This window comes from Papio anubis, chromosome 14 (genome assembly GCF_008728515.1).
Source record: "Papio anubis isolate 15944 chromosome 14, Panubis1.0, whole genome shotgun sequence".
Classification (NCBI taxonomy): Eukaryota; Metazoa; Chordata; class Mammalia; order Primates; family Cercopithecidae; genus Papio; species Papio anubis.
Window position 1 is genome coordinate 89295434 of NC_044989.1, and position 72089 is coordinate 89367522.

At 41.5% G+C, this 72089-nt stretch overlaps 3 gene segments (V, D, J or C); all 3 read right to left on the minus strand.

Annotated features, from left to right (window-relative positions):
* Positions 1-8330: 8330 nt before the first annotated feature.
* LOC101015303 lies at positions 8331-8919 on the minus strand. The segment is given in 2 exon segments: positions 8331-8668; positions 8793-8919. Coding segments are annotated over 2 exon segments (378 nt in total).
* A 5410-nt stretch (positions 8920-14329) lies between these two features.
* On the minus strand, positions 14330-31810 carry LOC101003678. The segment is given in 6 exon segments: positions 14330-14488; positions 15423-15577; positions 20827-20846; positions 24699-24701; positions 31271-31547; positions 31672-31810. Coding segments are annotated over 6 exon segments (669 nt in total).
* A 32142-nt stretch (positions 31811-63952) lies between these two features.
* LOC101013868 lies at positions 63953-65538 on the minus strand. The segment is given in 2 exon segments: positions 63953-65300; positions 65415-65538. Coding segments are annotated over 2 exon segments (402 nt in total).
* Positions 65539-72089: the final 6551 nt, after the last annotated feature.

Below are 72089 nucleotides of genomic sequence, written 5' to 3' on the forward strand. Positions count from 1 at the left end.
GCACTGGAAGAAACAGGGTTGCTTGTATGTTGCATCTTCAGGCCCTGCTCTAGACCTGTCTAAGCTGAACCTGTTTCCAAATATTTGAATTATTGTTCTTTACTTTTTCTTGGAAAAATGTTTAGAAATCCTATAAACCTATACACACAGCTGTGGGATTAAGTGGTGAGCCTTGCTTCTGTTCTTGTTACTCTTTCTGCAGAGCCCACCTCACCTACCAACAAACTGCACAAAGAGAAGCAGTGATTCTGTTTCCTTCCTGAGCATTCTGTCTCTTAAAAGTTCCCTCTTGATTCTCACTCTTGAATAAAGGGGCTTCTGTCCTCAAAAGTAGGTCTCCATAAAACCATATCTTGCCTAGGAGGTTAGTAATTTTTTTTCGCTCTTTGAATGTGATGTTGACCTTGTTGATCATAAAATACACCCTGGTTTACTTGAAAGGCAGAACGTGGCACATCTAAAATTTCTAGGGACTTAATTGCAGAATTTAGCCTTTTAAACTGTAGTGGAAGCTGCAGTTGATATGACAATTTCTGTGAATATAACAAGATAACAAAGTAAAGTAACTTTATTATTTTAACTTAAATCAGATAATTTACCTGTAGAACAAATGAAACTAGACTTTGAGAGGTCTCACATTCATAGCTTTTTCTTTCATATTAAATAATTCTAAGAATCCATGAAATACTTACATTAATTAAAATTAAATAAATTTTGAGACTGTCAGGTAAAATCAGGAATCCAATTAACTCACCTAAACTGATTCCTAAAATGAACTGAAATTGTCTTTGAGCTTCTTCCTTTTATCTCCCTCCAACAAAAATCAAAAATTGTGAATTGGAAAGAGATAAGAGCTGAATAAATTATTTAGTGATCATTCCATGTCTTATAATAATAATTAATAATATTAATTATTAATAACATTTCTGTTATTATCAATTAATAATTAATAATATTTCTGTTATTATTAATTATATTATTAATATTAATCAATATTAATTAATAGTAATTCTAATAATTAATAATAATATCAATTATTAATTAATAATTAACAAGTCTCTGCCTTGACAGCTGGAAATGGTGACCCTCTGCCCTTCTGGAAGCAGCAGCTTCACATCACAGTAGAGAATTTTATTATTACTTGGTTATTCTGGGGCTGGAGCTAAGGATCACCCAACTGTAAATGCTCTGTGAAGAAACAAATGCACTTATTTTGGAGTATTTCCAGATTTGATATTAACTTTTCTATAATATCTACCAGCAAAAAAATGATCAGTAATAAAATAAATTCTGACCTCCCAGGAGCAGTCAGGAATAAAATTATCATGTTTAACAAGTGAATAAAGGCATAATCTCTCGCTAGACACTGATTTAGCTGCATCTTACTCATACTCAATATTCTTACCCTAGTCAATTAGAAACATCCTCAAACTAGAAAATGGTTTATTTTGTATTCTGGAATCCTAGCAGATTTAGGCGGAAATTAAAACTGAAAATAAGAAGGTAAGCCAATCTATTACTCCAGGAAAATTGTTTATACAAAAATAATTCATGTAAGGAAAGAAAAAAGAGAGAAGCTTATTGATTCTATGGAAAATTAAAGCAAATGTTTACTAATCAGTAATAATTTTAAGTAAATCAAAAAGTAAGAGCAACATCTTTTGTTTCTGGCTTATCATCAAAGTATTACATTTCAATATAACTATTTTGTCTTGGGTTTAAATTAACCTCATAGAATTTCTCATACTAGGTCACTTTACTGAGAGACTGTAGAGGAAAAGGAAAATCATGAGGATCCTATTATGAAATTGCCCCATATTAACATTTGTAGAGTGACTGAGAGAAAGATACAACTTAAATGGCCATATTTATAACATTAAAATATTTAATTTGCTTTAATTTAATTTGATTAAAAATCTAAAATCAACCTTTTGCCTAGAATTAGAAAAAAGATGATCATATCTTTAGAGAATTTGACTTGAGTGCCCTTGTGAGTGACTGACAAAAAGACTAGATGAAAGTTGGTGCAATAGAATCAAGGATAACACAATGTTAAATTTTAGACCTTCCTCATGAGAGAGCAAGTCCAGGTTGCTGAGGATAGCTTGGTCGTGGGGACCATAACCCAGCAGCGCTAGAGGAATTAAAGACACACACAGAGAAATATAGGGTGTGGAGTGGGAAATCAAGGGTCTCACAGCCTTGAGGGCTGAGATCCCTGAACAGAGATTTACCGACATATTTATTGACAGCAAGTCAATAAATTGATAAGCATTGTTTCTATAGATTATAGATTTACTAAAAGTATTATTTACGGGAAACAAAGGGATAGGCTGAAATAGAGAGAAGGGCTCTGGCTAGTTATCTGCAGCTGGAACACGTCCTTAAGGCACAGATCGCTCATGCTATTGTTTGTGACTTAGGAATGCCTTTAAGCAGTTTTCCACCCTGGGTGGGCCAGGTGCTCCTTGCCCTCATTCCGGTACACCCACAACCTTCAGTATGGGCATCATGGCCATCATCAACATGTCACAGTGCTGCAGAGATTTTGTTTATGGCCAGTTTGGGGGGCCTATCCCCAGCATGTCCTCCTTCTTGTTTTGCAAAGCAGTAAAAGCAAAGGCAGCTTTGTCAAGGTGAGCTACTTCTCACAGGAGTTGGGATCCACATCTACAGACTACACAAAGACAAACAACACAAATTAATAATACAATCATCATTGAAATCGCAGAGCCTGCAAGTGTTTTCTATCTATTTTAATTGGTTACTAGCTGCTAATCCATCTGCAGCTCCTTCAAGCACTCCAGTTCCTGGCATTAAGGTCAGGTGTGCTGGGAATGCTTTAAATATGTGTTCTTTTAATTTTGCAATATCCAAAGACAAGTTTGTAGAGTGTCCTTCTAGATACTTTTTTATTCTTTCCCAAATTTTGATCTTATTAAGAGCCATTAGTAGTTTTCACAAATCCTTATGTTTAGTTCCTACAGAGGGCCATATCATTTGACGTTGAGGTGCCACTATACTGCCATGTTTCCAGATAACAGGAACTCTTGCCATATTTCTTACTATTTATACCATCTGACCATTTTGTTTAGAGCAGCTGGACATAGTGCACCTGTGGCAAGTACACTGACAGGTGCAATTCAAGCTAAACATCCCCTTAGAGGATTGATCAATAATGATTCCATAGGAATGGTTGTGCAGCACCTCTGCCTGTTCTGCAGTGCAATTTTCCCAAACAAGTACATTCATTATTTCTGGCCAGGTTCAATTCTGTTTACAACTAGGTTTTTGAGGGTGGTATGCCTCAATTATAGGAGCAGATTTATTATGGTAAATACTGAGATCAGAAGGCGTGTGTAGCTGTGGCACATCCAGGTATTATTGCCAGCCAGGATTGATAAATATGCCCAATAAGTATAATTGTTCTCTGTGTCAGCCCTTGCTGAAGGAATACTCATGGCAAAGGTGATCACTGCTATCATAGCTATCATTAAATTACTCATTGTGACTCTTTATCTCTCTTTCTTCAGGCTTTCTTCTGCCTTCTGTGACAGCTTCTTAATCTGTCCCCAGGTAGGTGGCTGTGTTCAACAGGTGTTGCAGGAGACAGTTGGGGTCCTCCTCAGCGTCAGTCTCGACATGGCTGCAACTGGGAGGCCCTCAGGATCCTCCCGGAATCTCTTCCACAGCACCTGGCTCAAGATAAGTTTTCAGGTGTCTTGATGGTATCCAAATCGACTGTTGATTTTGACCTGGAGAAACACATGCATAACCTCTTCCCGAAGTTATTATTTTAACTATTTCTCAACTTTTTGTTATTGGATCTCTCCACCAAACCAGTTGTTCTGCTTGTCTTTACAGCTGGTTTCTGTAGATGCTGTTCAGCTGCTGATAGCATCTGGCCTTTAGGCAGGCTCAAAACATTTAAAGTCAATAGTGCTAGATCCAATTGTATATGGGGTGTCCCATAATCTCTGTTTCCCACTTTTTGCTTTTGCAACTGCTGTTTCAGGGAGAGATTCATTCTTTCTACAATGGCTTGTCCTTGAGAATTATATGGGATGCCAGTAATGTGTTTAATATTCCATATAGAGAAAAATGTAGCTAGAGCTTGGCTAGTATAGCCTGGGGCGTTATCTGTTTTAATAGAAGCTGGAATGCTTCTTCAAAACACTGCAAAAGGTGACCTTTAACACAGGCAGAAGACTCTCCTGATTGGCATGTAGCCCAAAGTGAGAAAAGGTGTCCACACATACATGTACATAAGCTAGTCTCCCAAAAGAGGGAACGTGTGTGACATCCATTTGCCAAAGAGAATTAGGTTCCAATCCTCGAGGATTAACTCCTCCTGTAAAAGATGAGGAATGCACCATTTGGCAAGTTGGGCATCGCTGGATAATAGCTTTAGCTTCTTTCCAGGTAATGCTGTATTTGTGTTTGAGACCAGAGGCATTAACCTGGGTTAAATTGTGAAAGTGTCTAGCATTAGATATTGCAGTAGCAACTAGGCGATCAGCCATTTGATACCCTGCAGTCAAGGGTCCTGGAAGAGGTGTATAAGCCCTAATGTGAGTGATGTAAAAAGGGTACATTCTACTCCTAACTGCTGTTTGCATTTGGGTAAATAAAGTCATCAGTTGTTCATCTGTATGAAATCATAACTGAGCATTTTCAATTAACTGTGTGGAATGAATCACGTGTGAAGAATGAGAAATCACATTAATAGGCATATCAAAAGCAGTCAAAACCTCAATTACAGCTACAAGCTCCACTTTTTGAGCTGAAGTGTAGCACATCTAGAAAACTTTACCTTTCAATCTGGAATAAGAAGAATTACCATAACTAGACCCATCTGTGAAGACATTTTCAGCACCTTCAATTGGTTGAAATTTAGTTATTTTAGGGAGAATCCAATTAGTTAATTTCAAAAATTGAAATAATTTTGTTTTAGGGAAATGATTATTGAGAAAACTCACAAAGTCAGCTAAATTGGTTTGTCAAGTAAGACTATTTATACAAGTTTGCTGTATTTGTGTCTTCATGAGAGGGACAATAATTTTTCCAGGATCATATCCAGGTAATTTAACAATCTGAGTTCTCCCATTTCCGATCACAGGAGTGATTCGATCCAAATAAGGAGTTAGAGTCCGTGAATTAGTATGTGGAAGAAAAAGCCATTCTACCAAGTCTTGCTCTTGGACAATAATACTAGTGTTATTGTAATACTCGCTGATTTTTTCTACATTCTTTTTTAGTATGACCACGCTTCCCACAGTTAAAACAAGCTCCAGGAAATGGAGTATTTCCTTTACCCACTCTCAGCCCTGCCATAGTTTGCGCCAACAAAGTAGCTTTATGCAGATTACCTCTGATACCATCACACGCCTTAATATAATCAACTAGATGTGCTTTCCCTCTAATAGGTCACAGAGCTGCTTGGCACTCAGGATTGGCATTCAAAAGCTAGTAACTGCAACACTATATCCTAAGCAGCAGAATCTGCAATCACCTTTTTAAGAGACGCCTGTAACTGAGCTATAAAAATCTGTATAAGTTTCTTTCAGCCCCTGCATAACAGCACGAAAGGAAGGGTATTCTTCAGCACCTGAAGTGAATTTTTCCCAAGCTCTAATGCATACTCCTCTAAGCTGCTCTATGGCATCATCCTGCATAACCACTTGTGCATCTAAACCAGACCAGAAGCCAACCCCTAAACTTGGTCTGCAGTTACATTAATTTGAGGTTGGGCCTGGGCATTGTGAGCAGCCTGAATGGAAGCTTCATCTGCCCACCAACTTTTAAATTATAAGAAATGAGCAGGAGTTAGACAAGCTCAAGTAAGAGCGTCCCAGTCAGTAAGAATCATCTGACTGGAGACAGCAACATTCTTTAACAGTCTCATTACAAAAGGAGAACCTGGTCCATATTGATTAATAGCTTGTTTAAATTCTTTGAGCAATTTAAAAGTAAAAGGCTCAAATATAGCTATAGTATTTCCCTGTTGATCTGGGGAGTGTATCCTAACAGGGAACTGCCAAGGCTCTATGTCACCCTCTTGTCTAGCTTGCTAGATTCCTGCCTGAGTAGAACTGAGAGTGGTTGCTTGAGGCACTGCTTGAACAGTCACTGGGGCAACTACTTTTCACACAGTGTCCTCTGGAAAAGGAAGTTCTGGAGGGTCAGGCCAGTCTTTTTCTTCAAACTAATGAGGGGTACAGAAGAATAGGGACAAACCTCTCCCTCCTTTGCCACTTTAGCTTTAGCTGGCAAACAACCCTTCTCTGTCACCTCTTCTGTTACTTCGTTATACTCTCCTTCTTCCTTATTATCAGTGTGAAAATGTTCCAAGGTGAAAAGAAGCAGAGCGGACACTTGTTCCATTGTTGCACTGATGCTTCCGAGCTTTCCTTCTTACTCACCATGAGAACTGCTTAAGAGTACTCGGCTGTCCACCAGTGTAGTTCCAAGTTCTCCAACCATCACTCTGGCGACCCTTCAGCCCGGGTTCGAGCCCTACATATGGGCACCACTTGCCGAGACCAACTCGGTGCTGGAGACTGTAATTCAGCCGTGCTAGAGGAATTAAAGACATACACACAGAAATAGAGAGTGCAGAGTGGGAATCAAAGGGCTGGCAGCCTTCACAGCTGAGAGCCATGAACAGGTTTACCCACATATTTGTTGACAGCAAGCCAGCAATAAGCATTGTTTCTTTTTTTTTTTTTTTTTTTTTTTTTTTTTTTTTTTGAGACGGAGTCTCGATCTGTTGCCCAGGCTGGAGTGCAGTGGCCAGATCTCAGCTCACTGCAAGCTCCACCTCCCTGGTTTACGCCATTCTCCCGCCTCAGCCTCCCAAGTAGCTGGGACTACAGGCACCCGCCACGACAGTTGGCTAGTTTTTTGTATTTTTTTAGTAGAGACGGGGTTTCTCCATGTTAGCCAGGATGGTCTCGATCTCTTGACCTCGTGATCCGCCCGTCTCGGCCTCCCAAAGTGCTGGGATTACAGGCTTGAGCCACCATGCCCGGCCAAGCATTGTTTCTATAGACTATAGATTAACTAAAGGCATTCCTTACGGGAAACAAACGGATGGGCTTTTGATAGTTATCTGCAGCAGGAACAGATCTTTAAGGCACAGATGGCTCACGCTATTGTTTAGGAACACCTTAAGTGGTTTTCTTCCCTGGGTGGGCCACGTGTTCCTTGCCCTCATTCCGGTAAACCAAAAACCTTCAGCACGGGCATCAAAGCCATCACGAGCATGTCACAGTGCTGCAGAGATTTTGTTTATGGCCAGTTTTGGGGTTTGTTTATGATCAGATTTGGGGGTCTCTTCCCAACACCAGTCCAATCTCAGACTCCTAGGATGAAGCAATTCTCCTGCCTTAGCCTCTCAAAGTGCTCAATATTACAGGCATGAGCTACCACACACAGCATTATAATATATTTCATACAATTTCCTGATTTTTCTGTTTCATCTACAACTTAATGAAGTTTTCTTGCTATGAACCCAGACTTGCTGGTAAGACTCGAAAGCACATTCAAGTGTATTCTGGGACAATCTGTAACAGGAAAAATATTGAGCGTTGTAGTAAGTGTACCTTACTGGCCAATCAGCTGTCAATTCCCCATCATTACTATCATTTCTGGAATCACATTTTCCAAAGCTCCTTTTCTTTCTATGGTTTCTTTAGAGTTGCTCAACAAGTTGCCCTCCTATGACACTGGGAACTCAGAATGGTGGATTCATGTAAACAGACACCTGAAGTAAAACACGTGGAATTAGGTGTGGACCGGAGAATCACCTGGAGACATGCTGCAGGCAGCTGAGAGCATCAGCACCCCCGCCCTGGGCGTCCCAAACAGGTCTGAGGATCATCACACGGTACTCAGCACATACCACCTGGGGCAGGTGCACTCTGGCTTCTGGAGGAGGACCTGAGAATCCCTTGTCTCTAGTACCTGCTTCATAAATGACATACTGTAGGCTTCAGAAAGACTGTGGTTTAGACTCTAATTTAGTCAATTTGAACAAATTCTCCTTGGAAAACTAAGAGTATCTTCTCTTTTTCTATATGAATTCCAATTATCCCATAACATAGATTTCTCAGGTGGTCTTATCTCTCTTCTTTATTCTGCCAGGTCAGGCGTTGTAACATATTTTCTGCTGTGGATGACGGCGAAAGAGGCTTAGGGTTCAGAGGAGCCTCCCTGGCCCCTCTACAGAAACCTCCCAATGACTTTCAAAACCTGACTGACTTTGAGAAATGCTCTCAGCACATGGAGGCACCAGGAGGAGCATCTGGGGCAGCCCAGGCTCACATATCTGCTTCCCTGGGGGTTTATGTTATGACTTGTAGCACTGTGGGAGGGTAACTGTAATAATGTTGACAATAATAAGTGGCAGAATCATTAAACTGCAGGCTGCTGATGGTGAGAGTGAATTCTGTCCCAGATCCACTGCCGCTGAACCGAGAGGGAATCCCACTTTGCAAACTGGATGCCTCATAGATCAGGAGCTTAGGAGTTTCCCCCGGTTTCTGCTGATACCAGGCTAAATCATCAGTAATGCCCTGACTCGCCCGGCAAGTGATGGTGACTCTGTCTCCTACAGATGCAGACAGGGAGGATGGAGACTGGGTCATGTGGATATCACATCTGGCACCTGAGATTGGAAACATAAAAACAAATCTTCTTAATATTAATCATGTTATCAGAGGACTTCCCTGAAGTTCCAGACAGTACGGAGCACACCAGCTTGGTAAATTCCTGTTGTTTTCCTTCCTTACCTGGGAGCCAGAGCAGCAGAAGCCCCAGGAGCTGAGCGGGGACCCTCATGTCCATGCTGTGTCCTGACTGAGATTGACTCCTGCACAGGGTATGACCAGCCTATAAAAAAGTCTTAAGCACTGGGGGCTGTGCTCTGGGACATGCAAATCAGCAGCAGATGGGGAAGGCTGGGCACAGCTGCAGGGCTGGCTCATCTCAGTAACTCAACACAGGGGCAGTGTCCCCAGGGTCCCAACAGATCAGGCAGTGCAGACTTACCTAGAGAGAATACATTTCTCTCATGGCCATATGCTTACAGAACATATTTTGGAGTGAGTTTTCAAAATTGTAAGTGAACCTAAGACTAGATTAAATAAAGTTTTCATCCTTGTATTAGGAGTGCATAGGAAAGCATCATTTTTGGCAGAAAATTCATAATAAAGTTGTAGAATATGGGGATGTCAGAACTTTCAGTTACTTTCAAAGAAATTTGATGAGTGTAAAAGTATTTAGTGCTGTACTAACAGTGTCTCTGTCAGTGTGAAATTGCTTCTTTTTTGAAGTGAAAATAAAAAAGTCTTTTTCAGAAGTGTGTTTGATAAATTCAATAGAATTTACTAATAAACTTAAGCCATTGTTCTTGCAGTATAAGAAAAAACAATTTGCTGTAGATACACAAAGGTGATACCTGTGCCATGCATAGATCTGCCATTCTCCAGAGCTGTGGGTCTCTTTAATGCCCAGGGGCTAAAGGGCTGCACATTATTCCTGGCATGGAATCCCCATATTCCATCCCCTTTCCTGCCTTTGGTATAATTTCTTATGGTTCTCCAGCATGGAGCCTGACTAGTGATGCCAGGTCTGATTATTTCAATTAAAATCTCTGTTTCACTCGCTGACTATAGGAGCCTGGATTAGGATCAACTTGAAGCCCTCTATCAACCTCTGTCAACCTAGGCTCAAATAATCAATTGTTTCAAAGCAGGATGAGAAAAGCCACAGCTCCTGGGTAATGCTCTGAGCTGTGCTCCCCAACAGCCTGTTCCTGGGGTCTCAGGTGCATCTGTCCTAGAGCTTGGGTTCCTGGAGGGTAGGTGAGGGGGAGGCCTTGGGGAAAGTCCAGGTCAGTGAACCCTCTCTCCTTAGTGAGAGCGGCTGCTGCTCAGTGCAAATGAGGCAGAACTCATGGTCTGGAATTAGCATCCCCTAGGATGGCTGTCAATCAGTGATGACAAAGTAGGTGTACACATACCCCAGCTCCCTCACATCTCAGATGGAATAACAGAGGCATTTTTCCTGTGTTTCTATGTGGGCTTGATCTCTCGTCATCCTCAGAGGTGGCTCCCTCTGAGGCACTTTTAACTTTCCCCGTCCCCTCTCTTGCTGTCTTGCTTGTTTCCTGCACTTTGTAAATATACTGCTTGCATGGGAATCTTTGTCATCCTTCTCACTGGGGGGATCCAACCGAAGGTACTGTAAAAAATCCTCATTCTTGGAGGGTATCCAAGAGTCTCAGGTTTTTTTCTAGGTCTATTACCTCATCAATCTGCCTTGTGATATTTTTATTCTACTTTAGGGCAAGACCATTGTGGGGATAATGAGACGTGTTTGTGAAATGAATAATATACCCCCTAAAGACATCATTGTCCTAATATCTGGAATCTATGATTATTACTTACGAATATGCCAAAAGTAACTTGGCAGACAAGGTTAAGTATTTTGAGGTCAGGAGAGTATCCTGAATTATCTGGGTGAGACCAGCATAATCACAAGTGTCCTTATAATAGGGAGGGAGAAAGGTCACATCTAGAGAGGAGCTGGGACAATAGATAGGGGTGCTGGAGTGATGAAGAAAGGGGCCATGGAGTCACGAATGTGGAAACACTGAAAGATGGAAAGCTGAGTATTGGATTTTCTCTCTTGATGCCTCCAGAGTGAATACAGTCCTACTACTCCTTGATTTTACTTCGTTGAGACTTTTAACCTCCAGAAATGTAAGATAATACACTTGTGTTGTATGGAGCCAGTAAGGTTGTGGTATTTTGTTGCAGCAGCAACAGGAAACCAATGCAAGGGAAGGGGGTGTGTTTTACTTCCCTGAGTGTATTATTGTCCTCTATTCTCCCAAATAGTTCTATGTTGTTGTGTTTTGCTGCCAATTTCGACAAAAGACAGAGAACAATTTTCTATGACTAGAGCTAGCACCAGAATTCTTCTTATGTAGAAAGTCTCTTGAGTAAATCTCTGGGTTAAGTTTTATACAATCTTGATATCTGAGAGCCTGGAGGTCATCTCTCACAGCACATGAGCAGAGGAGGGGGCTATGGGTTTGCTATTTTAAGATTCAGAGGGACATTAGCTGTACAAAACACAATCTGAGAAGCGAGGACTGAGTCAGAGAGATGGGGATGGCAGAGGAGACAAAATGTGGTCAGGGCAATGCAAGCTGTGACCCTGCTGCCATATCTGAAGGAAAGGTTCTTGGTGTCTGTAAAGGCTTTGAGCAAGTTGTGCTTTGTAGACAAAACTGTAGAAGGGTCTGGGTTTAAGCTTAGTGTCAGCGTGATGAGGACTAGAGGCTGCAGTGAGCATGGGTTAAGAAACACACCTTGTACTTCTGGCTTTGTCTCTTCCTGGGATTTCTAGGTTATGGGTTCCTCCATGGAATGAATGTGGCTCTGAGGAAGGAACATAGTTAAGGTCAGACAGACCTAGATTCTAAGTTCAGCTTCAACAACTGCTGACCAAGTGACTTTTAGGCAAATCAGCCATGTGCTGTCATGAACAGTTGCCTCATGTGTGAAATGGGGCATTGAGGATATGAAGGGGTGTCCTGATGGTTCCACCAGCTGACGCACCATGAAGTGAACATACATGTGTAGACACACACACACATATGAGAAGAGTATCTAGTGCCCCTTTTATGCATCCTTGAGTAACTCAGGATGTGATGTGAGATATTACCAGTCATATGTCATTTTCAGCTAAAATTATCAATATTTATCTTATAACTAACAGATGGCTCTCTGTACTCTGTAGTTTCATGTACCTTTCTTTAATCACAAAATTTTCCACCAATGTATTTATGTCTAATATCAGAAAGTTAAGCAAGGAGATTGCAAACCACCACAGCACATTTAGTCTGCATTTTCCCAGAGCACCATTTGTGTTAGTGTTCTCAGGCTACTGTAACAAGTTCTCAAAAATGTGGTAGCTTCAAACAACAGGAATGGAATCACTCATAGTTCTGGAGACCAGAAGTCCAGAATCAGTTTCGCTGGTATAACATCTTGGAGTCGTCAGGTCTAGCTCCTCCAGAAGCTCTAGAGAGGAATGGGGTTTAGCTCTTCCATCTTCTGGTGGCTTCAGCTCTCCTTGGCTGTGGACACATCACTGCAATCTCTGTCTCTGTGTTCACATTGCCTTCTCCTCTTCAGTCTATGGTAAGTGCCTCTCTGCCTCTTTTTTTCTCAGGACACTTGTGATCGCATTTAGGGCCCACTTGATTAACCTAAGATGATCTCTCTGTTTCAAGCTCCCTAATTTACACTTGCAATTGCCCTTTTCCCAAATAAAATGCATGCATAGGCTTCTTGGAATGAAATCTCATTATTTGGGGATGATACTCTTTACTACACCATTACAGAACCAGGTCTCAGTGTTAGTCCTGTACATACATCAATAGTACTCTCTCTCTCTCTCCACACACCCTGCTTTCCTTCTTTTCTCAATATCATAAATCTCTTCACTTCTCTAAGTGTATCCAGTGGCAGCTGTAAACTAGTATGTATCTGAGACAAGTCTCAATCAATTTAGAAATGTATTTGGTCAAAGTTAAAGACATATAAGTGAAACAGCCTCAAGAGGTCTTCAGAACGTGTGCCCAAGGTGGTCGGGCTACAGCTTGGTTTTACACATTTTAGGGAGACATAAGATGTCAATCAATATGTGTAAGCTGTACATTGGTTTGATATGAAAAGGCAGGACAGCCCAAAGGAGGGGGGTTGTTGAGGACTTCCAGGTCATAGGTGGATTCAAAGATTCCATAGGCAGAATCTAGTGACCCGTAATCAACAGAAGGGAGTTTCTGGGTTAAGAAAAAAAGTTGTGGAGCCAAGGTTTATCATGCAGATGAAGCCTTCAGGTAGCAGGCTTTAGAGAGAATAGGCTGTAATTGTTTTTCAGACTTAAAATCAAATGGTAAAACGTGCCAACTCTTAGTTAAATCTCTGTGCATCAGGAAAGGGACTTGAAAAGGGGTTGGATTCTCCATAGAATGTAGGGGTTTTTTTTCCCCCCACAAGAAACAGCTTTGCAGAGACATTTTAAAGTACATTAAATAATAATATCTTGGTTATTTGATTTCTCCTTGGGCCTGGTATCTGTCATGTTGGTATCTTATTGCGACAGACAGTTTGCTTTGTCAGCCTCAAGGTCTCTGTCTTAATATTAAACGCTGGTCAGTTGTGCCTGAATTTTAAAAGAAGAAGGGTAAGTTAAGGCATATCCAATCATCCATTCCCATCATGGCCTGTACTTGTATTTCAGGTTGATTTTGGCGTATTCTTGGCTGAGAGGACAAGTTCATTTATTTGGCCAGGGAGCATATAGTGTCATTTTTGGTTTGCACAAGTATGTCCAGGTAAGAGGCACCCACACAGGAGGGCTTACACAGAACCTGGCTTTCAGGGCTGCTTACAGACCTGCTCTGTGTCCTGTTGTCATGCACAAGGAAGGACACAGCCAATGACAACCTTCAGCCATCTGAGGAGAAGCTGTGTCTGCAGAGGACAGTCATGAGCTGTGAGTCTAGAGACCTGTGATTATCTTCAGGGGCCTGTGGTCCTCAGCTTTCATGGGAGTTGTGTGGGTGCTGGCTCAAAGAGCATCCACCAGGATTCTAATCAGAATATCTCATTCACAGAAGGCAGTGGGTGACATGACAGCACAGAGGGACTCTGTGGGGCCAGCTGCATGGAGCACTGTGAGAGACTCACTGGCACCCGGGCTAGACAGAGCTTCTTGCAACTTCTGAAGCACATGGATTTGGATCTCTTAACATCATTTTGAAAGACCATTTATCATTCTGAAGGCAACCACTGTAATTAACTAAGATAACATGTTTAATAGCTAGGAATAAAATAGTTATTATTTTATTGCTAAGATGATTACAAGAAAACAAACAAACAAAAACAGCGTGAAGGAAAAGAGCAACACTAGACTGAGGGCTTTGGGTAAGAGCTTGAGACTCAGTAGTGAATCCCCTGAGCCATCTTCTGTCAATAGAGAGGGACAATCAGGAAAGGGAAATGTGCAGAAGACGCAACATCTTGTTTTGTTCAAGAATCCTAACAGGAAACAAGAAGTCTCCTTTCTGAGCATCACTGCGGGAAGATGGGTTTAATCTCCACATTCCGTGTCTCACACTTTTCAGCAATTAGGGCTCGGGATGAATTTAAAAGACACCATTCACTTCACAGCAGATGGGGACACAGTCAAGGCAGCAGTGAGAGGCAAGGCTGGGCTTTCAGTCTCAGAGCACAGAGCAGGTTCCCCACTACTCCACAGCCTGATGTCTTCTCCCAGATGTTCCAGATGTTCCAGGCCATTCTTGCCTTAAGGGCTCCAAGTTGTTAATGGGACACTGGCCCTCTTCCTTTCCCAGGGTGTCTAAGAACTTGGCTGTCTTTTGGGAAGTGTGGGCTTTGTTTGCCATCTAGAGGCAGATCTTTGGCATAGCAACTTATAGGAGTTTTCTACTGTGATAGCGAAAATAAATACATCAATAAATTTATCATAAATAAATTGACTTAATGTGTAGAATCTGTAAAAACATAAGATCAGCTTAAGAGCTTAAAAGGAGTCTGATGAGGTTGAAAAGACAACTTACTTTCAGTGAAGGACAGAGCAACAGATGCCTTTTTTTTTTTAATTGATGGCATTTTAGGAGTCATTATCAAAAGGTAAAAATAACAATTTGAAATAAGGTGCTAAAACAAAATTTTATAATCAAAAAATTATTTCCAAGAATCCTATAGATACATTTTCAGATTAAAACAGAAAAAAATGTGAGTTTATCATCAGATCCGCTCAATGGAAGATTTCTCAAATGTGTACTTGGAGCAAAAATAACATTTATTTTTCTATTTGCCAGTTCAAGATTTTTGATCTTTAGAAGAAAACAGCTTTCCTTTCATTTTGTTCCACTCATGCTGCTGAGGATGTGTGTGGGGGCAGCAACTGTGAGGAAGGAGGAAGCTCTGGGCTGAAGGTGGTTTTGCCTCCTGCCCACCTGAGTGACCACATGGAGCAGAGCCACCCACACCACCAAGGCCACCTGCCTGTCTGCACTGACATGTCACAGACAGAGAAACCTTGTCACATTTGGTCAACTTCAACTAGAGGCTTCTTTGTACCAGCCAATTCAAATTTTCTTTGTATCTTCTCTTAGGTTAAGGGGATCTTTTACCTTTCACCATGTTGTTTTTAGAGTATAGCCCTTTGTTACAAATTAGACTTGCAAAACACATTCTGAGAGGCACAGACTAAGCCAGGGAAATTGGAAGAGAAAAAGGAGATGTAGAAGGGGTCAGAGAAAACAAAAATGTGTCCTCGTTCACAAGTCCAAAACAAAGTCATTTACAACTCACAAAGGTGTAGACGCAGTTGGGTTTTGTAGGGAAAACTGCAGATGGGGCTAGTTTATGATTAAGTTCAGCATGGTGTGAGGCAGAGACAACAGGAAGCTGTGGAGTCCACACTGTCCCTACCATGTCTTCTCGCTTATTATAGGCTTTGGGTTTAACTATGGGATAAAAATGGTTTCATGAAAGAAATATAATAAAGCCAGACAGACTTGGCTTCAAATCCCAGTCCCGCCTGGGTTCAAATCCCAGCCCTGCATGTGCTGGTCATGTGACTTTGGGCAAACCATCCATGAGCTCTGATCATTGGTTTCCTCATCTGTGAAATGGAACATTGTGTATATCAGGAAGTCTCCTGAGGACTTAACCAGATGATGGACCTTGAAGTACATATATGTGTGTGTGTGTGCGCACGCATGTTTGTGTGTGTTTTAAAGATATATATGTATATGTGTGATCAATTATCATATGGTTTATCTTTCTAATATATACATATCCAATCCCCTTTTTATGTACCCTTGAAAATGTTAGAATAAAAAGGCTATGTAAGATCTTACTAGCCAGATGTCATTTTCAATTCAAATTCTTCCCTATTTATTCTACAACAAACAAGTGCATCACTAAGGGCAGTGGGGTTTCACGTGCATAGCTTCCACTGTAAACAATTCTGCCTTCTCTTTTATGTGTGGTATTAGAAAGACAAACAAGATGATAACTGACCATAACACTTTTAGTCTGAGTTGTCTCTGAGCTGCGTCTGTGTTAGTGTCTCATTCTTTGGCTCCTAAGGTTGTCACCACAGTTCTGAGTTCTAATTCTTTTCTTCCCACATGCACAGCCCTTCTCGGAATTCACTCTGGCCTCCTCCATGCTGGGAATCCAGACTCACCCTCCTGCTACCCTTCCCAGAATCCAGCACTAACTGCCTGGAAACTTTTCTTTGTAAGCTCTCCAAACGCAACCTCTGATAGAAACCTGGTTAGAAGAGTCAGCATCTTCCCATCAAAACCACTGAGAAGAAGGAGAAAGCTGCTAGCACAATGTTGCTGTTGAGGAGATGCATACAGTTCACAGCTTTTACGTCTTCTTCCAGTGTTCTTGTCTCTTTCTTGACCACTATTCTAATTTCATGATCATAAAGGAGGGAGGAATTAGGGACAACAAAAAGACTTTCATCCCTAAGACATAAAACTTGAAATTGAGACAGGAAGACAGCAGAACTTACGAACTCTTTGCAGTGGTTTGGAATCCCCTAGCTACAAATAGAGCAGATCCAAGATGTCAGGAAAGGACATCACTTATTTTGGTTACCACTTTTATTGCCTTCAACACCCACAAACACACACACACACACACACACATACACCACTCATACTCACCCATGATAATGCATTTCTTCTCCTAAAGGGCAGGTCAATGGCCAACGAGGCTTTCTCTTCAGTATCATTTAAGGTAAGTTACAATAATTTTAGAAACAAGTGAAAGTATAGCAATGGCTTAAGCAATGAGAAGAGATCTGAAGTTTGGCACATTTAGGATTAATATAGCAGCTTGGTGACAGGAGAAAGTCCCCAGATTCTTTCTACATTTCTGCTTGGTAAACTTGGCCACATTGACTTTTCTGTCTTGGGCTCAGTGCCTCATGGTCTCCAGAAGGCTGCAGGGACTTTAAGCTTCACGTCCTCTGGTAACTGCCCAAAGAGGAAATGGAGGGCAAAGCTCTTCATCATCCCTCTTTTTATGAGGGATCACCATTTTCCCCAGAAGTTCTGCCCTTCCTTCACACCCATGACATCTCACTGTGGAGCTGATCACATGTGCACCTAAATCCTGCTCATTTCCCAGGCTGGGAGCGGCTCAGTGTCCTTGTCATGCACAGCAGGACAGAGACAGTGCCCTATACACTAAAAGAGGAGTGGGTGGCTGTTCTGCAGGTGACACAATTTTAAATTCCACTGTGCTTCTAAAGAAAGTTGTATGAGGAAGAGAAAAGCTAGCGGCATCTTCATCTTCCAGCATTTGAAGAAGCTGGGCCCTGAGGATAAAAATGAAGTCAAATTTTACATTTCTCACATGACCTTGTTAGTTTCAGCAATTGTGGAAACGTAGCCTATGCATTTATGTAAGTCAAGGACATACTTTCAGTCACCAGATTACTTGTGGAGAAATTTATAATAAGATCCTTAAATCAGGGCTAAGGTCAGACTTGTACTGTCTGAGGGCTGCTGGCCCTGGGCTGTGGAGGAAGCAGGTGTTCTACAGAAACAAGGGGCTGAGACAAGGAAACCAAAGGCTCTGCCCACAGGGCTGCCTCACAGGGGCTTCAGGGAAGGAAACTGCTCACACACACATAGGCACTGCTCCAAGCCCAGTGTCTGCCACCAGGATGAAGGCTCAGAGACAAGGGTCTGGGAACTGGGCCCAAGCTTCTGGGGTTGGCTGCTCTCAGCTCTGTTCTCACTGGTTCTCAATGTCCAGGACTGTGCTGGAGCCAAAGAGGTCAGTAAATGTCCCCAGAGTCTTGATTGAGCCTGATTCTGTTACAGTTAGAAAGAAAAAGGACCACATGCTAAATAAACATAAAATTGTGCGAGTACATATATATGCATTTGTGACAAACTTTGTATATTAAATATGTATAATATCATAGATGTAAATTGCGGTGATATCTTTGTATCTACTATGCATATATATTATGAATAAATATTGTGAAAGGAAAATATCTTCGGTTCCCCAAATCACTAAGCTAAAGGGAAAATTCTAGCTGGGAAATGAATATGGCAAACCTGCCTCCCATTCTTTTCAAAGTCAGCCCTCTGCTCCCTGAGATAAATGCATATGTAATTACCTTCTCTGGAAAGGCTAATCAGAAACTGAAAAGAATGCAAGTTTTTCTCTCACCTACCTGTGACCTGAAAGTCCTCTCCCTGCTTCCAGTTGCCCTGCTTTTCACTTGGAGTTGTCCTGCCTTTCCAGACCAAACCAATGTTCATTTTACATATGCTGATTGATGTCTCATGTCTCACTGAAATGTATAAAACCAAGCTATGCTCTGACCACTTTGGGCACAGGTCTGCAGGACCACCTGAGGCTGTGTCACAGGCATGTGCCCTAAACTTTGGCAAAATAAACTTGCTAAATTACCCCATACCTGTCTCAACTGTTCTGGGTTCACAACGTAATATGTACATTTATATAAATAGGCATATTTTTAATCGTTGGTATAAAGTATGATGTTAAACTTTAACGCATGAACACTAAAAACCAGCAAGGTTTGCCACACCATGACCCTTTCTCACCACAGAGCCCAAGAGTCAAAAGCTCAAGACCCTCCCTGATGTCCTTGCTGGGTCAAACTGTAACAGTCTAAGGCTGAGAATGCTGAGTGACACAAGGGCTGTCTGGGAGCACAGAGGTGCAAGTGCTGAGGAGAGAGCGGCAGTGGCTCTGGGCACGCAGTAGAGAGACATTTTATGCTAAAGACCAGCATGGGTAGTTCTTCTCCTGGGGACTCCCATCAGACAGAGCAACACACTTGGCTCAGTGGCTGTGTTCACACACACACAAAACACTTGATGGTCCTTTGGCAGCCTCCCCTCTGACTGCAGCGATGTGGGATCTTGCTGACCAGCTTCTGTGGCCCACAGGGCTGCCAGGACTTTGTTCAGAATGAGCCTCCATGAAAGCAGCTCAGTTGCTGACAGCCAGAGTGACATCTGTCCATGTCCAGCACCCTTGACCCAGGCCTTGTGTCTAGGGGGAAATCATGAACTAGGAGGAGCTCAAAAAGGGCCTGGGTTCAGCTGGTGTCAGGATAGGATACTGTTAATACTCTACCTGGCCCTGCAGTTGACAGTGACCTCTCTCGGGACACAGGACAAGAGTCTGGGGACAGGGTGTATACAATGTCCCCTCTGACATCTACGTCAAAAGCAAACATGAGCACTGCAAAATACTAGTTGCAAGCAAGTTGTTCCTGCAGTTTGATGTAATTCTAATCAGAAAGCGAAAAAGCTGGTCACCTGATTGTGAAGGAAACATTTGTATTTAATGCAACCAAACTGAGGATGAAGTCTGAGTCCTCCCTCCTCACCAGAGTCTGACAACAGAAGAGGAGGAAAGCTGAGTATCAATGTCTACGAGGGCCTTCTGAGGCTGATCTTGCTCAGAGAGGGTTGGCACGGTGGGTGAGTCTGCTGGCACTACCACACCAAAGTCCCACAGCCTGGATGGCTTAAACAACAGAAATTTATATTCGCAATGATGTCATTGCTCATCTCCTGCTCGTGCTACTTACACTTAGTTCCTCTGCAATATCATTCTGTAAAAACTTTTACGCTCCACGATGCATTTATTAGGATTTTAAAATAAAATATTAAATGTCTAATGTTTTTTAATTTGAGGGCTCCAGTCTGCATGATTTCTATATAAATTTTGCCATATATCTATTAAACCTAATAGAAACGGCACTTTGGAATTTTAATTGCACTGGCCATTGAATCCATTATCACAGAATAGAAAACCACGTCCAATATACTTTAAACCCTAGGCCTGAAGCAGGAGCTTCTTGTTCTGTTCCTTCAGTCATTCTTTTGACTCTATCACACCATGTTCTGTCATGTAACTGACATTGTTGTGGGGTTGAGGCGGAGGTGGGGAGGGGATCCTTGTTCTTAGAGCTCCCAAGATGGTGGCAAGCCTCTTGTTCTCTGACCTGGGGTTCTTGGCCTCACGGATTAAAAGGAATGGAATCTTGGGCCCCTCAGTGAATGTCATAGCTCTATTCAGCTCCATTAGGATGAACCCCGGGCACTTAGCCTATGCAGGAACAATGGCCAGTCTCTGTCCCCATTGGGAAAGGCAATGGGCGCCGTCTGGCTGGATCAGAAGTGCAGCAGACACCCTGCCAGATGGGGAGGGGTGGAAGTCAATAATGGGTCTGGGATGGCGGCAAACAGCAGCGGTAGACAGCAAAGGAAAGCTCAGCTGGAGCAATAACAAACCAACCAGAGGAGTGTGCAGTTGCAAGATTTAATACAGTGATAACAGAGCTCCCATACAATAGGAGGAGACACAAAGGGGGTTGCCTTTGTGGGTTCGAATGCCTGGGTTTCTGTCCCGATCATTGTCCCTCCCGTGTGCTCTCAGACGAGAGATGATTGGCTATTTCTTTACCTCCCGTTTTTTCCTAAATAGCATTTTAATAAGTTCTCTTTACTACCTGAATGGTGGGGTGTGAGCTAAGTTACAAGCCCCGTGTTTAAAGGTGGATGTGGTCACCTTCCGGGCTAGGCTTAGGGATTCTTAGTCGGCCTAGGAAATCCAGCTAGTCCTGTTTCTCAACATGACTCATCATTAAGTTTGATGAAAATTTAACATACGATTTTAAGTGAAATCAATTGAAACCTACATTTTTTTACACTTTTATACCTAAAATAGAGGATACCGGTATATTTTCTAGTAATGATTACATAATATGTAAAAAAGGCTTTTTGGTATTCTTTGACATACTTTCTCATGGGGACACACCATTAAATTTGTCATCTCTAAAACAATATTTAGATTAATTGCTTTTAAAATTCTTAAAACTGGGGTAAGAAGGAAAAATGTCATGTAATTCTTCATTATTCATGTGACATATTTACTGAGTCTATGTTGTCCGTCTGTGAGTTCATGCTGTTTATTTTCAAAGCTCACTCTTGGAACTGGAAGAACTTTCACTGAGATGAAGGTAATTGAGGAGAATTGAAGTATTTTGGCATTGAGATCTTTTATCTGCCATGTATTTACCAGGTCTATGAATAGTCAAAATGTAAACATTTTTACTAATTATTCTTTGCCACACTCCCCTGAGGACAGCTTGTGTGGAACGCCTTCTCCAGCATGACACTGGAGAGGTAGTTTAGTGCATGAGTGCTAAAAAAGATACAAGGTTGGGAAAGTGAAACAGAAAAACGATTTCTCAGTAGGACCAAGTATCATCCTGTATAAAATAAACCGCAAGCTGGTCATTTCCAACACGTATTCCATTTGTGTTGTCACTAATCTGCATCCATGGTCTGGTTGTTCTGACAACTAAATATACTTGAAAAATGTAGGCAAGATAGGGAGGGATGAATTTCCATTCACTCTCTCTTCATCATAGCTGGTTGCTCCCAGGGCACATGGCCCCCATGAATTCTCCTGCTGGTGCCTTCCCAAGGCCGTGGCAGCAGATGGGACCTTACCGTATGGAACTGAGGCACAGTTGAGGCTCTCATCAGCCAGAGTCCTCAGCAGCAAACCCTACCCTTGAGTGCCCCAAACAGCCTCCTTTTCTGCAGACTCAGAGACCCTGCAGAGCAGCTCCCAGGCAGCAGCTCATGTGGGCAGCTGGGACACCACAGCAGGGAGGTTTGTGTTTAAGACAGTACCACTGTGTAAGGATATTATGTAGCTTACATGTATTAATAACCTCAGCCTCCACGCTGCTGATTTTGAGTTTAAAATATGTGCCTGACCCATCGCCATTGAATCTGTCTGGGACTCCAGAGGCCCACTGGAAACCCCATAGATCAGGAGCTGTGGAGACTGGCATGGCTTCTACAAGTACCAATACAAATAGGTGTTTCCATTACTATGCAGGAGACTGTGACTAAACCTGCAGGACATGGAGGCAGGCTCCCCAGGGATGACGGACAAAGAGAATGGAGTTTGGCTCATCACAATATCCCCACTGGATCTTGAAATAAGAGAAAGAAGTACAAGATTATGTACAAATATTATGAGCAAATTTCATGATTTCCCTAATGACATGGATTTATCATTCATCTTTTAAAAGATGTTTGATTCGCATCATAAAATTTTTTTTTTTTAATGAGCTAAGGGGGAGCGTGGTGGCTCACACCTGTTATCCCAGCACTTTGGGTGCCAAAGCAGGCAGATCACCAGAGGTCGGGAGTTCAATATGAGCCTGACCAACCTGGAGAAACCCTGTCTCTGCTAAATACAAAAAATTAGCCAGACGTGCTGGTGCATGCCTGTAATCCCAGCTACTCGGGAGGCTGAGGCTGGAGAAACGCTTGAACCCTAGAGGCAGAGGTTGGGGTGAGCTAAGATCGCACTATTGCGCTCCAGCCTGGGCAACAAGAGCTAAACTTCGTCTTAAAAAACAAAACAAACAAAAAACAAAACAAAAACAAAAAAAAATGAACTTGGTATTTACTAGGTACAAGAGACCCTTTATTAAAAGATATTATTCAAGGCCCTGGTCATTGTTCTTTCAGGTGGTTTCTAATTATTACCCATAGGCTCAAAGTAAAGGGAGAGAGAAAGATCTGTCACACAAATGGAAAGCAAAAAAGATCAGGGGTTGCTGTGCTTATTTCAGATACAACAGACTTTAAACTAACAATGATCAACAAGGATGAAAGAGCATTACATAATAATAAAGAGTCAAATTTAACAAGAAGACATAACTATCCTAAGTATATTATATAAGCACACACAGTGGAGCACTCAGATTTATAAAACAAGTTCTTAGAGACTTACAAAAACACATACATAACCACACAAACATAGTGTGAGACTTCAGCAACACACTGACAGTATTTGACAGATCACTAAGGCAAATACTAACAAAGATATTCAGAACCTAAACTTGACACTTGTCAAAATGGAACAAACTGACATCTACAGAACAACCACTAAAAATAACAGAATATACATTATTCCCATCTGCACATGGCAAAAACTCTAAAATTGACTATACACTCACCCATAATGCAAGGCTCAACAAATTCAAAAAATAAAAATGATAGAATGAAACGGAATCATACCAACTACACTCTTAGACTGAAGTGCAATAAAAATAAAAATAAATACCAAAAAGATCTTTCAAAACCATAAAATTAAGTAGAAATGTAAAAATGTAACAATCTGCTGCTTACACACTTTCGGGTAAATCATGAAATTTTGCAATGAGTTAAGAAATTCTTTGAAACTGATGTAAACAAAGAGACAATATACCGGAATCTCTGGGACACAGCAAAAGCAGTGTTCTGAGGAGTTTATAGTGCTAAATGTCCACATCAAAAAATTAGAAAAATCCCAAATTAACAGCCTAACATCACACCTAGAGGAAGTTGAGAAACAAATGTGAGCCAACCCCAAAGTTAGAAGAAGAAATAACCCAAATCAAACCTGAACTGAATGAAATAGAGAGGAGAAAAAAAAAAGGTCAATAAAATCAAAAATTGGGATTTTGAAAGAAGAAATAAGATTGATAGACTGCAAGCTAGACTAATAAAGAAAAAAGGAATATCCAAATAAAAACAACTAGATGTGACAAACAGGACATCACCACTAACTCCTCAGCAATAAAACAAACAAACGAAAAACACTTGGACTCTATAATGAAGACCTCTATACACAAAAACTAGAAAACCTAGGAAAAAGTGTGTAAATTCCTGGAAATGTACAATCTCCCGAGAATCTCCCAGGAAGAAGTTGAACGCCTGAACAGACCAATAATGAGTTTTGAAATTGAATCAGTAATAAAAAGTCCACGAATCAGAAAAAGCTCTGGATAAAAAAAAAAATTTTTACAACCAAATACTATCAGACATAGAAAGAGCTAGTACCAATTGTAGTGAAATTATTCCAAAAAACTAAGGTGGAAGATCTCCTTTCTAGCTCATTCTGTGAAGCCAGCATCTGCCTGATAATAAAAACTGACAGAGGCACAACAAATAAAAACTTCAAACCGATATCTCTCATGACATAAATACAAAATTTCTCAACAAAATACTAGCAAACCTAATTGTGTAGCACATCAAAAGCTAATCCACCATAATCAATCAGGTTTTATTCATGGGATGCATAGTTGGTTCCAAATGTAAAAATCAATACATGAGATTCACTTCATGAACAAAACTAAAAACAAAAACTACGTGATATCTCATTAGATGCAGAAAAGCCTTTTGGTACAATTCAATGCCCCTTCATGCTAAAAACCCTCAACAATCCAGGCAACAAAAGTACACAACTTAAAATACTAACAGCCATCTATGACAAACTTACAGCCAACATCACACAGAATGGACAAATGCTAGATGCACTTCCATTGAGACCTGGAATAAGGCAAGGATACGCACTCTCACCACTCCTATTCAACGCAGTACTGGAATTTCTAGCCAGAGCAATCGGGCAAGAGAGAAAAATAAAAGGCATCCAAATAGGAAGAGAATAAGTCAAACTATTTCTCTTTGTAGACAATGCTATATTATACACAGAAAATCCCACTGTCTCTGCCCAAAAGCTTTGAGATCTCATAAATAGCTTCAGCAAAGTTTCAGGAAACAAAATCGGTGTATATAAATCAGTAGCATTTCTATACACCAATAACATTGACACCAAGAACAGGTCCAAGAATCCAATCCCATTCACAATAACCATAAAAAGAATAAAATACCTAGATATACAACTAAGCAAGAAGGTGAAAGATCTCTACAACAACAATGACAAAATACTGTTGAAAGAAATCAGAAATGACACAAACATATAGAAAAACATTCCGCCTTCATGGCTAGAATCCATACTTTTGAACTGGTCATACTGACTAAAGCTGTTTATAGATTCAATGCTATTCCTGTGAAACTAACAATAACATTTTTCACAGAATTAGAAAAAAAAAATTCTAAAATTTACTTGGAACTACATTAGAGCTAAAAAAATAAAAAATAAAAAAATCTTACACAAAAAGAGCAAAGCTGGAGGCATCACATTACCCAACTTCAAGCTAGACTACAAGGCAACAGTAACTAATTCAGCAGAGACAAAAACAGGAACCCTAGACCAGTGGAACAGGTTAGAGGGCTCAGAAGTAAAGCCACACACCTACAACCATCTGATCTTCAGCAAAGTTGACTAAAACAAGCAATGCGGAAAGGACCCCCTTATTGAATAAACGCTGCTGGGATAACTGGCACCTATATGCACTGAAATGGAAACCTTTCACTATATAGAAAGTCAACTCAAGGTGGATTAAAGGCTTAAATATAAAATCTAAACTACAAAAACTCTCATAGAAAATCCGGAAATGCCATTCCTGACATTTACCCACGGAAAGAATTCATGACATAGACTCCAAAAGCAATTGCAATAAAAACGAAAATTGTTAAGTGTTACCTAATTAAACTACACAAGTTCTTTACGGCAAAAGTACTAACAAAACAGTAAACAGACAGCCTACAAAATGGAAGAACATATTCACAAGCTATGTAACTCACAAAGATCTAATATCCAGAATCTATAAAAAAAAAAAATTCAAACAAACCAACAACAAAAAACAACTCCGTTATAAAATGAGCAAAGGACTTAAAAAGAAGTTAATCAAAAGAAGACGTACAAGCAGCCAATAAACATTAAAAAATGCTCATCACCACTAATCATCATAGAAATGCAAATCAAACCACAATGAGGTACAATCTCGTGCCAGTCAGGACGGCTATTACTGAAAAGGCAAAAAATGACAGATGTTGATGAGGTTGCAGAGAAAAAGGAATGCTCATACACTGCTGGTGGGAATGTAAATTAGTTCAGCAATTGTGGAAAGCAGTGTGACGACTTCTCAAAGAACTTAAAACAGAAGTACCATTCGACACAGCAATCACACTATTGCACATATACCCAAAGGAATATAAGCCATTTTACTATACACACATGTACACACATATGTTTGTAGCAGCACTGTTCACAATAGGAAAGATATGAAATCAACCTAAATGACTATTAATGGCAGGCTGGATAAAGAACATGTGGTACATATACACCATGAGATACTACGCAGCAATTACAAATGAAATAATGTCCTTCGTAGCTACATGAATGCAGCTGGAAGTCATTATCCTAAGCAAATTCACACGGAATCACGAAACTTGATCAGACAGCACTGTCCTGTGGTCACAGCCTCCTGCCTCACCATCTTCCTGTCACAATATGAGGACTTTCATTTTTCTCCTTTTTCTCTTTCTTTTTCTTTTTCTTTCTTTCTTTCTTTCTTTCTTTTCTTTCTTTCTTTCTTCTTTTGTTTCTTTGTTTCTTTCTTTCTTTCCTTTTTTCTTTCCCTCCCTTCCTTCCTTCCTTCCTTCCTTCCTTCCTTCCTTCCTTCCTTCCTTCCTTCCTTCCTTCCTTCCTTCCTTCCTTCCTTCCTTCCTCCCTCCCTTCCTTCCTTTCTTCCTTTCTTTCTTTCTTTCTTTCTTTCTGCTTTCTCTCTCTTTCTTTCTTTCTTTTCTTTTTCTTTCTCTCTCTCTCTCTCTCTCTCTCTTTCTTTCTCTTTCTCTCTTTCTTTCTTTTTTTTTTTGAAGGAGTCTTGCTCTGTCACCCAGGCTGGAGTGCAGTGGTGTGATTTTGGCTCACTGCAACCTCTGACTCCCAGGTTCAAGCGATTCTCCTGGCTCAGCCTCCTAAGTAGTTGGGATTACAGGCATGTGCCAGCATGCTTTGCAAATTTTTGTATTTTTACTAGAGATGGGGTTTCACCATAATGACCGGGTTGGTCTCGAACTCCTGAACTCAGGCAATCTGCCTGCCTTGGCCTCCCAACGTGATGGGATTACAGGCGCGAGCCACCGTGCCTGGCCTTGGACTTTTCTTGATCATGGAAACAGACAGATATCAGGGAGGAGTGAAATGAGTGCTGGGAGCTGTCTGAGCTCACTCCTCTGCTTTTTCAATCTGGTTTCAAGTCACCTAATCCATCAAAATAAATGCAATTTTGCCTCACCAGGCACAGTGGCTTCTCTCACGGTCAACTGATTCAATGATAGAACAAGTAAGAAGGAACGAATGGACTGTTATTTGTGCTTCTCAACCCAAGCTGACCAAGAGGTTGCCTTTGGTGTTCACATCTCCTAAGTTCACCGTGCATTTCATCTCCCCTCTGCTGCACTAGCGTCCAAGTGCATGTGATGCTTCTGCCGCATTACTTAAAGCTTCTTTCTGAAGTCTGTTGAAGTTAAGAGAAACTTTTACCAGTGGAAATGTCACTAAATAAAAAGAGGCCTGAAATTTCTCTAGCTTTCACATTTTCTCTACTTCCTCTCTAAAATATGTTGAAGGAAACCTATTTCCCCTTGATTATCAGGTTCTACGACCCCAGTCCACACCACAGGACACTTTGTTCAGAGTTTGTCCTGAACCATAATAAGAAAGAAATGGCCATATGATCATCATTTTTTCAATTTAATGCAACAATTATCATGCCAATTCTTTGAATTAAGAACTATCAACCAGAAAACCCCAGACAAGAGTGAATAGAAGTAACATTTCGATCTTCTCTGTACCCATAATGAATAGTCGTCTCTCAGATTCTCCTGTTCTGTTGATGGGGTAACAACGTCTTACACATCGGTGTTTCAGGGCCTCAGCACATCAGGTAAGACAGTGATTTGACATTACAAGAGTTTGTATTTTGACTTTCCCTGACTAGTAATGAGTTTTCTCCTTTCTGTAAGGACAGCTGCCCCTGGACACATGACAACATCATGAACATACATTGCTTCACTTTTTTTTTTTTTTTGGTGCTATAATTAAGTTGCTTCTTCCAGTGCTAAATCATGGAAGGATTTCTTGACCCTGATAAAAGCACTCAGAAATCTTCCAAGAGATGATTCTGGCAGAAACGTGACTGAAAAGAAAGGCAAACGCATATATAGGGAAACTACCACTGTCCTCTAGATGTTGGGTTAGGTGCACTGTACTCATTTTACATGCATTGTTAATCCGAGCACTCATGTGTGGTACTATGTTAGTGGTTCAGGAGAGGTTATGCTACTTAACAAGTTGAATGCTCAGAAGAGCCACAGGCATGCAAGCCTTATTAACTGAAATTCATATTGTTGAGTTCACGCATGGATTTCTATGGTTCATGTGACTTCCTAAAAATTTTGGGAAAGATGACAGACTGAAGACCAAGCATTTGATCCTCTTAATTACTAAGAGCTGGTCCTCAGTAATGGAATAGAGACAAATATTCACTTGGGAAGCATTTATTTTTGATCTTGACATATTTTCAAAGATCCAGTCATAGCCCTTCCAAACCAACTTTATCTCCAGTCCTTCAGTTTTGTTTCTTCTGAGGCCTGATGATCTCTGCAAACCAATAGCCAATGTCATGGAATTGCTAATCTCTCATTGCAAAGTGTACAGTGACTTCACACTTGGAGTTTACCCACTATTGTAACTTCGAGTCTCCCAGGACATCCTTGACGATGGCAGTGGTGTGACATCACTACAGTACCCAGGTATGAGATCTCCATCCAGCATGGCATCAGTGGGGGCATATGCATGATTGGACTTCCATAGGATGCAATGATTCATTTTTAACATCAGGCAGTTATCCCCGTTCAAACCCTTTACCCCTCCACTAGAGTTAGAAAAATATCTTAAGGTGTAAATGGCCATTAAGTGAGTGTTTTATAAGTAATAGCTATAAAGGAAAATGCTGTAGCCGGAGCAGATACTATACCAGGTCTTGGGCACCAGTGTTTTCATGGAGGGAAACTGAAATAACCTTCACAGATTTAATTTTTGTGTAACTATTTTGTAAATATGGATGTGTTACTTCTATATATGTGTATATATATACACTTACATAGCCTTATTTAGATATAAATATGTGTACATATAAGTATCTGCAGTCAATATTTCAAAAATATAAACGCACCAATATGTATGTTATACACACTCAAATATGTACATTTTCCCCAAATGATATCAATTTCATAGTTTTTATTGGTAGTAAGTTTTAATGTTTTAAATGTTGTCAGTATCTATATATATGGATTAATAAATATTCATATTTATGCCATCAATTTTAATAAAATGCATCTATCTAAATAGGTAGATGTATGAATACCGTATTGGTCAGTTTTTGCACAAGAATTATTGACAATCAAACGCTTAAACTCTTAGTGTTTTATACACTAGGTATTTATTTTCACATTCCTGAATGTTCATTTTAATAATCAATTGGCTGATCAAGGCCAGGATCAGCTGGTTGGTTCGGCTGCAGGGAACTGAGCTTGTCTCCAGCCTATGGATTGCATTTATCTGAGGCCAAGACTGAAGAACACTGACTACTCAGGGCAGAAGGTTCTCGTGGCAGATCTCAGGAGTAGACAACATCCCAAACCAAGCTGACCTGATACAGTTATAATAGTCCAAGAATCTCTAACATAGGTACACACAACTTTAATTGATTCTTTCACTTGGTAATCATTAAAGTTTCTAAAAACTTTTACTCCAGTTAAACATTTTTGTTTATTCCATGGGTATATAACTATGATTTTCAACCTTTGAAATCTTCAAAATGATTTCAAATGCAATGTTGCATCAATTGGAAAGTAAAGCTGGGTGTGCTTTCAACATGTGAGCCTCCATTGAAATTTTCTCAAATGTCCTCATTGAGAAAAAAATACGTCTCTTTAGCGAAAATATCACCTAAAACATACCTTGTTAAGCTTTATATAGATCACCTGTTACCATGTTAAAAGGAAGATTGTCTGTCAGGTAATTTGAGGTGGGCATGCAATGTTTCATACAAAACACCCTCTCAGTATTGCTGAGGTGCTGCTGGGTTCTGGATAATTTTGAGTAGCAAAGGACTTTCATATTAAGGGGAAAAGTGCTATATCCATGTTTAGGATTTCTCTTGTTGTTTTCCTTTTTGTCAAGGAAAAAGGTTGCCAAATGATTGTTATAACTATCTATTTACTTATCTTTTTGTTTCGTTTTGTTTTGTTTTGTAGAGAAAGAGTCTTCCTATGTTACCCAGTCTAATTTCAAACTCCTAGGATGATGCAATTCTCCTGCCTTAGCTTCTCAAAGTGCTGGGGATTACGGGCATGAGCTACCACACAGAGTCTTACACTTTATTTCATACAGTTTCCTGGTTTTTCTGTTTCATCTGTGGCTTAATGAAGTTTTGTTGCTATGAATCCAGACTTGCTGGTAAGACTTGAAAGCACATTCGAGTGTATTCTGGGACAATCTGTAACTGGCAAAGTTTTGAGCCTTGTAGAAAGAGTAACCTTACTGACCTGTCAGCTGTCAATTCCCCATCACTACTATCACTTCTGGAAGCACATTTTCCAAAATGCCTTTTCTCTCTATGGTTTCTTTAGAGGTGCTTAATGAGAGGCTGTCCCATGAGATTGGGAAGTCAGAGTGGTGGATTCATGTACACTGATACCCGAAGTAAAACACGTGGAGTTGTGTGTAGACTGGAGAATCACTTGGAGATGTGTTGCAGGCAGTTGAGAGCATCAACATCCTCAGTCCGGGGCTTACCAGACAGGTCTGAGGATCATCACGCGGGTACTCAGCACATACTACCAGGAGCAGGTGCACTCTGACTTCTGCAGGAGCATTTGAGAATCCCCTGTCTAGTGACTGCTTCATGAATAACATACAATAGGCTTCGAAAAGACTGTGGTTTAGACTAATTTATTCAACTTGAACAATTTCTCCTTGAAATACCAAGAATAGCTTCTCTTTTGCTGTATGAATTCCAATTATCCCATAACATAGACTCCTCAGGTGGACTTATCTCTCTTCCTTATTCAATCAGGACAGGCATTGTCACATCTTTCTGCTGGCGATGAGGGCAAAAGAGGCTTAGAGTTCAGAGGAGCCTCCCTGAACCCCTCTACAAAAGTCTCCCAATGACTTTCAAAACCTGACTGAATTTGTGAAATGCTCTCAGCAGATGGAGGCACCAGGAAGAGCATCTGGGGTGGCTCAGCCTCACACATCTGCTTCCTTGGGGGTTTATGTTATGACTTGTAACACTGTGGGGGATACCATAACCATACTGACAGTAATAAGTTGCAAAATCTTCAGGCTGCAGGCTGCTGATGGTGAGAGTGAAATCTGTCCCAGATCCACTGCCACTGAACCTTGATGGGACCCCACTTTGCAAAGTGGATGCCTTATAGATCAGGAGCTTAGGGACTTTCCCCGGTTTCTGCTGATACCAGGCTAAATTATTGCTAATGCCCTGACTCGCCTGGCAAGTGATGGTGACTCTGTCTCCTACAGATGCAGACAGGGAGGATGGAGACTGGGTCAGCTGGATGTCACATCTGGCACCTGAGGTTGGAAACATAAAAACAAATATTCTTAATATTAATCATGTTATCAGAGGACTTCCCTGAAGTTTCAGCCAGAACTGAGCACATTGACGGAGTAAATTCCTAGTGTTTTCCTTCCTTACCTGGGAGCCAGAGCAGCAGGAGCCCCAGGAGCTGAGTGGGGGCCCTCATGTCCATGCTGTGTCCTGACTGGGACTGACTCCTGCACAGGGTGTGACCAGCCTATTAAAAAGTCTTCAGGGCAGGAGGCTGTGCTCTGGGAACATGCAAATCAGCAGGGGATGGGGCAGGCTGGGCACAGCTGCAAGGCTGGCAGATCTCAGTAATTCAGCACAGGGGCAGTGTCCCCAGGGTCCCAGGTCATACCAGGACAGCATAAATTTGCCTGGATGGAATGTATTTCTCTCTGGGGCCACTGGTGTGACAAGAGATATTCTGGGGGGGAAAAAGTCAAACTTTAATACAAGCCTAAGGACTACATGGAATAATATATTTTATACTTGTATTGGGAGTATACAGGAGAGTATAACCACTTGCAGGGAACATCTAATAAAGTCTTGGAGGGTGCATCTATCAGGTTTTCAAGTTACTTAAATGGATGCAGAGGTTAACAATCCCTTTTGCTATACTAACAACTCCTCTGTGATTGTCACCTGGTTCCCATTGTTTCATGTGAGAAAAACAGTCTTTATCAGAAGCATATTTAATACACTCCAAAATATTTGTAGTGACCTTAAACATTCGTTATTACCAGTATGTTTTCAAGAAAATTCCTGCAGATGCACAATAATAATGCTGTGATTCCTCAGTGTCTGTGCCACTCACGGATCTTCCATGATCTTGAGCTATAGGTCTCTTTAGCACCCAGGGTCTCACTGGGCAGCAGCTTTGTCTTGGTTTGTGGCTCCCTTTATTCTACCCACTTTTCTGCCCTTGGGTATTATTTCCCATAGGTCATCAGTGTGAAGGGTTGTCTAGTAATGCTAGATCTGTTTACTTCAGACAACATCTCTGTTTCTTCCTCCAACTGTTGAAGCCTGAATCAGGACAAACTTGAAACTCTGGGTCAATCTACACCCCAACATCAATTGCCTTCAAAGGAAGAAGACCAAGGTAATGTATCTTGCCTAATGCCCTGAGCTGCCTTTCCCACCAGAATATGCGTGAGTGTTCAGGTACAGCTCTCAAAAAACCTGGCTTTCTGGAAAGCAGGGGAGGGAGAGGCCCTGGGGAAAGGCCAGGTCAATGAACACTTTCTCTTCTGTGAGGGTGGCAACTACTCAGTAGGCTGCCCTGCACCATCAATGCCACTTTTCTCTTTGACTCTTTAGCAGTGAGTGGGGACAGCATCCTGACTCAGATGCCAGCCTCCTTGCCTCACATCCAGGAAAGAGAGTCTCCATCTCCTGCCAAGCCACCGCCCATGTACATGGAGAAATGCTTTGAATCTGGATAAAACTTGGAAACAGATTTGAACTGCTATACCTCACATGTCTGCCCCTGCCCAGGCATCCCAGCCTGGTTGTGCAGCAAGGAAACTGGAATCAACTACATCGACATGAGAATGCTAGAGCCTGGGCACTCCAGGGAGGATTACTCATGCATCACTAAGGGTGGCCAGACCACAGTGTTATAACCTGTACACAGTTCTCCTGCTGCTTTCCGAGACCCGAATTTCAAGGGAAGTTACTGGTAAACTGCTTGCTAAGATTTAGGTTCAGAGAAAAGCAGTTCTGGATTGCAATACACAATTTTGTGAGTGTGTGTATGGAAGGGTGAATATAACTGTCACTCTTACAACCCTTTCCCTTTTCCCTTCACTGTACTTCTGCTGATGCCCCATGGCCATGTCTTTTCCTCACTGCTCTATCTGAAGCTGGAGAAGGCAGCCCTGCCTGCACACATGGCCTATCACAGCACCTGGAATGAGCATCCTCTAGGAAAGCCCTCAATCAGTGAGGACAGGGGAGATCTATACATACCCCAGCTCCCTCCCTTCTCAGGTGGTGTGATACCAAGACATTTTCCCAAGTTTCCACCTGGGCTTTGTCTCTATTCATCCTCAGTGGTAGCTTCTCACTGAGGACTTTTTTGGTATCGCTATTCTCTTTCCTCTGTCACTGCCTTGTTTTCTCCCAGTATTTTCTGTGCATTTTAAATATGCTGCCTGAATGGGCATCATTGTCCCTGAAAGATCCAACCTTAGATAGTGGACAAACCCTCGTTCTTGAACAGTAGAGTCTGAATATTTGCCAATTCTTTTTTCTTTTTTTTCATGCATAGGGATATTCAGAAAATTTAGGAAACACCTGAATTATCTGGGAAAGACAGCATCATCACAAAGGTCTTTATAATAGGGACAAGTGGGGGTAACAGTCAGAGAGGAAAGGAGACAATGGAGAGGGATGCTTCAGTGATGGAGAAAGGGTCCAGGCAGCCCGGAACATGGGGCTATCTTTGAAGATGAAAAGCTGAGAATCAGATTCTCTCCCCTGGAGCTTCCAGAAGGAATATAGCACTACTGATATCTTGATTTTAAATCTGAGACTTCTCACTGCCAGAACTGTATGATAATAAATTTGTGTTGTGTGAAGCCAGTAAGATTCTGGTAACTTGTTACAGCAGGAGTAGGAAACTAACACAAGGAGGGCAGGGGTGTCTTTTACCTCCTTAAGGGCATGGTCGCCCTCTGTTCTTCCAAATATTTTTATCTTGTCATTTTGTAGTGTCAGTTTTAACAAGACACACAGAAAATTTCACTGTGAAGATGGCTAGCAGAATCCTTGTTATGTTTAAATGCTCTTGGATAAATCCTTTGATTAACTCTCATACTCTCTGGGTATGTGATTAACTCTTGTATGCTCTGGATATGAGAAAAGTCAGGGAATATTTATTCATTTGTTTTCACATTAGGAGGAGAAGTCAGATTTACAAGACACAATCTGAGAGGGAAGGACTGGTCAGAGAGATGAGGATGGTAGACAAGATGCAAAGTGTTCAGGGCAATGCAAGATGTGCCCCTGCCCTCAAATCTTAAAGAAAGACATTTAATATTTGTAAAGACTTTGGAAGTTTTGCTTTGTAGACAAAACTGCATTAGGCCCTGAGTTTATAATTGGGGTAATCATGGCAAGGTGCAGAAGTAGCAGGGAGCTTGTGTCGAGAATTTCACACAACCCTTCTGGCTTTGTCTCTTCTCTGAATTTAAAGGCCATTCAATCCTCTGTGAAACAAATGTGGCTGTGTGGAAGCAACATATATAGGGTTATGCAGACCTGGGTTCCAAGCTCAGCCCTGACAATTGCTGACCATATATCTTTGTGCAAACCACCTCTGTTGAACTGTTTCAACTATGGGCTCTGATGGACAGTTTACTCATCTGTGAAACGGATCACCAGGGGTATCAAGGGCTGCCCTGAGGGTTTCTCTAGTTGATACACCAGGAAATGCACCTGTATGTATGTATGTATGAAAAGAATACTTAGGGCCTCTTTTATGCATCTTGAGTATCTTACAATGAAGGTTCTATAGGAGATACTACTAGTCAAATGTCATTTTTTTGTATTATTATACTTTAAGTTCTGGGGTACATGTGCACAACTTGTAAGTTTGTTACATAGGTGTACATGTGCCACGTGGGTTTGCTGTACCCATCAACTCGTCATTTACATAAGGCATCTGTGGTCAATTTTAGAATAAGTGTGACATGCTGCTGAGAAGAATGTATATTTTGTTGATTTGGGGAGGAGAATTCTGTATATGTCTATTAGGTCCACTTGGTCCAGAGCTGAGTTCAAGTCCTGGTTTGGTGTTTTTATGTTGTTGTTGTTTTGTTTTTGTTTTTTGTTTTCTGCTTTTTGCTTTTTTGTTTTAGTTTTTTTTCAGGCAGGTTCTTGCTCTCTTGCCCAGGCATGAGTGCAGTGGTGGGGTCTCGGCTCACTGCAACCTCCACCTCCCAAGTTTAAGGGATTTTCCTGTCTCAACCTCCCAAGTAGCTTGGACTACAGGCACATGCCACCAGGTCCAGCAAATCTTTTGTATCTTTTAGTAGAGACGGGGTTTCATCGTGTTAGGCAAGATGTTCTCAATCTCCCGACCTCATGAACAGCCACCTTGGCCTCCCAAAGTGCTGGGATTACAGGTGTGAGCCACCACACCCAGCCTCAGATGTCATTTTCGACTAAGAATTGTCAATATTTATTCTGTAACTAACAGATGCCCCTGTATACACTGTGGGGTTTCCTGTACAATGTTTCCATCATAAAAATCTTCTTCTAACCAATTATGTGTAATACTGGAGAATTGAAGGTGGAGAGAGCAAATCATCATACTACCTTTAGGCTGGACTTACCCTAAGCTCCATTTTTATTAGAATTATTGGGCTAATAATTACCAAAACTTTGGTGGCTTAAAGCAACAGAAATATATTCTCCTATAGTTCTGGAGGCCACAAGTCCAGCTCTAGTTTCAGGGGTCAAGAGCAGGCTGTCATCAGACCAAGCTTCTACAGGGACTCCAGGGGGAAGTCTACTTTTTGACTTCTAACTTTTGGTAGCTTCAGCTTTCTTTGGCTTGAGTCCACATCACTTCAGTCTCTGCCACTGTCTTCAAATTGTCTTCTCTTCTGCAGGCTTTGTTAAAATGTCTGTCTATGTCCATCTTATAAGGACATTACGATTGTCCTTATAAGATAGACATAGACAGACGTTTAACAAAGACAGGCCCATTTAGGGCCCACCTGGTCAATACAGGATAATCTGCCCATTTCATAACCCTTAATTTATATGTGCAAAGGCCCTTTTCCTATATAAGGTGTATGTATAGGCTCCATGGAATAGGACATGATCATTTGAGCATCATACTCAGCAATAAACCATTAAAGAACATACTGTCAGTGTTGGTACTATACACACATCACACACTCTTCTCCCTCTCTCCTCCTCTTTCTCTTCCTTGTGATTGTAAATCTCCTCACTTCCCTAAGCGTATCCAGTACTACCTATGTCCAGGTTAGAGCGGCACACATAGGAAGGCCTTGCTGTGGTTTCGCTTAGAGACCTGCTCTATCCCTCATTATCATTCAGAAAGAAGACACAGCCAAAGACAGCCCTCAGCCATCTGGGAAGAAGCTGTCTTTACAGAGGGCAATCACGGGCTATCATTCTCTGGACTTCTCCTTGTCTTCAAATACTTGTGGGCCTCAGCCCTCAGTGGGGGTCTGTGTGGCCCCTAACTCGAATAGGATCCAACAGGATCCTTATCAGAATATCTGATTCACAGAAGGCAGCGAGTGTAAGGTAGAGGTCGTCAGGACTTGTATTCTGAGCATGGATCACGGCATTGGTCATGACAATGCTGATCAATACAGGATCTGGACAAAACAGGATGCACTACAGAAACTGGCCCAAACCAGCTAGAACCAAGATGGTGACAAAAACGACCTCTAGTGGTCAGACAGCATGAGTGGGTCTTCCCTCGGGGGCTCCCGTCAGACAGAGTGGCCGCCATGGTGGGTGGTCATAGTATGAAACCCCTCCACGGTCTTTTCACAGCCCCCCTCTGATTGCAGTGATGTGGGATTTCTCTGTCCAACGTTCATGGCTCAAGTAGCTTCTGGGACTCTGTTCACAATGGGAGGTCATGAAGGTAGTTAGGCTGCTGATGGCCAGAGTGACATCTGTCCAGACTCACCCGCTTGACCCAGGCAGGCATCGTGTCCAGGGGGCAGTGGGAGCCAGCAGGAGATCAATGTCAGCCCTTATTTCACACGGAGCTAGGCTAGGACACTGTTATTACCCTGACTGGCCCTGCTGGTGAGAGTGACCCTGTCTCCTGGAACACAGGGAGGGCCTGGAGATGAGCACCACGCAATATCCCAATTGTCATGTAAGTGAGGAATAAATATGAACATCCACAAATATTAATTCTAAGTAAATACTTCATTCAGTATGATTATATTCTGAGAAAGCAAAACGGGCTAAAAACTTCATCTTGAAGGAAACATTCATGTTTAATGCACAGAAACTGAAGATGAAGCGTGAGTTCTCCTTCCTCATGAGAGAGTTGGAAAAGCAGGAGCAAGAGGAGAAAAGCTGGGTCCCCATGTCCACGAGGGCCTCCTGAGGCTGCTCCTGCTCACAGCGAGTGGGGAAGGTGGATGAGTCAGCTTGTGCTGCCTCACGAAAAACACAGGACAGGATGGCGTAAACCACAGAATTTAATGTTCACATTTCTGGTGCCTGAAATATCCCAGATCAATGTTCAGCAGGGTTTGCTTTCTGGTAAAGACCTTCTTCATGGTTTGCAGATACCACCTTCTCACCATGTCTTCACACAGCCTTTCCACAGAGGGGAAGGCAGTTAGAGAGAGAAGGAAAAGGAGAGGTCTCTGGATCTTATAAAATCACGAATCCTACTGGATTAGGGACCCCCACACACACTTATGACCTCAATTACATCTTTAGGGGTTCTGATTTCTACAGTCACATTGAAAAATTAGGATTTCGATATGAATCTGAGGGCACGATTCCGTCCATAGCAGGTGGGACAAGGCCAAGGCTGTGCTTCCAGTATCAGGACACGGGGCAGGTTCCCCATAACTCAGCACATGGGTGGCTCCTGCCAGGTGCCCAGCTCACAAGCAAGATTTGACTCTAACTTTAGGGCTCCCTGTTGATAATGGGATAGCAGCATTTCTACTTTCCCAGTGTTCCCAACACCATGGTGCTCTCTTTTGTTTGTTGTGGAGCGTGTTTGCCATCTTCAGGCAGGTCTCTGACATAGCAACTTATAGGACATATGATTCTATGGTTGTGAAAATTAATTAATAGATTAATTAATCATAAATAACAAATTAAACAATACATTGAATCAGAAAAAAGGAGGGCCAAATGAAGAATTTAAAAGGACTCTGAGTATCTTAAAAAGACATATTCCTTTCAAACAACAGCAGATAAGAGTCACAGTTTTTTTTGACAAATAACTTTTTAGTAGCAATTATGAAATAGTAAATGACAACTTCAAATAGGCTACCACAAATGTAAGTTCATAGTCAAAAAATTTTTCAAGAATCGTGTAAACACATTTTCAGATTAAAACAAACAACGAATGTGGATTTATCAGCAGATCCACTCAATGGAAAATTTCTCAAATGTGTGATTGAGTCAAAAGCACATTTGTCCCTGATGGAAAGCTCCAGGTATTTTTGTTTTTGTTTATGTTTTTAGTCTTTAGAAGAAAACGGCTTTCTCTCCACTCTGTTCCACCTCATGCTGCTGAGGATGGCTGGGCAGGCAGTGATGGTGAGGAAGGAAGAAGGCTGTGTTCTGAGGGTGGTTGTGCCTCCTGCCCACCTGAGTGACCTCATGGAGCAGAGCCACCCACACTGCCAAAGTCACCTGTCTGCCTCTGCACTGCCATGGCAACAGATGCAGAAACCTTGTCCCATTTAGTTCTCCATATTATGAGGTTTCTTTGTAATAAATTTGATTATGCTCTGATTCTCCTTTTATCTCTCCCCTTTCAGTTTTTGGGATCATTTACTTTTCACCATATCGACTTGAGAATACAGACCTTTGGGATATCAGCATCATGTAGGTTGTACATTTGTTTGCTTTCTCTAAAATATAACTAAGCACCTTAAATGGGTTTTGATTTTCTCTCCTGTCTCACAGAAAAGCAGAAACTCAAGGTGACTAGATGCTGTCAATCACAGGGGGGCTAAAGGTGACGAAGACATTCCTTACCTCGTGCTCTCGTTACTTACATTTTATTTTCTTTTACTGCATTCTGTAATAAAATATAGGCTCAATGACGCATTAATTAGTATTTTTCAATAACATATTGAGTGATTTATGTTTTTTAATTTGAGGGCTCCTGTCTAATAAATGTCTATATACATGTTGCCATGCAACTTTTAAACCTAATAAAAATGACACATTGGAATTTTAATTGCACTTCCTATGGAATCTGTTATCTTGAAATAAATCATCTCAAGTATTATTTAAGCCCTTAGCCTGCATCAGGATCTTGTTCTATTGATTTAATCAGTCTTTTGTGTCTCTACACCATGTTACCACATGTGACAGGCATCACTCATTACTTGGGTTCATGTAAATTTATTTGGCAGAACCATCAGATCATGGATACAAATTAGTGGAAACGCAAGTAAAATACATGTCAGAAACATCTGGTTTGGGGATAGTTTTCTACGTGGTAACATTTGGTCATATTACAAAATTGTTATCTTTCCACTTTCCAAACTTTCTCTCTCCTTTGCCAGTCACGTGAAATTGCCGTCTCTAGTATTATGGTGGAGAAAGCACTATTGCTTTTTTAACAGAAAGCATTTCTGTTGGGTTTAAAAGTTGCATGGCAAAATGTATACAGATATTTATCAGACTCTAGCCATCAAATTAAGGAAGCATATAAATTTAGAGCACTATCTTCAATGGAATCTCTTAAGAGCATGATTTTTCTATGTATTTACCACTAAAATAGAGGATTCAGATTTATTTTCAGGAAGAGTGTCATATAAAAATAATGCATTTATTCATTCTTTGAATCATTTCCTTACAACAACATAGCACTAAATATTTTCTCTTTAAAATGCTGTATCAGTAAAATATTTTTAAAATTCTAAGAATTTGAGGAGGAAATAAAAACTCATATAATTCTGCGTTGTTCCTGTGGTACATTATGTAAACTTTATGTTCTCCATCTGAATTATTTTGTCTATGTTCAATGCCCACTTTTGGAATTGCAAGAACTCTATTTTCAGTCAGCAAAAGGTAATTGAGGCAAATCAAACTATTTTGGTATTAGGATTTATATCTGCCCTGGATTTTAAAAATCCATACATAGTAAAAATAAAATCAAACATTTTAACTAATTATTCTTAGCCATACTCCTGTGCAAACAGCAGAATGCTTTCTTCACCATAATACTAGAGAGGGCAGTTTTGTATGAGTGGTAAAGGAGAGAGAAAGTTTGGAAAGTGGGAAGACATGACCAAGTGTTACCATGTGTAAAACTATCCCCGAACCAGATATTTCTAACATGTATTTCACTGTGTTACCACTAAGCTGCTTCCATGATCTGATTGTTCTGCCAAATAAATGGACTTGACAAATGTGGGCCAGACAGGGAGGGTGAGGATGAGCTTTCATTGACTCACCCTTCATCAGAGCTGCTTGCTTGCAGAGCACGTGGCCACCCATGGCAGCTGATGGAGCCTTAACATTTGGAACTTAGGCACAGCTGAGGCTGCCATGGGCCAGAGTCCTCAGCAGCAAACGCTGCCCTGTATTCTCCAGCAGCCTACTGTTCTGCAGACTCAGAGACCCTGCTGAGCTGCTCCCCAGACAAGCAGTGCATGTGAGCAGCTGAGATACCCCAGAAGGAAGGTTTCTGTTCAGGGCTGTACCACTGTGGAAGGAAACTCTAGGGCTTGAATGCAGTAATAAACCCCAACATCCTCAGCCTCCACCCAGCTGATTTCCAGCGTGAAATCAGTGCCGGAATCACTGCCACTGAACCTGTCTGGGACTTCAGAGACCCGGTTTGAAACAAAATAAATCAGGAGCCGTGGAGACTGGCCTGGCTTCTGCAGGAATCAATACAAATAGGCATATCCATCATTGGGCAAGAGGCTCTGACTAGACCTACAGGATATGGGGGTGGCTCTCCAGCAGTGACAGGCTAGGAGAGTGGAGTCTGGGTATCACAATATCCCCACTTGGTCCTGAAATAATAACAGAGAAGTGCAAGGTTATATAGACATATTATGAGCAATTTTCACGATTTCCCTTATGATACTGATTTATAGTTACGTGTATTTTCCAGTTTTAATTTGTATCATAAAAAGTAGCCTTTCTAAAATAAACCCATTATTTACCAGCCAGCAGGGGACTCCCCAGCCAACTGCCTGAGTCTACCTGACTCCACACGCTGTGGACACATTCCCTCTTTATTTTCAAGATCTTAATCACAGCAGTGGTCATTGTTCCTTGGAGGTGAATCCTGTTTATCCGTAAGACCAAAATATGAATTTTCTTTCCTGGATCATAGACTATGTGGCTCTAACACATGGTTGAAATAAATATGGGAAGCTGTGGAGCCCCCAGAACTCACCTTCCAGCCCCATTTTCCCACCTCATTTTACTTCCGTCTTTACCAGAGACCCAGAGCATTAGCCACCCCAGGAGCTGAGCAGGGAGCCTCTTTGTAAGAAGGTGAACTGAGGAGTCATGATCAGTCAAGGCAAGTTTAGAGTTGAGCTTTTATCTGAGATTCACAAGGGAAGGTCCTCCCTAGAGGACAATATGCAAATCACCTGGTGGGGGCAGCAGTGTGGAAAGGGTCTATGGTGTAGGGGGTATATCTCTACTGTGAACGATGTGACATAAAATGTTGAATGGAGCAAAACAAACATAGTTCAAGTCAAGTATGCCTGTAGCAGGTGAGGACAGAACACATGAGGATCTCCTCCCAGTGACATAACTGAGCATCCCTGCAGCCATGAGGACAGCAGGAAACTTTATTGGCTGGTTCGGGGATGATGTAGCAGCCAACCCTGGAGGGTCTGTGGGGCTTGTGTGCCCAAAGGAGTTAGGAAGGAAAAGGCTCTGGACGGTGCCCTGGAGAAATCTGGCCCCTGTTCACATAGAAGAGGAGCATGTACCTGTGACTGAGGCTTCATGTCCTCTTCCCCGAAGACTCTCTAGCCAACTGTCTGAGCCCACTCGACTCTACCTGCTGTGGACACATTCCCTGGCACCGCAACCTCTCCTGCCACACTGAGAGGTTGAGCTTCCTTGGGAGAGTTGTGTTTGGGGATATCTCACTGTGCAGGGTCCCAAAGAGTATCCTGCTCACAGGAGGATGTGCAGCATCTCAGGGCTCCAAAGTATTGCTTGTCATGATGAAATCCCTAGAATTTTGGTTAGATGTGAGTCCCCACTTGTCAATACCTTCTACAGACATGTCATTCTTTATTTTGCAAACTGTTTTCTATGAACCGCCTTTTCTTTGTTTTGGTACTTTTTGGTTAAGAATGTAATTTTCATTGCACTACCTTTAGTCTCCACACTGGTGATTGTGGGAGTGAAATCAATAAATGTTGGGTTGGATGTGTGTTCTCACTCATGAATGGAAAAGTGAAGACTTGTCATTCTTTGTATGTGTGACAAATTCCTTTCTATATTCCATGCTTTCTCTTTCTTTCTTTCCTTCTTTCTTCCTTTCTTCCTTCCTTTCTTTCTTTCTTTCTTTCTTTCTTTCTTTCTTTCTTTCTTTCTTTCTTTCTTTCTTTCTTTCTTTCTTTCCTTTTTTGACATTTCTGCTTAAAAATACAATTTTAGTCTGGGCACGGTGGTTCATGCCTGTAATCCCAGCTCTTCGGGAGGTCGAGGTAGGCGGATCACGAGGTCAGGAGATTGAGACCATCCTGGCTAGCACAGTGAAACCCCGTCTCTACTAAAAATACAAAAAAATTAGCCGGGCGTCATGGCGGGTGCCTGTAGTCCCATCTATTCGGGAGGCTGAGGCAGGAGAAAGGCATGAACCTGGGAGGCAGAGCTTGCAGTGAGCCGAGATCGCACCACTGCACTCCAGCCTGGGTGACAGAGTGAGACTCCCTCTCAAAAAAAAAAAAAATACAATTTTAAATTCACTCACTCACCATGGGATCCATCATCTTAGAATAGACAATCATTTCTGATGTGATTAAATTTTCTAACAAGAAAAAAGGTATTTTGTCCTTTTAATACAAACATTTCTTTAAGCATATCACCTCATGACAGGTAACTGACATGCCCATGAATAATTCATAAATATTTTTGGAGCTTTATTTTAACTGAATATATACAAATCATACATTTTTCTATACCATTACCACTAGAATATACACATCAAATTTATTTTAGGTAATGATCACATTGTGTAAAAATAATATATTTACTTACTTCAAATCCTTTTATTGTTTGTTTATGACCACTTAATATCAAAGTTGTCATTTATCAAAACCTGCTGGATTACATCCTGCTGGGCCTTCTGCTCAGCATGTCAGTGGTCGTGACATCTCCCAGACCCAAACAGTGGTCTCTGCTAGACCTCCTCTAAGGATAGAATAAGTTTCAGAAGCTCTGCCTGGCTGCTGTGATTTGACTAGAACTGAGTGACATGACCTCAGGTCTCTTTGCACAGGGACTTCAGTAAACCTTTGGTGATTACAGAACTAAATGCTTACTCACGACATTACTTTCCTGAGACTGCCAGTGGCACAGGCTCCACCTAGGAAGCCAGGCAGCAGTGCCTTCAACTTTGTGGTTCTTCACAAGAAACATATTTGGCCCTTTTTTGGATCCACATCATCAACTGCCATCACCACTTCCAGACACATCCGCACCCACCATAATCAGGGACAGTTTAATTGAGCAATAGCTGACCTCTCCTGTGTTCTCTTCATGCTCCCATTCTCGAAGTCTGCCAAATCTCAAATTCTGAACTTTGGAAAATAAAACAGTTTACATCACCCTGTATTTCCTCAGTGATCTATGGAAAATACTACATCTTTAGTATACTGCATCTTCCAGCATATGCATTTTATTTTTAAAACCGACTTTCAAAATTTCAGGAGCTCTCTTTTTCTATCGACAAGAGATAATTGTAATCAAAGAGTTTTAGTATTAGGAACTTGCGTCTGCTATGAAATTACAAAATCTATTTGACACTCACAACCAAGATGTTACTGATTGTCCTCAGCCAGCGCTCCCCGAGAACTAGTGGAGAATCCTGTCTCTACTGTCTCACGGAGTGGAGAAGAATGGTAAATAGAAGAAGCAGGAAGAATTTAAAAAGTGGTAAAATCCCAATTTTTACATATAACCAAATATTTTCTTTAAAAGGTACCCAAAACTGTTAAACCCTAAGATGTACTCAACATTTTTTACCAGAAATGATCAATTGTCTGGCTGTTTTGCTCAAGAAATTTAAACAAATACAGGCAAGGAAGGAGGATTCAGATGAGCTTCCATTCTCCTTGCCCTTTCCTCCCAATTTTTTACTCACAGGGCCCTAGAACCTCCTCATTCCACTGTTGCTTAAGAGAGTCAAGGCTGTGGCAGGTGACAGGAACATAAACAGGGTGCTGACCTAGAGCAATAGCTCACATTGGACTCCCAGCCTGTAGGGAGGCCAACTCAGGTGGGTGGCTTGAATCCATGAGTTTGAGAACAGGCTGGGCAACATGGTGAAGCACCTACTCGACAAAAAAAAATAGAAAAATTAGCCCTGCTTAGTGGCATGCACCTGTCGTCCCAGGTGGAGTCCTCAGCAGCAAATTCTGCCCTGTATTCTCCAACAGCCTCTTCTTCTGCAGACTCAGAGACCCTGCTGAGCTGCTCCCCAGACAAAAAGCATATGTGAGCAGCTGGGACACCCCAGCAGGGAGCTTTCTGTTCCAGGATGCACCACTGTTGAAGAAAACTCTGTATGTTGCATGCAGTAATACACCCCAACCTCCTCAGCCACCACCAGGCTGATTTTCAGTGTGAAATCAGTGCCTGACCCACTGCCACTGAACCTGTCTGGGACTCCAGAGGCCCAGCTTGAAACATCATAGATCAGGAGCTGTGGAGACTGGCCTGGCTTCTGCAGGTACCAATCCAAATAGATGTTTTTGTCATCACTACCCAAGAGGCTCTGACTAGATTTGCAGGAGATGGAGGCCAGCTCTCCAGGGGTGACGGGCAGGGAGAGTGGAGTCTAGGTCATCGCAATATCCCCACTGGATCCTGAAATAATAACAGAGATGTGCAAGGTTATATAAACACATTTTGAGCAACTTTCATGATTTCCCTTAAGATATTGATTTACAGTTACACAGTTTTTCAAGTTTTGATTTACATAATGAAAGGTGGAGTTTCTAAAATGAACCTATTATTTACTAGCCAGGAGGGAACTCTTTATTTTCAAGATCTTAATCAGAGCACTGGTCCTCGTTCCTGGGAGGTGATTCCTGATTATTCCTGAGAAAAATAAATGAATTCTGTATAATGGAGCATAGACCATGTGCCTGGCACACACGGTTGAAATAAATATAGGAAGCTGTGCGGTCCCCAGATCTCATCCTTCCACCCTGTTTTCCCACCTTATTTTAATCCTCTCCTTACCAGGGAGCCAGAGCATTAGCAGCCCTAAGAGCTGATCAGGGAGCTTCATTGTGAGAAGGTGACCTGAGGAGTCCTGATCAGTCAAGGCGTGGTTAGAGCTGAGCTTTTATCTCAGACTCACGAGGGAAGGACCTTTCTAGGGGACAATATGCAAATCATCTGGTGGGTCCAGTGGTGTGGAAAAGGTTGATGGGGCAGGGGGAATGTCTCTTCTGTGAACAATGTGACATAAAATGTTCATTGGAGCAAAACAAACGTAGTTCAAGTCAAGTTTGCCTGTGGTCAAGGGAAGAAGGCTCTGACTGTGAAAGTTGAGATCTTGGGCAGGGACACATTGTGCAGTGCATGCCACACTGAGAAAGCACAAGGACTCTGACAATGTGGAAATGTGTTTCTAGGATGCATCTCTGGGAGGTGAATGCCATCCTGCATGGCTCCCTCCAGTCAGTCTAGAGAAGAAAACAGCCCCGTTCCCACAAGCACAGACGGGCAGAGGACCTGCAAATGAAAAGTGCTCCTGAGCGAGTTCAAGTGTTGCCTGGTGTCTGCTGTTTCCAGGATAACTGGTCAACATTGTTCAAAGCAAGTGTTAAGATATACCCTACCCTGGAAACTGGTGAGTGAGCCCCATAAGAGCCCTCTGACCAAACACCTCACAGAGAATGATGTGGGTCTCTACATTTAGAGACAAGAGCTTAGCATAAGTAAGAAGAAAGGGGACAAGAATATTATGCCTCAGGCAGTGAATATAAAATTCCTGGTGACCATCTGTTCAATCTGGGATATATCCCAACAAAATCATCCCACATATACCAGATTAACCAGGAGGATCTCACAGGGAAGAATTTCCTCGATTAATGATACAGACTAATAAGAAATGACATTGCATCATGTTTTTCCTAGTGGTGCTTAGGAAAACTCTTCTCACACAGTCTTCCTGGTCATGCGGGATCAGGTCCTATCAGGGCTTCCAGGTTCTTGCCAACTCTGAGTGAGACCTGAGTCTTGCCCAACCTAGATGTGGTGCAGCCACAGCCATGAATCTGCAGTTGAGAAGGTGATTGTCTATGTGAGAAGAGCAAGGACTGCATCTACAGTTTGATGTCTCAGGGTAACCTGTACCTGAAACTGACATTTTCATGGTTTCCTGAAAAGACACTCACAGCTCAGGGATGTGAGTCTGTCATACAGCTGATCATTAGAAAGAGAAACAATTTCACTTTTTTTCACTTGTTAGTGATGAGCTTAATGTTTAATTGGACAGTTCCTGAATAATGGTGCTGATATCGAATACCATCACAAGGACAGTCACATTTCTGGAAAAAAAAAATACAGGAACAATGGGAAGACTGAATTGTAATTGAAATACTATGTAATCATGGGAAATTTAACAGAAATTTATAATTAATTGCCCAAGAGCACAAACAAATGAAATTCTAGGTAATATTTCAGAGGAAAACTCGGTTTAAATATCTTCTGGGAAATCTAAGAAAATAACATTTTTTACAAGATTGGAAAAGATAATTGAAAAACCAACAATAGTGACCTTTAAATATTGAATTCCATTGCAATAATGTGGGTTAAGGAGATCAAATTGTACTTAAGAGAATGGATTGAAATAAAGGCTCATATTTTATTTACTCTTTTCTCATTAAATTTAGTAACTTTTGTGTATGTGATTTTTCTTTTCTTATGTGATTAACCAATTCTAATCTGCTTCTCAGTCTTCAAAACGTCAGAGCCCTAATTAATCATAATAGTGAAAAAAAGGAACATCAGAGGCTGAAGGAAAAGAAAAAGAAAACACAAACCACAATCAGCCTAACTAAAGTGGAACAAGATGGTCCATCTTATCACAAGTTTTAAATAATTATCCCGAAAGGGTGTTAAATGAAGAATCAGTTGCATCCATTATCCAATCCAGAAATTTGAATTGCAGAAAAGTGAATGACAGTAAAAATGTTGTCATCTTTTCTTTTACTAAAAGTCAATTCTTGAACATATTATTTTTGCAAAGTATTCTTTAAGATGCTTGAATTTAAGACAGGCTTGCTAATTCCTGTGAAACTTCATAATAAATTGTTAAGAAGGCTACCACTGTAATTAAGACGAATCTCATGATCTGTTGCCTTGCATAATCATAAAATGTGAAATCTTGTAAAGATCTTTTTTATTCAGAAGAGGACTTTGAAATTACCGTGTATTACCTATAGACTTAAAGAATAATATTACTGATTCTGATTACAAACCTCCCTCTCTTATGTGTTGACACTTTATGCCAAGGCTTTGACAGCAACACTGTGGTCACTCCACAGTGGACACAAATCAGGTTTCAGAACCATCTCCATTCGGATCTGGGTGTGCAGCAGGCCTCTGCCTCTGAGCGTCTCTAACATGAACCATGGTCACCTGAATGAGGGACGACTTATACAGGTGGGGTTTATTATGGCTGTGTCTCCTTTCCCTGATGCGGTTAGTTTGGGGTCCATAGAATTGGGAGCAAATGCTTTATTCATAAGACTTGGGAAGAGAGTGTTGAAAGTGGAATTGTTTTTGTTCATGGCGTCAGTGTTTGGGGTGGACACTTTGCTCCAATTTGTAGGGAAGGGCTTGCGGGCTGATCAAGGAATAGAGATGGCCACAGGGGGGCAGTCGCACACATGACTTTATTGGATGAGGCTTTGTCAGGTTTGCAGAGAGAAGCCCCTCAGCAGGAAACTGTGCAGAGAATAAGGTCCCAGGATTGCTTCTCAAAACGGAAGGGTCACTGGACAAGGGCCTGTGTGTCTGGGGGATGCCGCACAGCAGCACAGTGGGGAGTTTCTGGTTTAAGGTTTTCATAACTGGGGTTTATCTTATTGCTAGCAGATGTGGTTGAAATTTTCTGGACACGCAAAGTATTTTCTGAAAGGCTGAAATATTCTTCTCTTTTGAAATAAGCAACATAGGGGCCAGGACACACAGGCCATCTTTAGCTCACTTATATGTCACTGTTTCCAATTCTGTAGACATTGTTCTACAGACTGTATTGGCCTATATTGTCCAAACAAACACTACCATGGATGAGGGTGAGAAACACAGAGGCCTGTTCCCCACATGGGGTGCAACGAAGGTTATTTTGAGTAAAGGGAAGAGTTTCTCTTTGGATGAGAATTGAGACCAAGCCACCCACGGAGTGTCCCTTTGTGAAGCTGCAGGTCCTGTGACTGGATTCCTGGCTGCAAGGCACCTGGGGTTGCAGCTGTCTGCATTATCTCACTAACTGTAAATTGTCACTCACTGGACCATAGATTCACAGGTAAATATTCTGAAACCCAAAGAGTTCAGGGAATGAAGCCTCTGCGAATGTGTGTCTTTTGCGTCTGAGAATCCATCTCTCCAGCACTGGAAGAAAGAGGGTTGCTTGTATGTTGCACCTTCATACCCTGTTTTAGACCTGTCTAAGCTGAACCTGTTTCCAAATGTTTGAATTACTGTTCTTTACTTTTTCTTGTAAAAATGTTTAGAAATCCTATAAAACTATACACACAGCTGTGGGATTAAATGCTAAGCTTTCCCTCTGTGCTTGTTAAACATTCTGCAGAGCCCACCTCAGCCACCAGCAAACTGCACAAAGTGAAGTAATGATTCTGTTTCCTTCCTGAGCATTCTATGTCTTGAAAGTTCCCTCTCAATTCAAATCTTGAATCTGGGCATTCGTCTCTACAGCTGCCATCAAATGACACTAAGTGGTGTCCCCATTAACAAGGCCACTGTAATGTGTGCTACATCAACACGGAGAGAATCAGAGTTCGGGATTACAGGAGTATCTATTTTATTCCAGTGTTTTTAATGAATGTCTTCGTCTTTAAAAGAAGGAAGCCCCAAGTAGGACATTTTTAGCTTCTGGAGGCTACATATTCTACCCCTTATGATACAGATTTGGTCCACCAGGTGACATGAAAGTCTGCAGTCGTGAGTGGGACTCAGGATAGAAAAGGGCTCTACAGCAGGTGCGGGTTGCAGTGCAAACAGGCCTGTCCCTTGGGCCACTGCAGATACAGACGACTTGAGCAACACTTCAACCATCTGGACAAGATTGATATCTAGAGAACACTCCACCAAACCACAGCAGATTCCGTGGTCTTTTCAAAATATTAGCTAATGATACATATATTTATGGCCACAAGATATTTCAATAAAATGATGCTGATTAAATCATAAAAACCAAATTATTCATAACTGAGAGAATTGTATTAGAAATTGGAAACAGAAAGTTGTCAGAAGGCAGTTGGTGGAAGAAGGAGGAGGCATGAAAAATTACCTCTTGGGCACAAAGTACACTATGAGGGTGATGGGTAACTAAAGTCCAGAGTTCACTACTACACAATTCATCACTGTCACCAAAAACCACTCGTACCTCTAAAGCCACTGAAATGCTAAAATTAATTTTTAAAAAATTTATTAAAAGGATTCCAAATATTTTGGAACTAAGTAAAGTACTACTAAATATACACTCAAAAGGAGGGACTTTTATTTTTAGAGATGTGAGGATGTGACAAGTACATATCTAGTATTCCACCATTAGAATCACATCCGTCTCCAAATGAAAACACCATTAGCATCTGCACAAGAAGAAAGTCTTAGAGTGGATGGGCAGAGTGAGTAACTGCTCAGAGAGGATGAGGAGTCAGGGAAAGTCAAAATAGGAATTCTTGGTGATATTATGAGCTGCACATACATGAGACTCCTGTGATCTCTGACTTGCTCATAACATCATGCAGTGCAGGCTGCTTTCCATCTTCCTGATGATTGGTGAGAGTGGGGTCACTTGGGAAAGGCATGGAAAAGTGCAATGAAGGTCATCAGTGGCAGCAGCTGATGACAGGACACACTACGTTTCCCTTATAGTGATATGACTGAGCATCCCTACAGCCATGAGGACAGCAGGGAACTTTAGGTGCTGCTCTAGGGAGGATATGGGAGCCAATCCTGGAGGGTCAGTGGGGCTTGAGTGTCCTAAGTGTAGAGGAAAGAGGAGGCTCTGTAAGGCATCCTGGAGGACCCTGGCCGTGTTTACACAGAAGACAAGCCTGTGCCTGTGACTGAGGCCTCACAGCCTCTTCCTTCCTCAAAGGCTTTCCAGTTATCTCCCTGAGCCCACCTGACTCCAACTGCTGGGGACACATTCCCTGGCATGGCAGCTGCTACTGCCACACTGAAAGGCTGAACTTCCTTTGAGGTTTGTGTTTGGGGCCATCACACTGTGCAGGGTCCCGATCCTGCTCACAGGAGGCTGTGCAACATCTCCAGGCTCCAAAGTGGTGTTTGTGATGGTGAAATCCCTAGACTTTTGGCTAGATGAGTTTTCTTACTTGTGAATGCCTTCTATAGATCTGCCATTCTTTGTTTTACAAACTCTTTTCTGTAAACTATCTATTCTTTGTTTTTGGACTTCGGGGTTAAGAATGTAACTTTAATTGGACTATCTTTAGTCTCCACACTGCTGATTGTGGGAATGAAGTCAACAGATTTTTGGTTGGATGTGTGTTCTCACTCAGGAATATGTGAAGAAAAGTACTCAGAAGACTTGTCTTTTTTGTATGTGTGACAAATTCTTTCCTATATACAATGCTTTTAATATATATTATTTTTGATATTTCTACTGGGGAATATAATTTTAACTTTACTTGTTATGGAATCCATCTTCCTAGAACAGACAAGGATTTCTGATGGGGTTCATTATTTTAACCAGAAAAAAAGATATTTTGTCCTTTTGGTATAAACAATTCTTTACATTGATCATATCACCTCATGAAATGGAACTGATGTGCCCATGATTAGTTCACAAATATTTTTGAGAAATTATTTTAAGTGAAGCCATGCAAAGCATACTTTTTCCATCCCATCAGTATTAGAATGTGGGAGTCAGATTTATTTTCAGGTAGTGACCATATAATGTAAAAATTATACATTTACTTATTTCAAAACTTTTTATTTTTTATGACAATTTAGTACCCAAATTGTCATTTAGACATGACTAGTAAGTTTCAAAAGGAATCTTCCTATTCTGGGACAATGATGTAGGGGTTCAAAGGCTAAAAGAATCACTGTAAGAACCCGGAGAGAAAACAATAGAAAATTTTATATTAATAATATCAGAGAACAGTGGAAGAAATGAGAACTTAGTGACGTAAAATTCCAAAGTGAATAGGGCGCTTTCTAGCTGAGCTGATGCTCACCTGACATTTTGCCCTCCTGCCAAATCAGCCAAGTTTACATATGGACACAAGTTCTGTCTTGGCACAGGCAGAGGAGACCTCCTGGGAAAAATGAATCAGGTTGACCCTCAGGGATTGCACAGGGCAGCCTCTATACATGGCCGGTGTCCTCCGTGGGGCTTTTGCTGAGGTCTGAGTCATCAGACATGCTGGAGGAGATGGGCTAGAAGAACATAAAACTCCTACAGACCCAACGTGTTCTTCCAAATCCCCAAAGCTGCACTGAGCATGCTGAATACATGTCTGAATCATGAACATCGACCTCTATCCCCACCACCCTCCTTCTGGTGTAGACCCCGCTTGGCTTTCCACTCAGCATGTCAGTGGTTGTGACATCTCCAGACCCAAACAGTGGTCTCTGCTAGACCTCCTCTATGGGAAGAATGAGTTTCAGAAGCTCTACTTGGCTGTTGTGATTTGACTCGGACTGAGTGATGTGACCTCAGGTCTCCTTGCACAGGGACTTCACTAAACCTTTGGTGATTACAGACCTAAAGCTCTATTCACGGCATTACTTTACTGTGAAACTCTCAGTGGCACAGGCTCCACCCGGGAAGCCATGAAGCGGTGCCTTCAACTCTGTGGCTTTCACAAGTATCATATTTGGCTTCTTTGTGGGTCCACATCAACTGCCAAGCCCACCACCATCCACATCCCCACCCACCATAAGCCAAGACAGTTTAATTGAACAATAGTTGATCTCTCTTGTATCCCATCTTGACCCCATTCCTGCAGTCTGTCCAATCTTGAATTCTGAACCTTGGGAAATAAAAAAGTTTACATGATCCTTTATTATCCCAGTGATTCATGGAAAATACTACATCTTTAGTATACTACATCTTTCAGGATTTGTTTTCCATTTTTAAAACCAACTTTTGGAATTTCGAGAACTACCTTTTTCTATCAATGAGAGGCAATTGCAATTTTAAAAACTCAGTATTAGGATGTTGCGTCTCATATAAAATTACAAAAATCTGTTTGACATTCAAGACCAAGATGTTACTGATTATCTTCAACCAGATCCCCCTGAGGATAACTAGTGGAAAATGCTGTCTCTACTGTCTTATGGAGTGGCCAAAGAGTGTTAAATAGAAGAACAAGGAAGTAGAAAAAGTAGGAAAATGCCAATTTTAAATATAACCAAATATTTTCTTAAAAATATGGTCGGATGCGGTAGCTCACTCCTGGAATCCCAGCACTTTGGGAGACCAAGGTGGGCAGATCACTTGAGGCCTGCAGTTTGAGACCAGCCTGGCCAACATGGTGAAACCCTGTCTCTACTAATAATACAAAAATTTGCTAGGACTCTTGGCAGGCACCTGTAATCCCAGATACGTGGGAGGTGAGGCAGGAGAATTGCTTGAACCCGAGAGGCGGAGGTTGCAGTGAGCCAAAAGCATTGCTCCACTGCACTCTAGCCTGGGCGACAGAGTGACATTCTGTCTCAAAAAAAAAAAAAAAAAAGTAAAATAAATAAAACTATGTCTATATGTATATCTATATCTATACTTATATCTATCTCTCTATCTAGTTATCTATCTACATATCTATCTATCTATCTATCTATCTATCTATCTATCTATCTATCTATCCCAAATTATTAAACCCTAAGATGTATTCAACATGTTTTTGCCAGAAAAGATCAATTGTCTGGCTGTATTGCTGTATTGCTGAGTAAATTTAAGAATTATAATAGGAATAGGAATAAAGTTCATTGAGCTACAGGAGTATGTTGTAACCCAATTCAAGGAAGCTAAGAATAATGAAATAAACAGGGCCCAAAACCTCCTCATTACCCTGTTGCTTATGAGAGTCAAGGCTGTGGCAGTTAATAGGAATGTCAATAGGGGTGCCAATCTGGTGTGATGGCTCTTGCCTGTAATCCCAGCAATTTGAGAGGCTGAGTAAGCTGGAGAATTGAGACCAGGATTTCAAGAGCAGCCTGGGCAACATGGTGAAACCCCATGTCTACCAAAAAAAAAAAAAAAAATTAATCAAGCTTGGCGGCATGCCACTGTAATCCTAGCGACTCCGTAGGCTGAGATGGGAGAATCGCTTGCACTTGAGAATTCTAGGTTGCAATGAGCCACGATCACACCAATGTACTTCATGCTGGGTAACCAAGTGAGACCCTGTCTTGAAAAAATAAAGAAATAAATAAACAGGTGGTGCTAGAGGTGCAGCTGAGGATTCATGGCCCAGAATCCTCAGGAGCAAACACTGCCTGCTGTTCCTGCAGTTTGGGAGGCTGAGGTGGGTAGTTTGAGCTCAGGTGTTTGAGATCAGCCTGGGAAACATGGTGAAACGCCATTGCTACAAAAAGTACCAAAAAATCAGCTGGGCATGGTGGTGCGTGCCTGCGGTCTCAGCTACTCAAGAGAAAAGGGTAAAAGGATCTCTTGAGCTTGGGAGGCAGAGGCTCTAGTGAGCTGAGATCACAGCACTTCACTCCAGCTTGGGCAACAAAGCAAGACCTTGTCTCAAAAAATAATTAATTAAAAAATTTTAAAATGTTTTTAAAAGTATTGTTTTAGTGACGGGTGAGACAGATGACTCAGTACAATGAGTTAGAGAATCTGAAACCAGTTCTGCATATATGTGGTCAATCAATTCACAGTGAAAGTTCTACAGTTGTCTCAAAGCAACTGTACTGAAAAAAAAAATAGCCTTAGACTGGGTAATTAATTAACAACACAAATTTATTTTCACACAGTTATGGACACTGGGAAGTCCAGGGTCAAGGCACTGGCAATCTCGGTGTTTGGCAAGGGCTGCTTCTGCTTCCAAGAAGGCACCTGATGGCTGTATCATCACATGGTGAAGGTGGAAGGGCAAAAGGGGTAACTCTATGTGAAGCTACCTTTATTAGGCATTAATATTATTCATGAATGCAGAGCCCTCATGACCTAATCACCCAAAGGGTTCAACTTCTAATACTGTTACCTTGAAAATTCATTTTCAACAGGAGCTTTGGAGGGGACACAATCAGACCATAGCAGTGATTTAGAAGAAAAATAATTATAATAACTGAATTATATTGGATCAACTGGATATCCATACTACATCAAAATGAATCGTAACCTGTATATTTAACCTCTTCATTGATACAAATATTCTAAATAAATCATAAACTGAAATGTAAAAGTAAAAAGTATAAACCTTTTAAAAATAGCGTAAAAAGATATTTCATGAGTATATATGCAAAAAAGGATTTCATAAAGAAGATACACAAAGCACTAAGCACACACACAAAAAGGTTAATCAATTAATTCTCCACTGAAAACTCAAAAAACCAGCATGGTTTCTTTCCTCCAAATGACTGCATCACCTCTCCATCGAGGGTTCGGAACTGGGCTGAGGCTGAGATGGCTGAAATGATGGAAGTAGAATTTATAATAGGAATAGGAATAAAGTTCATTGAGCTACAGGAGTATGTTGTAACCCAATTCAAGGAAGCTAAGAATAATGGAAAAAAAAACATTTCAGGAGCTCACAGATAAAATGGCCAGTAAAGAGAAGAACATAACCAGCATAATCGTTCTGAAAAACTCACTATAGGAATTTCATAATGCAATCACAAGTATTAACAGCACAATAGGCCAAGTGGGGAAAAGCATCTCAGAGCTTGAACACTGACTTCCTCAGATAAGTACTCTTATCTTAAAAAAAAAAAAAAGTTACATTTAATTACACATCATGTGACTAAAACCTCAGGATGGCCCTTGATATCTGTAGGGATCCATTTTGCAGTTGAGAAAATCATTCATCACAGGTCATGGCTGGTTCGCACAAAGTCACATGGTCAGCAGGTGTTGGAACGGGGATTTGGATCGAGTTGACTATGGGAGGGTAACTGCTATCCTGTTGACAGTAATAAGTGGCCAAATCATCAAGCTGCAGGCTGCTGATGGTGAGAATGAAATCTGTCCCTGATCCACTTCCAATGAACCAGGATGGGATCCCCTTCTACCGTTTGATGCAGCATAGACCAGGAGCATAGGAGCTTTCTCTGGTTTCTGCTGATACCAGGGTAATTCACTGCTAATGCCCTGATTTGCTTGGCAAGTGATAGTGACTCTGTCTCCTACAGATGCAGACACGGAGGATGGAGACTGGGTCATCTGGATATCACATACGGCACCCGATATTGAAAACATAAAAACAAACATCTGCACAATCAGTCTTGTGATTAGAAGCCCTCCCTGAAGAGCCAGGCTGTACTGATCATATTGGCTAAGTAAATTCCTAGTGTTCTCTTTCCTCACCTGGGAACCAGAGCAGCAGAAGCACCAGGAGCTGAGTGGGGGCCCTCATGTCCATGCTGTGTCCTGACTGGGACTGGTTCCTGCACAGAGTGTGACCAGCCTATTAAGAAGTCTTCAGGGGAGGGGGCTGTGCTCTCAGAACATGCAAATCAGCAGGGGATGGGGTAGGCTGGGCACAGCTGCAGGGCCAGCTCATCTCAGTAACTCAGCATAGGAACAATGTCCCTAGGGTGCCAGGTCAAAGCAGGGCAGTACAGATATGTCTGTAAATAACGTGTTTCTTTCTGGGGACCATTTTGTAACAAAGCATATTTTTCGATACTTCTCAAAATTTGAAATACTACTGAGTATCTGAGGAAATAATGGATTCCATTGGTGTATTGGGATTATTTAGGAGAATATTCTTCTCTGTAGGAAACTCAGTAAAGTTTTAGAGGGCTCCATCATCAGTTATTCGATATACTCTGAAAGGAACGGGGATACTTTGTGGTACACTTGCAGTATTTCTGTGAAATTGTTTTTTCTTTTTTCAAAGGGACATTTATCAAGATAATGTTAAATATATTTAAAAGTATTTTAGAGTGACTTTAATCCATTATTATTATCACTGTATGTTCAAACAATTCCCTGCAGATGCACAAAGATGATACCCTAAGTCCTCGAAGGGTGTGTTGCTCACAGATCTACCATTATCCATGTCTATGGGCCTCTCTAATGCCAGGAATTTTATGGAACACATCTTATTTTTGGTTTGGAGACCTCTATTTTCTATTCCCTTTCCTGTCATTGGTTATTTCTTCCCAGGATTCATCAGCATGAAGGGTTGACTAGTGATGCTAGATCTGATTACTTCAAAAATAAAAAAGTCACTTGTTTCTTTCTCCAATTACAGAAGCATGGATTGGGATAAATTTGAAATTATCCAGGGATCAATTGTTCTCAAAATAAAAAAGACGAAGATCATATCCCCTGATTAATGATCTGAGGTGCACTGCCCACCAGTCTGTTCCTGGGGGCTCAGGAGCAGCTCTGCTGGAGCCTGGAGAGCAGGTAATGGGGAGAGCTTGGGAAAGACCAGGACAGGGAGTCCTCTCTCCTAGTGAGGGAAGCTGCTCCTCAGGGCATGTCCCTGCCTTGCACTATCAATGCCATTTTCCTCTTTTACTCTTCAGCAGTGAGGGAAGGTCATCCTAACCCAGATGCCAGCCTCCTATCTCACATCTAGGACAGAGTCCCCATCGCCTATTAAGCAAATAACCGTGTATATGGGGAAATCACTTGGATTTGGATAAAATTGAACACAGACTTGCACCCATTATATCTCACACCTTTAACAGCGGCCAAGGCATCTCAGCCTGGTGCAGTAGCAGAGGAAGTGGATTGAACTGTATCAGCATCAGTGGGCTTCAGCCTGGGTTCTGGGGAGTATTACTGATGCCTGACTAGGAGTGATCAAATCACTGTGGTGGATCCCCTGCACACACCCTTCTTGCCTATTCAGGAGCCTGAATTTTGAGAAACTTACCCATTTAGAGGGGGAAATGGCAACTTCCTATTTGCCCTCTAAAGGTTTGCAGAAAATGAATGGACAAAACACAAATTAATAGAAGAAAGAGGCAAAATTTTTTTTCCTTTTTTTTTTTTTTATTATACTTTAAGTTCTAGGGTACATGTGCACAATGTGCAGGTTTGTTACATATGTATATATGTGCCATGTTGGTGTGCTGCACCCATTAACTCATCATTTACATTAGGTATATCTTCTAATGCTATCCCTCCCCCCTCCCCCTACCCTATGACAGGCCCAATGTGTGATGTTCCCCACCCGTGTCCAAGTGTCCTCATTGTTCAATTCCCACCTATGAGTGAGAATATGAGGTGTTTGGTTTTCTATCCTTGCAAAAGTTTGCTCAGAATGATGGTTTCCAACTTCATCCATGTCCCTACAAAGGACATGAACTCATCCTTTTTTATGGCTGCATAGTATTCCATGGTGTACATGGGCCACATTTTCTTAATACAGTCTATCATTGATGGACATTTGGGTTGGTTCCAAGTCTTTGCTATTGTGAATAGCGCCATAATAAACACACGTGTGCATGTGTCTTTATAGCACCATGATTTATAATCCTTTGAGTATATACCCAGTAATGGGATGGCCAGATAAAATGGTATTTCTAGTTTTAGATCCTTGAGGAATCACCACACTGTCTTCCACAATAGATGAACTAATTTACAGTCCCATCACCAGTGTAAAAGTGTTCCTATTCTTCCACATCTTCTCCGGTACCTGTTGTTTGCTGACTTTTTAATGATCGTCATTCTAACCAGTGTGAGATGGTATCTCATTGTGGTTTAGATTTGCATTTCTCTGATGGCCAGTAATGATGAGCATTTTTTCATGTGTCTGTTCACTGCATAAATGTCTTCTTTTGAGAAGTGTCTATTCATATCCTTCACCCACATTTTGATGGGGTTGTTTGATTTTTTCTTGTAAATTTGTTGAAGTTCTTTGTAGATTCTGGATATTAGCCCTTTGTCAGATGTGTAGATTGCAAGAATTTTCTCCCATCCTATAGGTTGCCTGTTCACTAAAGAGAATTTTACACCAATGTCCCTGATGAACATTGATGCAAAAATCCTCAATAAAATACTGGCAAACCGAATCCAATAGCACATCAAAAAGCTTATCCACCATGACCAAGTGGGCTTCATCCCTGGGATGCAAGGCTGGTTCAATATACACAAATCAATAAGTGTAATCCAGCATATAAACAGAACCAAAGACAAAAACCACATGATTATCTCAATAGATGCAGAAAAGGCCTTTCACAAAATTCAACAGCCCTTCATGCTAAAAACTCTCAATAAATTCGGTATTGATGGAACGTATTTCAAAATAATAAGAGCTATTTATGACAAACCCACAGCCAATATCATACTGAATGGGCAAAAACTGGAAGCATTCCCTTTGAAAACTGGCACAAGACAGGGATGTCCTCTCTCACCACTCCTATTCAACATAGTGTTGGAAGTTCTGGCTAGGGCAATCAGGCAGGAGAAAGAAGTAAAGGGTATTCGATTAGGAAAAGAGGAAGTCACATTGTCCCTGTTTGCAGATGATATGATTGTATATTTAGAAAATCCCATCGTCGCTGATAAGCAACTTCAGCAAAGTCTCAGGATACAAAATAAATGTGCAAAAATCACAAGCATTTCTATACATCTATAACAGATAAACAGAGAGCCAAATCATGAGTGAACTACTATTCACAATTGCTTCAAAGAGAATAAAATACCCAGGAATCCAACTTACAAGGGATGTGAAGGACCTCTTCAAGGAGAATTACAAACCACTGCTCAATGAAATAAAAGAGAACACAAACAAATGGAAGAACATTCCATGCTCATGGATAGGAAGAATCAATATCATGAAAATGGCCATACTGCTCAAGGTAATTTATATATTCAGTGTCATCCCCATCAAACTACCAATGACTTTCTTCTTCACAAAATTGGAAAAAACTACTTTAAAATTCATATGGAACCAAAAAAGAGCCCACATTGCCGAGACAATCCTAAGCCAAAAGAACAAAGCTGGAGGCATCACGCTACCTGACTTTGAACTATACTACAAGGCTACAGTAACCAAAACAGCATTGTACTGGTACCAAAACAGAGATATAGACCAATGAAACAGGAAAAAAAATTCTTTAAAATGTAGAGGAAAAATCACAAGAGACTGGTTACCAAAATACATAGTGAGGTCCACATGCTTATGTGCCCTTCAAGGGAGTGGGAAGACGGGAGGGTAGGCAACCCAGGAGAAATTAATGACTTAAAAGAAACGGGTCATCAAGAGAGAAGGTATATTAGTCAGCATTCTATAGAGGGACAGAATTAAAGAAGTGTGTGTGTGTGTGTGTGTGTGTATATATATATATATATACACACACACACACACATATGTATGAAGTGGATTGTGATGTTTAATACTGAGTGTCAACTTGATAGAATTAAAGGATACAAAGTATTGATCCTGGTTGTGTCTGTGAGGGTGTTGCCAAAAGAGATTAACATTTGAGTCAGTGGGCTGGGAAAGGCAGATCCACCAGTAATCTTGTCGGCACAATCTAATCCACTGCCAACGAATATAAAGCAGGCAGAAAAATGCCAAAAAAACAGAAACTGGCCTAGTCTCCCAGCCTACATCTTTCTCCCATGCTGGATCCTTCCTGCCCTGGAACATCAGGCTCCAAGGTCTTCAGTTTAGAGACTTGGACAGGATCTCCTTGCTCCTCAAGTTTGCAGATAAGCTATTGTGGACCTTGAGATCCTGTAAGTTAATATTAATAAACACCTATATATATGTTTGAGTGTGTGTGTGCTTATGTATATATAAATATATATCTCACCTGTTAGTTCTGTCCCTCTAGAAATCCCTGGCTAATACAGGAAGTGTACTAAGTATTAACTTAAACAATCACAAGGTCTCACAATAGGCTGTCTGCTGGCCAAGGAGCAAAAAGAGCCAGCCAGAGTTCCAAAACTGAAGAACTTGTTCGAGGGGAGGAAGCATCCAGCACAGGAAAAAGATGAAGTCTGGGAGGTGAGGTCAGTCTCTCTTTTCACATTTTTCTGCCTCCTTATAGTCTACCATACTGCCAGGTGATTGGATTATGCCCACACAGATTAATGGTGTGTGTGCCTTTCCCAGTCCACTGACTCAAATGTTAATCTTCTTTGGCAACACCCTCACAGACACACCCAGGATCAACACTTTACATCCTTCAATCCAATCAAGTTAACACTCAGTATTAACCATCACAAGCCCACCTCTTGTCAACTTGAACCCACACACATCTCCTAAGATCAAACATAATCTTAAAATAAAGACAATAATAAGGTCATAATTACCCCTAACATAATACAACTACCTTTCCTACAACCAGAAATGCACCAATCCCCAACCCAAATACTATTACATAAGGTGAACCATACTTAAATGCTGATATGAAGTCAATAACTCTTATGTCACCTGATAACGAAAAAGGAAATGAAATCAAGATATTTTCTTAGTACAAATGTACACAGGCACAAACATGTTTTTAAGAAAAGAAGAAGGAAATACTCATGACAGTTCCAGTCCTCATTTCTGCAGCCAGTTACATCGTCGTAGCTGGTATTGATGACTACCTTCTTCCACTATTCATTCTGTATTCCCTTTGCCTTCAGCAAGCACCTCAGGAGGTCATGACCCCAGAAGGATCTGGACTATTTGTAGTCCTACCTGGATTGGGCTGTTGTAGTTTCCCACTGACCTTAATTACAGTGCTTGAAAATACAAAGAGACGCCCTAGTGGATCTCCTGTATTCCATGCGTAGTCTGTCTCCTTTCCTTGTGGAGTAGTGGACTGACTTTAGGATTCCAAAGTGTCCAGGTGGCAATCTTAACTTTCAGTTTAACGGAATCGTTATTGTGTCTTTTGGTGGCAGTGTTCCTCCCTCTGGAACCAAGACGTCTAGGCCAGCCGAACGTAATGTCGTGGGAACAGAAAGTAAAATTTTTGCTAGTGGATCACTAGGGGTGATAGTGAGTGGTACCACTTTCACTTCCACCCTTTGATTCCTGGACTTGTGAATCCCGGCTATGGAAGAAACAGTACCAAACATTTGGTGCTGATTCAGAGCATATATGGCCTTCTGGAGTATGTTACCTAGCCCTGCAATGTGTTGTAACCTAGTTGACATTGTAATTGTGAATTTAAAAGGCCATTACACCATTCTATCAATCCAGTTGCTTCAGAATGATGGGGAACATGGTAAGACCAGTGAATTCCATGAGCATGAGTCCACTGCCCCACTTCTTTAGCTGTAAGTGAGTGCCTTGGTCAGAGGCAATGCTGTATGGAATACTGTGATGGTGGATAAGGCATTCAGTGAGTCCATTAATGGTAGTCTTGGCAAAAGCATTGCGTGCAGGTAGGCAAACCATGTCTTCCATGAGTGTCTATTCCAGTGAGGAAAAAACTCTGCCTTTTCCATGATGGAAGATTCCCAATATAATCAACCTGCCACCTGGTAGCTGGACAATCACCTCGGGGATTGGGGCAATACAAAGAGCTCAGTGTTGATCTCTTCCATCGTAAAATTGGGCACTCAGCAGTGGCCATAGCCAGGTCAGCCTTGGTGAGTGGAAATCCACATTGCTGAATCCATGCATAGCCTCCATTCCTGCCTACATTGCCACTGTGTTCATGGACTCATTGGGCGAGATGACAGGAGTGTCTGGGGAAAGAGGGTGAGTCCACAGAATGGGTCATCTTATACACTTGATTATCAAAATCCTCCTCTGCTGAGGTCACTTGTTGGTGAACACTCACATGGAATACAAATATCTTGACAGCTTTTGACCACTCAGAGAGCTACATCTCCAAACCTTTTCCTCAAATTTCTTTGTCACCAAATTTCTTCTTTTGTCCCTGATCATCCAGCCAAACCATCATTTCTCTTTCCCCAATGCAGTTACTCTGGTAAAGGCTGGAGGTCTCTTTGGAGAATGATGGGAGAAAGATTAACTGCATAAATTATCGGTAATGTTGTGGGGTCCTTCCTCAAGGGGACCCGGCCTCCCCTTCATTCAAGGGGTTCTGGGTCTATAAACTCACTCAAGTCTGGAAATTGATTGAGGGGCCATGAATCTCTGTTTTTATAATTCCAATTACTATATTGCTCCTTTGATCTAGAAATTTTCTCCTTATATAAATTAAGTAGGAATGCAGTAGGCTTCATATCAATTTCACATCTAGGAACACCATGATTAATTAGCAGTGCCAGAGCTTTACATGAGTCAGACTATTCAGATTGCTGCTTTGTCTCTTCTGTCCATTACAGTAGCTATGCCCACCTTGCCTTTGAGGGTTGAGTGCCACCACTTGGCCCCTTACACCTTAGGATCCAGTTATACTCAATTGTATTTAAATTTTGTAATTGAGTGACTACAGTTCTCACTATTAGATCTGACATACAGAGAAGAGCCATTACAGGGCTCTTCAAAGATGCAGGTGCTGCCCACACAAAGCTATTTTGCAAGGCATTTGTCAAGGGTATTAAGTATAGAGTCACTAAACTCCTTGCTTCTCAGGAGTGATGATTCAGGAGTGTCTAATGCATTTATTTTGCATAACTCTCTAAACTGTTCATGCCAAGGACTATCAGTGTTCTCCATACTATTAGAAGTACAATCCTTAGCATTTTGGGTTCTAATCATATTAAGCAGCTAGTTCCAGAAACCCCAAGACCAATGGAAGAACTCCATCCTTAATATTCTGTTCCTGTAGAACCATTCCTGGTACCAAGACCTCTGTTAGTGAGGGTTCTCTAGAGGGACAGAACTAACAGGATGTGTGTGTGTGTGTGTATGAATTTATTATGTATTAACTTAAAGAATCACAAGGTCCCACAATGGGATGTCTGCAGGCTTGAGGAGCAAGGAGAGTCAGCTCAAGTCTCAAAACTGAAGAACTTGGAATCCAGTGTTTGAGGGCAGGAAGCATCCAGCATGGAAGAGAGATGTAGGCTGGGAGGCTGGGCCAGACTCACTTTTTCACATTTTTCTGCCTGCTTTAATTCACTGGCAGCTGATTAGATGATGCCCATAGACTAAGTGGGAGGGTCTGCCTTCCCCAGCCTGCTGACTCAAGTATTAATCTCCTTTGGCAACACCCTCAAATACACAGCCAGGAACAATATTTAAATCCTTTAATCAAATCAAGTTGACACTCATTATTAACTATTACAGGATTACAGGCCAGAGCCATCACACACAGCCTTATTGTATATTTCATGCAATATCCTGATTTTCACATTTTATCTGTGACTTAATAAAATCTTCTTGCTATGACCCCAAACTGGTAATACTTGAAAGCATGTTCAAATATATTCTGGGACAATTCATAACTGGCAAAATTTTGAGCTTGTGGAAAGAGTCACCTTACTGTCCAGTCAGCTGTCAATTCCTCATCATTACTATCACTTCTGGGAGCACATTTTCCAAAACCCCTTTTCTCTATATGGTTTCTTTAGGGTTGGTCAACGAGAGGCACGCCCATGAAATGTGGAAGTCAGAGTGGTGGATTCGTGTACACTGACACTTGAAGTAAAACACGTGGAGTTATGTGTGGACTGGAGAATCACCTGGAGACGTGCTGCAGGCAGCTGAGAGCATCAGCACTGCCAGTCCTGGGAGTCCCAGATGGGTCTGAGGATCATCACACGGTACTCAGCACATACCACCCGGGGCAGGTGCACTCTGGCTTCTGGAGGAGCACCTGAGAATCCCCTGTCTCTGGTACTTGCTTCATGAATAACATGCCATAGGCTTTGGAAACACTGTGGTTTAGACTCTAATTAATCCAGTTTGAAGAATTTCTCCTTGGAATACTGAGAATAGCTTCTCTTTTGCTGTATGAATTCCAGTTATCCCATAACACAGACTCCTCAGGTGGACTTATCTCTCTTCTTTTCAGTCAGGACAGGCATTGTGATGTCTTTTCTGCGGGGATGAGGGTGAAAGAGGCTTAGGGTTCAGAGGAGCCTCCCTGGTCCCCTCTACAGACATCTCCCAATGACTTTCAAAATCTGACTGAGTTTGAGAAATGCCCTCAGCAGATAGAGGCACCAGGAGGAGGATCTGGGATGGCTCAGCCTCACACATCTGCTTCCTTGGGGGTTTCTGTTATGACTTGTAACACTGTGGGAGGGGTACTGTAATAATGTTGACAGTAATAAGTGGCAAAATCTTCAGGCTGCAGGCTGCTGATGGTGAGAGTGAAATCCGTCCCAGATCCACTGCCGCTGAACCGAGAGGGAATCCCACTTTGCAAACTGGATGCCTCATAGATCAGGAGCTTAGGAGTTTCCCCTGGTTTCTGCTGATACCAGGCTAAATCATTAGTAATGCCCTGACTCGCCCGGCAAGTGATGGTGACTCTGTCTCCTACAGATGCAGACAGGGAGGATGGAGACTGGGTCATCTGGATGTCACATCTGGCACCTGAGATTGGAAATATAAAACAAATGTCCACACAATTAATCATCTTGTAAGAGAAATTCCCTGAAGTTCCAGAGAGTGAAAGCTGAGTAAATTCTTTTTTTCCTTTTTCCTTACCTGAGAGCAAGAGCAGCAGAAACCCCAGGAGCTGAGCGGGGACCCTCATGTCCATTCTGTGTCCTGACTGGGACTGACTCCTGCACAGGGTGTGACCAGCCTGTAAAAAAAGTCTCCAGGGCAGGGGGCTGTGCTGTGGGAACATGCAAATCAGCAGGGGATGGGGCAGGCTGGGCACAGCTGCAGGGCTGGCTCATCTCAGTAACTCAGCACAGGGGCAGTGTCCCCAGGGTCTCAGGTCAGACTAGGGCAGCGCAGATTAACCTTGAGAGAATACATTTCTCTTTGGTGGACATACAGTTACAGAACATATTTCTGAAGTGAATTTTCAAAATTTTCAATGAACCTAAGACTAGATTAAGTCATGTATTATATACTTGTATTAGGAATGCATAGGAAAGCATCACTTTTGACAGAAAATTCATAATAAAGTTATAGAAGTGAGGCTGTCAGAACTTTCAGTTACTCTCAAAAGAATTTGATGAATGTGAAAGTATTTAGTGCTATACTAACAATGTCTCTTTCTGTGTCAAATTGTGTTTTTTTAAAGAAAATAAAAAGAGTTTATCATAAGTATGTTTAATAAATTCAATAAAATTTACTAATAAACTTAAGCCACTGTTCTTAGCATTATACGGAAAAGAGATCTGCTGAGGATGCACAAAGATGATAGCTGTGACATGCATAGATCTCCTTTATCCAGAGCTACGGATCTCTTTAATGCTCAGGGGCTAAATTGGCTGCACCCTATTCTTGGCATGAGGATCCTCATATGCTATCCCCTTTCCTGCCTTTGGGTATGATTTCTTATGGTGCACCAGCATGGAGAGCTGACTGATGATGCCAGGTCTGATTATTTCAACTAAAATCTCTGTTTCACTCGCTAACTATAAGAGCCTGGATTAGGATCATCGTAAACCATTGATCAATCTAGGCCCAAATAATCAATTGTTTCAAAGTAGAGTAAGAAAGCCCACATTCCCTGGGTAAAGCTTTGAGCTGCACTCCCCCATCAGCCTGTTCCCCTGGGGTCTCAGGTGCATCTGCCCTAAAGCCTGGCTTTCTGGAGAGCAGATGAGAGAGAGGCCCTGGGGAAAGGCCAGGTCAGTGAACCCTCCCTCCTTAGCAAGAGTGGCTGCTGTCCAGTGCATGTTCTTGTTGGGCAGCATCAGTAATCCTTTCCTCTTTTACTCTTTAGCAGTGAGTGAGAACATCATCCTGACCCAGATGCCAGCCTTCCTGTTTCATATCCATTTAGAGAGTCTCCATCGCCTGCCAAGCCACTGCCCACGTAGATGAAAAAATATTTTGAATCTGAATGCATGACTAGGAGTGGCCAGACCAAGCTCTCGCAGCCTGTGCACAAACCACCTGCTGCTTTTCCAGGGGACTGGATTTCAGGGAAATGGCTACAAAAAAGCCTAGCAGGATCCAGATATCCATATTTAGAGAGATATACCTCTGGATTCAAGTGCACTTTTTTCTGTGTAATTTTAGCAGCCATTGTTACTACATCTTGGCTTTTCTATAGATTCTACTTCAGCTGACTTTCTATGGTGCTTTCTGGCCCACTGCGCTCTCACTGAACCTGAGGAAGGCAGCTCTGCCTGCAATTGAGGCAGACCTCATGGCCTGGAATTAGCATCCCCAAGGACAGCTATCAATCAGTTATGACAAGGGAGGTATATACATACCCCAGCTCCCTCATCTCTCAGGTGGAATAATAGAGGCATTTTTGTTGTGTTTTTTTGTGGGCTTGAGTTGTCCTCACCCTCAGAGGTGGCTCGTTGCTGAGGCACCTTTCACTGTCCCTTCTCTCTTCCCTTGCTCACTTGCTTGTTTCCTGCACTTAGTAAATATACTGCCTGCAGGTGAATCTTTGTCATCCTTGTCACCAGGGGGACTCAACCTAAGGCACTGGAAAAATTCTCATCCTTGGAGGGCATTTTTGGTTTGAACTATTGCCACTTGTCATGTTTTAATGCATAGATAAAGGCAGAAAATTTAATAAATATTTAAATTCCCTTTCCCAATCTTTCTTAGATATGATTTTAGCAGAGATTCGTTTTTACTTTGTCAGAAAAACAAAGAATTCCTCCATAAATGGCTGTGCATCATGGAGTCCACTTAGAGCAGAGAATCAGAATGCCCCAGAATTTGACATCCACACATCAGAGAGTACTAGACTCTCAGGTTTTTTTCTAGGTTTATTGCCCATAAATCTGGGTCTGTTGGCTCAAACAGACCCAGATAAATAAATCTAGGTCTATTGCCTCAAAAATCTATTGTGATATTTTTATTCTACCTTAGGGCAAGACCATCGTGGGGATAATGAGAGTTGTTTGTGAAATAAATAATACACCCCCTAAACACATCATTGTTCTAATATCTGGAATTTACCATTATTACTTATGAATATGCCAAAAGTCACTTGACAGACATGGTTAAGAATTTTGAGGTCAGGAGAGTATCCTGAATTATCTGGGTGAGATCAACATAATCACATGTTTCCTTGTAGTAGGGAGGGAGGAGAAGGGTCTCAGCCAGAGAGGAGCTGGGACAATGGAGAGGGATGCTGGAGTGATGGAGGAAGGGACCATGGAGCCAGGAAGCTGGGAGCATCAGAAAAATTCAAAGGTGGATATTGGATTCTCTTTCTTCAAGCCTTCAGAATAAATACTGCCCTATTACTCCTTGATTTTACTTCATTGAGGCTTCTGACCTACAGAAATGTAAGATAATACACTTGTGTTTTGTGGAGCCAGTAAGGTTGTCGTAATTTTTTACAGCAGCAACAGGAAACCAACATAAGGGGAAGGGGTGTGTTTCACTAGTGTATCACTGTCCTCTGTTCTCCCAAACAGTTCTATGTTGTTGTCTTTTGCTGTCAATTTCAACAAGACACAGAGAACATTTTTCTATGCGGAGAGCTAGCGCCAGAATTCTTCTTAAGTAGAAAGTCTCTTGAGTAAATCTCTGGGTTAGGTCTTGTACAATGTTGGTATCTAAGAGCCTGGAGGTCATCTCTCACAGCACATGGAAGAGAAGGGGGCTATTCGTTTGCTATTTTAAGATTCGGAGGGACATTAGCTGTACAAGACACAATCTGAAAAGTGAGGACTGAGTCAGAGAGATGGGGGTGGCAGAGGAGACAAAATGTGGTCAGGGCCATGCAAGATGTGACCCTGCTGCCATGGTGTTTGTAAAGGCTTTGAGCAAGTTGTGCTTTGTAGACAAAACTGTAGAAGGGTTTGGGTTCAAGCTTAGTGTCAGCGTGATGAGGACAAAGGGCCGCAGTGAGCCTGCATTAAGAACCTCTCCCTGTACTACTGGCTTTGTCTGTTAGGTTTTTTAGGTTGTGGGTTCCTCTATGGAATGAATGTGGCTATTTGGAAGGAATGTAGTTAAGGTCAGACAGACCTAGATTCCAAGTTTAGCTTCAACAACTACTGACCAAGTGATTTTTATGCAAATCAGCCTTGTATTCTAATGAACAGTTTCCTTATGTATGAAATGGGGCACTGAGGATGTGAAGGGGTGTCCTGAGGGTTCCACCAGCAGATGCACCATGAAGTGGACATACATGTATAGACGGACACACACACATACATGAGAGGTGTATCTAGTGCCCCTTTTGTGGATCCTTGAATAACTCAGAATGTTATGTGAGATATTACCAGTCACATGTCATTTTCAGCTAAAATTATCAATATTTGCCTTGTAACTAAGAGATGCCTCTATGTACACTGTAGGTTTCATGTACATTTCTTCAATCACAGAATTTTCCACCAATCTATTTATAACTAGTATCAGAATGTTAAGCAAGGAGATTGCAAACCACCACAGCACCTTTAGTCTGGATTTTCCCAGAGCCCCGTTTGTGTTAGTGTCCTCGGGCTACTACTGTAACAAGTTTTCAAAAATGTGGTTCCTTTGAACAACAGGAATGGAATCACTCATAGTTCTGGAGACCAGAAGTCCAGAATCAGTTTCACTGGGCTAAGGTCTTGGAGACGTCAGGTCTAGCTCCTTCAGAAGCTCTCGGGAGGAGTCTGATTTAGCTCTTCCATCTTCTGGTGGCTTCCACTCTCCTTGGCTGTGGACATATCACTGCAATCTCTGCCTCTGTGTTTACATTGCCTTCTCCTCTTCAGTCTATGGTAAGTGTCTCTCTACCTCTTTTTTATCTCAGGACTCTTGTGATCACATTTAGGGATCACTTGATTAACTTAAGATCATTTCCCTGTTTCAAGCTCCTTAATTTGCACCTGCAAATTTCCCAAATACCTTTATTTCCCCAAAAAGACACAGGCATAGGCTTCTTGTAATGAAACCTCATTATTTGAGGATGATATTCAGTACTACCACATTACAGAACCAGGTCTCAGTGTTAATCCTGTACATACATCACAATCTCTCTCTCTCTCTCTCTCTCTCTCTCTCTCTCTCTCTCTCTCTCTCTCACTCTCCCTAAGTGTATCTAATGACACCTCTACACCAATAAGTATCTGAGACAAGTCTCAATCCATTTAGTAATTTATTTGTTCAAAGTTAAAGACAGATCAGTGAAACAGCCTCAAGAGGTCTTGAGAACGTGTGCCCAAGGTGGTCGAGCTACAGCTTGGTTTTACACATTTTAGGGAGACATCAGATATCAATCCATATGTGTAAGCTGTACATTGCTTTGATATGGAAAGGCAGGACAGCCCAAAGGATGGGGGTTGTTGGGGACTTACAGGTCATAGGTGGAATCAAAGTTTCATAGGTAGTTGAAAGAGTTTATCTAATGACCTGTAATCAACAGAAGGGAGTTTCTGGGTTTAGAAAAGGGTTGTGGAGCCACGTTTTCATTATGCAGATGAAGCCGTCAGGTAGCGGACTTCAGAGAGAATAGATTGTAATTGTTTCTTAGCTGACTTAAAAGCTGCCAGACTCTTACTTAAATCTCTCCAGGTCAGGAAAGAGACTCAAAAAGGAGTAGGATTCGCTACAGAATGTGGATTTTTTCCATAAGAAACAGCTTTGCAGAGACGTTATCCAATACATTAAATAAAAATATCTTTGGGAAAATTAATTTATCCTAGGGCCTGGTATCTGTCATGTTCGTATCTTATTGCTACAAAGAGTTTGCTTTGTCAGTCTCAGGGTCTCTATTTTAACATTAAAAGCTTGTCAACTGCACCTGAATTTTAAAGGGAGGATGGTCATTTAAGGCATATCCAATCATCCATTCCCATCATGGCCTGTACTTGGATTTCAGGTTGATTTGGGTGTACTCTTGGCTGAGAAGAGGAGCTTATTCAGTTGTCTAGGGAGCTTCTAGTTTCATTTTTGGTTTACACATCTATGCCCAGGTAAGAGAGACCGATACAGGAGGGCTTGCTCAGAACCTGGCTTGCAGGGCTACTTACAGAACTGCTCTGTCTCCTGTTGTCATGCACAAGAAAGGACACAGCCAAAGACAACCCTCAGCCATCTGGGGAGAAGCTGTGTCTGCAGAGGACCATCATGAGCTGTGAGTCTAGTTAACTGTGATTGTCTTCAGGGGCCTGTGGTCCTCAGCTTTCATGGGAGTTGTGTGGGCATGGGCTTAAATAGCATCCACCAGAATTCTTATCAGAATATCTCTTTCACAGAAGGCAGTGGGTGATATGACAGCACAGAGGGACTCTGTGGGGCCAGCTGCATGGAGCACTCTGGGAGAGTCACTGGCACCCTGGCTAGACACAGCTTCATGCAACTTCTGAAGCACATGGATTTGGATCTCTTAACATCATTGTGAAAGTTCATTTATCATTCTGAAGGCAACCATTGTAATTAACTAAGATAACATATTTGATAGCTAAGAATAAAAAAGTGATTATTTTATTGCTAATAGGATTACAAGAAAACAAACAAACAAAAATAGTATGAAGGAAAAGAGCAATCGTATCCGAGGGCTTTGGGTAAGAGGTTGAGACTCGATAGTGAATCCCCTGGGTCATCTTCTGTCAACAGAGAGGGACAATCAGGAAAGGGAAATGTGCAGTAGAGGCAAAATCTTGGTTAGTAAAAGAATCCTAAGAGAAAACAAGAGTCTCCTTCCTGACCATCATGTTGGTGTTGGGAAGATGAGTATAATCCCCACGTTCCCTGTCTTACACTTTTCAGCAATTAGGGCTCAGCATGAATTTAAGACACCATTCACTTCACAGCAGATGTTCCAGATGTTCCCAGCCATTCTTGCCTTAGGGGCTCCAAGTTGTTAATGGGAGAGTAGCCCCCTTCCTTTCCCAGGGTTTGTAAGAACATGGCTCTCTTTGGTGTATTGTGGAGTTTGTTTGCCATCTAGAGGAAGTTCTTTGGCATAACAACTTACAGGCTTCCACTTGTGATAGCGAAAATAAATACATAAATAAATTAATCATAAATAATAAGCTGACTTAATGCATAGAACCTGTAAAAAAATAATAAGGTCAGTTTAGGAGCTTAAAAGACACCTGATGAGGTAAAAAAGACAAATTACTTTCAGTAGAGGACAGTTAGAGCAGCAGATGATTTTTTTAAATCGATGACATTTTACAAATAATTATCAAATGGTAAATAACAACTTGAAATAAGCAGCTAAAATATAATTATTTACTCAAAAAGTTATTTTCCAAAAATCATGTAAATGCATTTTCAGATTAAAACAAA